Here is a 72,089-nt window from a genome sequence, read left to right on the forward strand (position 1 = left end):
ATTGAAATATTTAAGGTTATGTACAGTCGGGACAGTCCAATATGCATATGGATCAGTGCACTTTTGTGAGGACTACCGCCTCACTAAAAGGATGCTCGGTGAAGAAAAATGTACCTCTCATCTTCCAGCAGGAATGTGCATCTTTAATAGAAGACAGACCTCTGTAGCCTCAGGCCTTACAGGGAATTAGAGTGCTTTCTTATGGCTAAGTTGACACTTGGGATCAGTCAGGAAAGATAGATAGATAATACTTTATTAATCCCGTAGGGAAATTGATGTGTTACAGCAGTCCAGCCCAAGACGAGCAAAACAGACATCAGAATAGTTATAAAACAAAAGACAACAAAATAAATACATAGGTGTGTGCAAAATGTGCTGATCATAGTCACTGTAGCAACAATAAAATATGTGCAAAATGTGCATAGGTATAGATAGATTGAGTGTCAATGGAAAGTACAATGGAGCAACATGCTGTCCATAGACGAGCATATGAAGGGCTAACAGTCCTAGCCTAGGGCAGCGTTATACACCCTGACAGCCGCCGGGAGGAAAGACCTGCGGAAACGTTCCCTTGAACACCGTAGCTGGAGCAGTCTGTTGCTAAATGTGCTCCGCCGCCCAGTAACAGTAACAGCGGATGAGAGGTGTTGTTCATGATGGCTGTGAGCTTGGTCAGCATTCTCCTCAGCAAGTTTATTGAGCCTATTTGCATCTTTTGTCATGATGCTGCTGCCCCAGCACACAACAGCGTAGAAGATGGCCGCCGCCACCACTGATTCATAAAAAAAGGGTGTCAACCACAGAAAATTTCTGACATGATTCCCTTTACAGCTATTGCATGAATTCTCTCTCTCTCTCCGCAGTTGTAAGGACTTTTTTCTTTCCTTCAACTGATGGGGAAAAAAAACCCTTGTGGAGTTTGAAATAAAGTGTTCTAAGAAGGAACACACAGGTAGAGCCAGGGAAGTAAATAATGCCAAATCTCTTTTTGGCTCCTCAGTTCAAGGCCCTCCAAAGAGAACAGACTGAGCCCTATAGTCCAGAGACCAATACCTTCAATCTGCACATTCCTCAGCCATCTGGGCCCGGAATTCTCCCAGCATGGCCGGACGAGCAGCCAAGCTTTGATCATTTTGAAGTTAGCCAGGGAATCCTTAACTTGTTAAGCAACACCGATCTCCATGATTTACTTTGTGTCTGTGCGTTTGAGTGTTATCTGTAAGGGGGGGGACAGATTCCATATGTATTGTTAATAATATACTGTAGCACTTTGATATTCCTTAACTTTGAATTAAGGATCTGTCCACAAGTTCACTTCAATAAAGACGTCTCGGACAGGACGCCAGTCCATCTCAGGACACATTCACACTAGGACCAACTTTCACAGAAGATAATTAACAGGCCAGTATTTTTTTGGACTGTGGGAGGAAGCCCACGTGGATTCAGGGAGAACATACAATCTCCACAGAGACAGCACTCCAGGTCAGGAACTGAACCATACTGTACCTTCACATTTAAAAGTTCTTGAAAAGAGTGTATGGCCCAATAATACTGACTTTTACTTACAGCATATCTTGCTTTTGCTTTTTCCAAAAAAACTCCACCACAGATTGATAAAATGCCAGCGTATGTCACAAGGAGAGAAAGCATTTCAATTACCACACAGTGAATTCATGCAGTATTGGGCAAGCTTATATTTTTAAACTTAAGACAAAATCCTGTCCTATATAAAACTATTTCATTGTGAGCAAAGTGAATAAATAACAAAACCACTTCATAATGATTCGGAATGACAGCAGTCATATCCCATCAACATGGACTCAAATGAGCTCATCACTGCTCTCAAAACAGTTCATGTACAATTCATACCATGTGCGATTGACAGCTCTTGTAGCACTTATAATCCTCAGTATGGTCTATCCAAGTTCCACACACATTTCTCACTGCTAGTCAACGAGACAAAACATTAAACTACACAGAACTGACTGCAGTTCACAAAATGACAGATGCATCTGTTTTTTTAGAGGCTGATTCACAGCAAATAAAACAGCTTTAGGGTTTAATTGGAAAATCAATCATTGCTAAATCTGCATATAAAACAATGGGTGTCAAATTCACCTTTCCTTATGCATTTCCTTTAAGAATTGGCAGTGAAACTACAACAATTCCTGATATATTTTTTAAAGACTGCAACAATTCGTTTTAATTATAAACATAATTTAATCTACCCCTCAATGACAAATTCCAAGCCTAAGATTCAATGGCAGCTTGGCACTGACAGATGCAAGTAAGCCCCTGTCAAACAAAGTTAACAACAAGTGGAATGTGAAATTGCGTTGATTAAATACAGACCATGTGGGTGTTAAGCGTCATTTATGGACATTAAATCAAAACTTCCAGAAAACATCTGAGGGTCTGAAAACAATAGAAATGCACACAGCAACTTCTGGTTTAAGTAGGCCAGAGGAAAATAAGGCTATTGAGAATTCAACAGAAAAAGTCTTCAGTACAAACTGAAAAATTCAGAATTGCACATTGGCTTATGCTAAAGGTTTCAGGCCAAACTGTCAGAGATAGGTATTGGGAAGCAGACTAAGAATGGATTCTCCTACATCTGAGAGCAAGATGAGCACAAAAAGACAAAAACCTTTGCATATTTCATCATTCTATCACCCAGCAGAATTACAAGCATTCATGCACACTCTTACAAGCCATTTGCCCAGTCCTGGTTACGTTCATAGTCTTGCTCAGTTGTATGCTACTGGTCCCTTAAGGACTAGGAACTATTAGCCTGTTTACTAAGCAAGTAAAATTGAGATTGCAAGGAAGAGCCAGGTGCAAGTGTGACTCCAACTGCCCTTTTGCAGTATTTGATCATTTTAGTTCACACAAAAGGCAGGCCCTTGTACAGCTCAAAACAATAAATTACAAGCAAAATTGTCATTGTAGATTTAAAAATAAATAAAACTGATTATTTTCCTATGAATATGTTCTCAATTTGAAGTAAAAATGGAAACACTAGTTACTCAAACGGGGCCGTACATAAGACATTGTATCTCCTAAAAGTCAACACAGGTCAGGTGCTATGCAGAGAGATTCTTATTTTCAAAACTGGAATGGAACTACCACCTCGCACACTTTGGAGACAGAGGGAACTGTGGAACTCAAAATGTTGCCGATATAACACCCAGGCAATTTCCAGTCCCCATCATGTGATGCAGTCAGTGCGAAAAGGTGATGCATCAGTATAATCTGAACCTGGCAACAAGCTATTCAGGCAAATGGACAGGAAGGACAAAGTGCCCTACTGTATATCAGTTGGATGATGAAATAGACTAAAAACACTGCAGTGAGAGCTGACAAGCTGGCTGATGTTGTGGCATGGAAACCATTAGCAGCTTTTATCCCTCTATGACAGGGACATATGAAAGTGTCTTTAACTGACACTTTGAATCCGCCCTAAGGATTCAAACACACCAAAGATGGGAAATTAAAGCCCTTATTTATAGGTCTATTGAAGGCAGTTACAGTGCGTCTGCATGATGTGTCCGATTGTCTGTTCTGTACTATAATTCTAAAGCCTGAATTCGCTGTATTAGCCGTCGGTGTTTTTTCAGCCCATAAGAAAATCGGGAAGGCTACAGCTTGGAGCTGGAAAATCAGCCTATCCAACCAGTTCGGTTGCTATTACCTTAACGGATCCACAGATCTCATCCTGCCAAAGCTTCAACACCTTTGGTACAACTTTGTACCACACTGCCACTAACTTATAATTGAAAAGGTGCCACCTGTTCTCATTTCCCTGTCGTTCAGACTTGTGTTGTCTGGTAGGTGTTTCACTAAGAAATCAGCGGGTTTGGTTGACATTGTCAGTGCCTTTGAGGATTTTGAATCATGTCCTGCTGTAGATTTGTCTCTTGAAGACAACAGAGATTCACTTCTTCGAGTCTGTGAAAGCAGGACATTCTTTTAAACCCGGAGTGACTTATTGTTTTTCTCTAGCCTGATCACAGAGCAACAATATCTTTTTTAGAACATGGTGACCAAAACCTCTCACGATAGTCTAAAATCTTACAAGTACAGTACATTGCACCATTTGGAAAAAGCCTCCTTTTAGTTAAATCCTACGTTTTCAACTATACTGTATATCCCACATTTCATTTCCTCCTTACAATGTCTGAAAGGTGAAATTCTTTCAAAATACATAGCTTTTACAAGATTAAAATGTTTTTTTTTTTTGGATTATATTTCATTTATATAATTTGATATATGTGTTTCTGTTACCCGACTTTCCCACACTACACATCCAAGTAATCATGGAAATCGAATAAGAGACAGGATCAAAAATCAGGCATGCTCGACTGTGCAAATCGTTTTAGTCGTAATGGTTAGAATGTTATTGCTTGGCAGTCTTTTTCTCTGATGACCTCTTGTGGTAGCAGCTGAAATTGCATCTATGCTACGAGCAGCAAAAATACCGATTTTCGATTGCTTTTGATTTTTTTTTTACAGTGGTTTGGATCAGGAAAGTGTTTGATATTGCGAATTAACATTGCAATTATATAACAAATTCTAATGTATTTGCACATCACATCTAATGTTTTTGCACATATTTGATTGTTTTTACAGTGACTTTTGCACATTTTATTGTTTTAATTGTTTTTACAGTGACTATGATCATCATATTTTGCACACACCTATGTATTTATTGTTATTTATTTTGTAAAAATTTTCGTCTGTTCTGATGTCTGTTTTTGCTTGTCTTGGGCTGGACTGCTGTAACACATGAATTTCCCTTCGGGATCAATAAAGTTATCTATCACCACCTTAAAAAGAGGTTGCTCACTTAGCTGTACAGTACCTACACAAAAATGGACTATTTTAGCTTCTAATTTACACAGGTTTTTCGGGCTCAGGGGGAAAGGAGGAAGACTAACTTACAGTAGTTAAAAAGACTGATAGGGAACAGAACGCAGTTCATTTTGGAAGGTTGTGTTTGTCGTTTACCTGCAGCGCTAAATCTGCACTGATTGAAACCCAATACCGATCAAACTGTTAGGATTTTCGAAACGTGTTTCCCTGCAAATACCCATTTCAATAGCAAATGAAACCACCTATATTTCGTTGCGGTTCTCGGCGACGTGGATCAGCACACCACACTTCTACCTTGGAGCATTGCGGGATCCTGAGCAATGAAGCGCTGGTCGGCTTCTCCTTTCCTTGGCTCTGTGCTCTACTGCCCTCTGGTGGCGAGACTGCGCTCTTCCACTGTCCCTGCCTCCGGTCACAAAGCTGTGGAGAAAAGCGCAGGTTATCCTGAAAGTCGGCCTCAAACTGAAGTCCTGGTACGACAAGCGGCTTTTGTTTTTGGATTCAGTCGAAGGAGTGAAGTAAACAATTACTCTCACGGATACACGTATGTGAATGATTATTCATAAGGTATTTAACAGTTCATTACTCAAAACGTCATCAAAGATAGTCGCCTATAAAACACTTGGGTGCATGGTTAAAAGTGTCACTGTTATTTAAAAGCACTCTGTAAAAAAAACAGGTTGCACTACTAGGCGCTCTGGTGAATGAGTTGGAGACTTCTGCTGTGTACAGTGTCTTAATGGTCACAGGTTCCTTGCAGTAGTTTATCCTTATACTTACAGTTGTTATATACTGTAACTAGGACTGTAGTTATAGAAGTGTGTGCTTTCTGTTGGTTTTACAACTATTTTTTCTTAATGATTCAGAACCTCATTACCGCTGATGTAGCTGCAAAAATGAACGCTAAATACCCGATTGCTCGTCGTTATCTTCTAATAACTGCTCCATAGCTCGCTGGAAAAAAACCCAGAACATTCTGCTTGCTTTGCTATACAGTACAGGTGTGTGGTCAAAGGTTTGTCTCTCCACCCAGAGGACATAGTATTCTTTGCATTACCAACCGCTCGTGTAAAAAAAAAATACTTCTTTATTATTTTTCGAGCTACCGATGGAGGATTATGGCTCGGGTTGATCTCAACATGAAAAACATTGTGTGAAAATCAAATGTTGTTACTGGGAAATTCACAACTATTGACATGGCCTACCTAAAATCTCATAGGTAGCATTCAAAAACAACTCACCCGACCCTTTTTCATGTTAGACTAGAGAAAGAAATAAAAGAAATGCCAGAAACTTTGTATAGTAAACCTAAAGCCAAGTTCAAACTGTTTTGTGTGCAGAAAAATAACTTTACTGGAATGACAATCTAAGTCTTTTCCAGGCCTTTTCTCTCTACAGAAAGGTTTGCCCATTAACATTATCCGCACAAAAATGCATGCTAAAAATATCATCATAAAAAGGTTCCGACAGACAGTTTGAGTTTGAGACAGACAGGATACAGGATGTTTAAACCTAAACAGCACTCAGGTACAGTACCTGTGTCAGAGTCTAGCACAGGCTTAAAAACAACCTTTAGGCCTAAAGCCATATCACCACAGAAACCTTTGCTGTCAGTCTTGTAGCCACCTTTCCCAAGACCTTTTGCCAAATTTGCCCGTCTTGAATTTTCCAACTCTTGCTCCAACAACAAGAGAGAAAGCCAAACCCATCAAGGGTGCAGTGAAGATTGGCTTTATCTTTTGCCTCTCGGAATAAATCCAAAATGAAATAAACACCTTCAAACAGAACTATAGGAAACCTGGATTTCCCTCAGTTCTGCCCCAAAAATGCCATCCAACGCAAGATCATTCAACAAGCAGCTCAAATCTTTATTACTTTTGTAACTGCAGATGTATCACACTATTTTAAACTGTGGGGAACTTAAGACAAAGAGTGTAGAATCTCTATTTTGTCCTCTTGGATGAAACATTTGTGCTGGAAAACATCAGATGTATCCGACTGGTTAGTTTTAGGTCTGGAAGTGTTGGACTCCGAATAGCCATCCCAAGAGATAAAAAGTTGCTTTTCGCTATCAGATGGTAATGAAGCTAAAGGAAGTTTAACTCTCTAGAAACTGGAGTTTATGTCATTTCTTTATATCATGAAGAAGAATGTGCATTTGTATAGTCACAAAAGACATGATTACTCCTTTACAGCTGTTGATACATAGTATATGAACCAATGGATCCCGAACGTTTCAGGTCCATTGAGTGATAAGCATGTAACAGCTTTCGTAGGACAGCAGGATTAGACAATAATCCACAGATTGCTCTCAAATATCAAATCTCAACCCAGCTACCATGAATGGGAAAACAAGGCATTTCAATCACCATCTTTTATCACCCAGAAGACACTTAGCTATTGATGAGAAATACAGCACATGTAATTCTGGGGCTATGCTCCTCAGTATGAGTAAATCTGTTATTAATCTGCCTTTAAAAGGTTATAGTCTGATTTCACTCAGATGTTTTCTGAAACGAGCCTTAAGTTTCCAAACATTGAGTTTTTGTTTCTTTTCAAAATGCTTTAAATAGTACAGAAATAGTATTCAGAGGCTATGAAAATGAGAAATCATCTCACTCCATTTTAACTAAGTGGTACTCAAAATCTCTGGCTCAACAGAAGACAAAAAAAAATCAGCCCATGTAGATACACCGCTAGCTTTTCAATACCGTTAAATGTAAAGGTAACTTCAGATAAAGGTGGCATCGTAGCCACAGGCCGACAACCAGAACTAATTAAAAAGCAGCTAAACGGGTGTTCTCCTTTGCTTCTCTGCTACAAGAGTCCAGAATACTGTCTAGACACAAACGAAAACAAAACATCAGCACTGCAAATACTGCACTGTCAAAGCTTTCTTTCCTCTGAATAAATGCCAGTACAGGAGAGGGCAAAGCAAGGATAAGAAGGGGTTAGAAGGTAAGACAGGGTAAAGAAAGCAGCATGTTTCTTCTTTAAACTACTTTCTCTTTATTTTAATTTTTTAAATGATCCTGAACCTCTTTGGTCCCAGGTCTCTTTATTTCTTTCTATTGTCTAGCATTTGGAATTGACCTGGATTTCCACGTAAACCTGAGCTACAGTATTTACAATTACAGCTATTTCAGTTCAATTCATTCACGTACATACCATACCTTACTCATTCATACTGTAGTTAAGTATAGTAAACATAGCTCATATAAAGAGGTCAACAGTATATTTCCTTATAAGAAACGGGCATCATACCTCACTGACGATTCATAAGGAACGAAAAAGGATTTTCCTACATCTAAACAGCAAAAATATGGGAATGTGTTCAAACTAGGTGTAATACAATTGGTTCTACCCGATACTCCATCTGCAGGATGGCTAACCTATTATTGTGCAGAATGAAATAGGATGGTTACGATTTGCCACTCAAACCTCAAAGGCAACGAGAGAAAAAAAACAATAACATCCGTCACCTACTGCCTAAGGAGGGGAGCAGACTTGAATCCAACACACTGTACACAGCGAACCTCCTTCCAATGTAACCAGCAACAATATCAGTTATTTTGTCAACAAAAAGAAGAGAAAGGGAACAAAGACGACTACAATGTTGCAGAGTTCAATGTAAATTATAAGTAACAATTTGGATGGAGACTCCACGCCCGGAGGAATTATTTGGAGTAACAGACAATAAACCATAGCAAAATATCCCGTCGGAACTTCTGAAGATAGATAAGCATTAAAAATAAAACTTTATCTGAAGCGAAGTAATTTCCTTAAAGACACAGTCTGGCAAAAATAAAAACAATTAGACCGTATTTCTGTTACAACTAAAAGACTTGTAGAACACGCGTACTCTATAGCATGATATAACAGCAGTCACTGACCTCGTATTCCTAAACATTACACCAATATTCCTAAAAAGATATGTCTCTACTTCAGTGTTGAATATACTGTACAATACAAATCCTGTTACACTTGAACGCTCTCAAACTAAAAACTGTACCTTGTACGTGCTTCCTCGGAAGCCATCGGTTTCTCTCCTGTGTCCACTTCTCCCACAAAAAAAGAAGGAGCAATTAGATACAGAGTGGTCTTTCCTCTTTCTTTCTCGTCTTCCTCGGCAAATTTTAAATTCAAAAAAGCCGCTCGGAGAAAAAAAAATGCACAATTTAGAAAGGCCTTCTTGCCGAGGTGGGGGCAGTGCTACTGAGCTAACCCGCAATTAGTTTGAACAACCCGACGGTTAACCAATCCGGGACCTTGTTAAAAAGCAAACACTTCGAAGGGAGACGCTGTCAAGAAAGGCTACTTTGTCAAATATTTTATATTTAAACCAACCAGCCTTACTGAATTAATGTTCACCAAAGACCGTTGGGTCTGGGTGAAACGTTGCTTCCTTTAGAGGAAAAATATTCTGGTGAAGAAAACAAGAATTCCAACACAGCTGCACCTGGTGCAGTGGGGCTGTCGAAGAAAAAAACGTTTTATCTTCTTAAGTGAACTACAGTAACTAGTCGTGGAAAGGCAGAATTATCTTTATTCATATACAGTACCAATATTATTTGTTTTGACTTTTGCCAAATTTTAGGTACACGGTTAGGATTACGCTGAATTATGTCATCTTTACGAATGTAAAATATTTTGTTCCACGTTTATCCGCACGGCAACATTTTTTTTGTGTGTGTCTTTCTTTTAGGCTGTGACCCGTGATTTTCGGTTTTACTCCAGAATTTATAAGGAAAGCAAAATTACATGAAGTTCCCTCTCTTTCCATGTACAAATGTGTGTACTTCGAATAACGGGTTCTCATTATCTTGCAATAAAGACTTTGGGTTTCGCTTTTTCTCACGACCAGATATGTCAATAGCGAACTGAGGACCCCAACTGCCTGTCTGTGCCTGAAGTAATGTTTGACGAGTAGCCAGCTGTTTTAAAACTTATCCAAACGGCAATATTGGGACTTTTCTGTTGACTGTCTCCTCTACATGGCTTGTTTATGGAAAATAAATGGCGCGTGATGTGAGGCTTCCTGTTTACAGACAAGGAGGAGGGAAACTGGACAGAAAGCCTGGATTTAAAATATTTTTTTCCCAAAAAAGGAATTTATTTGTCACTAAAGAAATGAAATTCTATGAACAGCCCAGGTCTTATGACATGGCGTAATGTTGGACAAGTTTTCAAAGTTTATTCTCCATGGCACAACTTGATCCATTTTTCATTCCACAAAAAATTCAGCTGAATTTCCAAAGTACAATATTTTTTTTAATACATGATTTCAGTTTTTCCATACTTGTGCCTTTTTTTTTGCCAGAATTTTACTTTAGAAACGGCAGAAGCAAACTTTGCCCTGGAGCAAAATGTTTTAAAAATCACATTGCGTGCACTATAGGATATCTGGGAATCTGTCATTTTAAAGAGTACATATATTCTTGGAGATAAATGATTTGCAAATTACAGAAATTGATGAAGAGTATTAAAAATAACGGGACCAGTCATTTGTTATCATTACTGGATAGACATTCGTGACTTACAGTACATATTCACTCAGAAAAAACGGTGCTTACACTGTATAACATATTCCAGTCCTTTATTATTATTTCTCTTTTTGAACAGTCCCAGTGGGAAAAACTCCACAAAAATGAATTAATTGGAGAAATGCCTTTAACACTTGAATATGACAGGAATGTTCTGCAAATATTTAATTTTAAAGCCTTTTCAGAATAACATCTTTTTCTTAGTTTTCCTTGGGTGTTCCCCTTTGTCATAGCAGGGGAGAAATTTCAGACTTGTATCACACTGATCTCTTTCCTTCGATCTGTTTTCTGTTACAATGGACTATGTGAAATGCATCAAATAGGAAACACAAGGGGTGAAACAACAGGGAATTTCAGATGATGTAGACGTTTTGTACAAGAACAGAAACATTTGGGTGGTACACCTTGCTGAGGCAGGACACTGCAGTGCCCAAGGTAAAAGCAAGACATTCTGGACTCATGACCATCACTTCCCCCTGACAGTTCAACCATTCAGTGAGGCTGGACATGGTCTGCTTCCAGCTTGTGAGAATGGTAGCAAATCTGACTGGGATGATAAAAACAGAGACCCAGCGGAGACACTTAACAACCACCAAGTCCTCTTGGGGCCCTTTGAAACCACTGACCTCAGTTCCAAACTTCTCTCGACTGCAGTTCAAACAGTAAAATGTAATTAACATCAATGTTTCAAACAGGGGTGTCGCAGTAGCGCAGTGGCCAGTATTGCTGCCTTGCAGGTGCTGGGTTCAGTTCTGTACCTGGGGTGCTGTCTGTGTGGAGTTTGTATGTTCTCCCACTGCTTGTGTAAGTTTCCTCCAGGTTCTCCGGTTTCCACAGTCCAAAGACATACTGGTCGGTTAATTGGCTTCTGGGAAAACTGTAGGTGCAAGTGTGTGTGTCTGTGTTTCTGCCCCCAGATGCACTGGTGTCCTGTTCAGTGTGTATCCTACCTCTAGCCCTTTGCTTGCCCTGCAGTTCCCATAAACACCCACTAGAAGATGTAAAAGCGACTGATTCCACAGCTGAAAGGTACCGTATCACTGATTAAACTAATGCTGAGGCATGGGTGTCTCGACGTGACATCAAACCTGCTGCATTTTTGTACAGAGCAAAAGCCATGCACTTGTTCATGACTCCAACAGAGGCAAGCTACATATTAACTAAAATAATTGAGCTGCCAGAGGAAGAAGGGAGTTAACATTTAAATGTTAAATCCTAAAATAAAACATTAACTAGAATTGTACTGTTTGAAAGGAAAGTCCCATCCAAAGCTTTGTTTTATAGTTTTCACAAGCAACACCCAGGAAGAAATGCATTGAAGTACGTACATTTTTGAAGCCCAGAATGTCCGTGAATATAATATTATTCATAAATCAGATATTTAAGTGCAGAGATTTCAAATAGGGGCATCGCAGCAGCAGGGTGGTTAACAATCCTGTACCTGGGGTGTTTTCTCTGTGGAGTTTCCCTGGTTTTCCCTTGTTCTGCCTTTGTTTGTGTGGATTTCCTCCAGTTTCCTTCCACAGTCCAATGACTTTCTGGTAGGTTAACTGGCTTCTGGGAAAAAAACATACCCCAAATAGTCACCATGTTCGGGGCGACAGTGGAGTCCGTAGTTTAAAAAAGGAGGGAGAAAGATCTGAAACGATGATGATGACTGTCGAGCACCGTTGAGGCCGAGTGGCTGTTGAAAGGAGTTAGCAGTGAACAGGAAGGACAGGCACTTCAATCAATCAAAATGTATTGGTCAAATGCACAACAATGCAGCGTGCAGCAGTAATTGCTGGCAATGAAATGGCTGTGTCTAAACTTGCCTCTGTAGCTACAAGACGCATCCGTCACCTCTGGCCATAGAACAAATAGAATCTATTCAGCTCTGCAGGAAACAGAAAATGTACAGAATGCTGTGTCCAGGGTCAAACCTTACTTCAGAAAACATTTATTCCTAAATTGATACTAAAGAGAAGATCTACCCTAAACTGTATGTACCCTGTACATAGAAATATATTGTTACAGAACTGCAATAAAGTTCAATAACCACTGTAGTACTTAGTGCTGTACAAGAGTTTACAAAGTGCAAGATAAAATCGGAATGAAAAACAATACAAGAAATGCAAAGCATAAAACATCTAGATGCACAAAGCAAAATCTCAATAGAGAGTAGTGTAATAGTGGGGTTTCACCAGGCAGGGGGGTGATTTTTACAGTAACTAATACAGGAAATCAGCAGAATGTGCAGATTATAGTTCTGAAAACTACTGTTGAAAATGCTTCCTTAAAATGACTGGGCAAAAAAGTTCTGCCAATTTGCCAATACTGCTGTTTTCCCTGATTCGTTTCTTTACACATCAATGTCCTCACATTGAGCAACAGCAATATGCTTTGCCACACACTCAGTTGCATTCCAGTAGAAATCCTCCCCCCCGGCAACAGGAAAGCAACATAATTTAATAGAGGAGTTCTTACGTTGCGATTACTCTTTTCTATTTTGAGTTTCACAGCTGGGACCTAACCACTACAAAGTTTCCCCTGCTGCTCACAAAATCATTTGTTTGTTTAAGCCACACTCTTCAGTTTCTCTTTCAATGAGGAGAATACCACAAAGTAAAGCCTATCTCACTTTCAGGCAGCAAGGTAAGACCTGCACACCCCAAAGTTCTCACGAAACACGAAAATCCGATGGGTTTTGATAGAGGGAGGCTTCAATGGAGCGAATATCACCCACGCCCCCCTCACTTAGCTGTTGCTGTTAATTTCATTCTTGGGTGCCCTGATCCCTGAGGAGGATGTAGACGGACTGCTTCTCCCCTGCATAGGAGCTCTCTCATGAAACGTGCAGGACGAAGAAAGAGGTAGTCCTCCAGATGAAGCAAGAGAGGTCCATCGCGCCTTTGTTTCTCATCACAAACTCCCAGGAAAGGGCAAGAGCCAGGGGGGGCCTGTTTACATAAACACTGGACTCCTCAACCCATGAAGATCCATGGAAAACCTGGATCGTGGATTTAGACTTAATGGAATACAAAACCTTAAACCAATAATATACAGTAATATATTACTGTGGAATATTTTTTTGGATGGACATGGTGCCTTTGTAGGTTTTAATGTTTTAGAGTTTTTTTAGATTTCAAGTCTGTGATGTCTTGTGGTTGATGTAACAATATGCTGTAGGTTTGGGGCTTTTGTTTTCTTATAGAGAATGCAGAATAAATGCTGTATGCCTTATAATGCACATTGAAATGTCAAAATAAACCTAACCGGAGATACTAATTAGTTGTAGACTGTTTAATTCACACATGTAAAGAAACAGGTTTTATTCTGAAAGCCTGATCTCCACATCCCTGTCAATTGCACTAGTTAACACTATTAGATTTTTTCTATCATTCCTATTTCATCTCCCCATCCCATTCTCTCAAACAAGAGAAATCTAGAAACAAACTGGTAACAACACTATTCTTGTTTTTAACATGTATTATTTTTTTGCCTGTGGAAATGTTGATTTTATCATGTGCACCTATTTTGCAACGAGAGCCATAATTTAGTCAGCCTTTCGCTTTATTTGGCCTGCTTTTGTGGGAGAATTGTACTGATGACACAAAGCTAGAGAAACCAGAGGTGTCTCAACTTGATAAAACAATGGCAGTGTAAATTTAGCCTGCCAGAAAGAAAAGTGAAATTCAAGACACCAGAAAGTTTCAGTTTCACTGAAGGCCAGCCAAGTTACACCCCAAACAAAACTATTACATTGAGCAATTACTAATGACAACGTAATAGTCGTGCGTGACAGTTATAAGACAACCGTACAGTTTAAAGGTGTCTTCATTGGACTTTGCTTTCTCTGAAATAAGCAGAAGGATCTGACACCTGCTCCTGATTAAAACTTAAATGGTTGCAAAGCTGTCCCTGCATTCTATGACAGCTGCACTGCAAACTGGATTTAAGATATTTTTCTAGAACCTGTGGAGATTATTTTTAAAATCATGGATCTTCACAGAGCAGATGTCATTGTGGGGAGAGGGTATTTGTCGGAGGCAAATATTTGTCCTGTTGCATGGACATAGTATAATATAACTTAGGATCGAGGTAATTCATTTAATGCTTGTGACTGAGCCTAAACATGGACAACGTGACTCCAGAGATCTTTGCCTGAAAACTCATGATGACTTTAATTCAAGGGACAGACAGGAGGCTGTGCAGAGATTATGGAGGAATTATACATAAAATACTTTAAAGACAAGCCCCCTTTTCCTATGACTGCTATACTCTTCCCAGACTGCTTCCTAAAACCCACCATTTCTAATAACAATGAAGCCCCTTTATTCTCTAACTGCACTAATTAACCCCATGTGAGTATGCAGAGTGCATAGTGACCGACAAACGGCGGGCAGGTACACATAAGGCACTAAAATACAAAAGGGTCAGAGTGCCCTTAAGAGGAGGGACGAGGATCGTGACACAACATGAAGTAAATTTCTAAAACTGATACGTCTTAAAGGATAAAGAATGTAAAACATTTAGTGCCCTAGACAAGAAAATATTATTACAATATATAGATGATATATACTGTGAATTACTGGAAACAAAACACACTTTATCTGATAAAGATGAAAACATGGATAAAAATCAGAAAAGGCCTGTCCTATTTTAATTTACTGTCTAATATTTTTTCTCAAATTTAGCTTGGTGATTGGTTTTGCTCATTCCCAATTCTGAATACTGAGATAGTGAGTATGCAGCACCTTCTGTGTCGAACGCTACAATGATGTTTTTCTTTTTGGACTTCCCTGCGGGACCTCAGGACAGTTAGGGAGCAAGACCAATCTAGCACTGGCAAAAGTGGTGGGATCTTCATCAAGTGGGGAATGAAATAAATCACATCAGCTCCGTTATATTATTTCAGCTGATTTTCCAATATTGGTCGAACCAGTATGTTCTGCCTTTCTCAAGGGCTTGAGACACCGACTCCCAGGAAACAGGCATCGAACGGACGTGATGTAACTTTGAAACGCTTCTCTAAAGCGCTTTGAAGCAAAACAGTACAAAAGAGGATCCAAGCAGCAGTTCATACTGGAGATGGTGAAAGTTACGTAGTAGCTGACTTCAGTCCTGTGCAAGAGTTCACAATGTGCTGGGTAGAAAAGCTTGACCGTCACGCCTATTGTCCTGGCCACGTGCACCGGGACGTAGCAGCCGGTGAAGATGAGCAGGCAGACGGCGATCACTTGCACAGACTTGGCTTTCATCGCCCGGCTTTTGAGACTGCGGGCGTTCAGTCTGGAAATGTAGGTGCTCAGCCAGCTGTAGCACACCATGCACACGGTGAAGGGAATGACGAGACCCACGATGAGAACGACGACGTTGTAGGAGAAGTAGAGCACCGCCATACCCGACTGGTGAATGCTGAGGCACTTGGTGGAGTTGTGCACCTCCGAGGTCTCCAGGATGACGAAGAAGGGAAGCCCCTGGAGAAGGAGCACCACCCAGACCACCAGGCAGAGCTTCTTGACGAAGCTCTTGTCCGCACAGCGGGATTTGGATGCTCCCTGCACGACCGTCAGGTACCGGTGAATGCTGATGAGCGTCAGAAAGCAGATGCTCCCGTACATGTGAGCGCTCAGCAGACCGACTTTGAGCTGGCAGAGGAACTGTCCGTAGGGCCAGTGGTCCGTCAGCGAATAGAGGACGATGAAGGGAGCCACGGGTGTGATGAGCACGTCCGTTAGGGCCAAGTTGAACTGCAGCACCATGCTGGCGTTCCATTTCTTCACGTGGCACCCAAACACCCACAGACCCAGGCCGTTCAGGAAGAACCCACTGATATAGACTATGCCCAGAAGGCAGGGGAGGGCATTGTGGAGTCTATGGGGCTGGCACTGGGTACTGTTGGACAAGGCTGGGTCCATTGGAAAAATGACTTCAGTCTCCTCCTGAGATGGAATAAAAGAGAAATTAATGCAGGAATAAAAGAGAAACTTTTACAGTATTTATACTGTTGGGAAGGTGTTATCGAAGGTATGTGTAATAGTGTCATTTTTTTGTATGTGTACCATGTTTTGATATAAATGTTCCCATTCTCCTTAGGAACTCTTTGAGTTATCCATAGGTTGTTTTGATCAGGGATTACACAATATATTTCAGGCATGGCATGAAACAGACACGTCCACAGAGTCTGACACAGCTCTCACAGCCTGTTGGGGATCTTTTTTGCTTTACTTTCCCAACTCACAAGCACTCTTCTCCACGAGTGGTGCCACTACATGGCCCAGGGCAATAAGCAAGAGACACATATATGATAAATTCTCTGAGCCCTCGGTTTGCAGACTCTCAGGCTCAGAGCCTCCTACTCTTACACACCTCTGTTCTTTCACAACCTTCTGCGAGATCATCTTGCCTTTGAGCCCTTTGCTAGCGGATATCTGAGCTCAACGTATCTTACCTCTGGTTCTCTCTCTTATGCTAGTCCCTTGGCCGTTTCCTCACTCTAGCTTGGAGCTGCCTGCTCCCCAGTGCCGGACGCTGCAGTGTTTCACACTCAACGACGGCTATCGGTTCTCTCAAATTCCACCAGTCAGCCCTTGGACTTCCAGGCCTGCCTGCGGCCCCTGACATCTCCACTTGGGCAGGGTCTCCTCCTCACAGCCCTTGTGCCTCAATCTTACGCCCAGACTCATAACACTAACATTAATTACCTTATAACCTCATCCTTGCATCCAAGCCTGTGACTTGCAGTGGCTGGCACATCTGTCCCTTGTGCCCCATCCCCACTGTCATTACTCAATGCCCTTACTCACGACTCACCCTTTACTTACAGCTTCTGGTGCATCTCTCTCACCCAGACTTTGCTGTCTCACTAAGTTCACAGTTTCTGCTGGTGTACCCTTCCACTCCAAGCCACACATTCATAAAGCGAGGATCCCTCCACTGCGGCCCTGCTCCCCGAGGCCATTAGCCAGACAGAGCCTTTTCACTGATGCCCAGATCTTACTGTCTTCACACATATTCACATCGGTGGTGCCCTCACACTGTCGCCACTCCATGTCCACCGCCAGAGGTCATCAGCCAGATAAACCCAACTGATACCTAGTTCTGCCAGGTGAAGGGCTGCTCCACCACACCTACTCTCTGATAGACACAGTAACTCACGTTTAACTCAATAATATACACATAGTGGACTCGTGAACAGGCTGACCCTTTGAACTCAATAGATTGTTCTTAATTGTTGCTCTTAACAGGCCCCTTGCGGGGTTACCGACGGGAGTATTGGTTTGGGTTGCTTTGTTGCTGCTGGACCCAGATGATTTTGTATCATTGGTTAAAAAACATCTTTATCTTTAATTAAAGCCTTTCATGAAGATATCATTCCGTTTAAGATAAAAAATATGAGAATACGCACCAACATAGGAGTGTCAGAAAGCTTTTCTTAACAATGCATTTATTGCTTAAAATACTGGAAGCAGCTTTTTAAAACAAAATACTGTACAAAAAGAAGGGGAAGAAGAGGAATAAAAAAGAAGATGTGTGGCACTTCCTAAATCATGAAACCGACTTCAAAACCCACTTCTTTGTGTTGCATTTAAATGTTATAAGATGCTTAACTACAAGACAATTTAAGTTGTTTTTCTGTATGCCCTATATCTAACAAGATTCTCCTGAAATTTTCTTTTTGATGCTGTCTGTATAACTATTGTTGCCATATCGTTTCCACTTGACTTACACGTTTAGAATATTTAGAAAAAAGAACTACCCAATATACTGTCTGTCCATTACATAACTCAAATGAAAACACAATGAGATTAACGTTTGGCCGATTTTTGCTCTAACTAGTGAATAGCTTTAAGAAATTAAGAACACAGGAACAGAAACAAATGAGATGAGGTCCTTATATCCCATAAATATTTGTAAAATTCCAACCCTCCCATTGGTGGTATCAAGTGTGAGAGCCATTAATCTTTGGGAATAATCTATGAGATTTAATTGACATACTGTATGATTACTGTATCAGAACTGTGACCAACAGTTTTATTCTTACAAGATTTATATATCTATGCTGTCACAGCAATAACTGTTGTCTGTTGTCAGATGTCATCTCTGAAATAGTTTTTCAGAGGGTCCTTTGTCCTTTAGAGGATTTCTTACCTTCGCTTGGCTACTCGTCAGCTGCTTGGAGTTCAAATCCTGTGGCGTTTCTGACTTACTAATTTTCTTCAGTATAAAATGTAGAACAAGCATCCAGTCAGCTTGCGAGCAAACGTCCTCACTTTCCTCTGTCTCTCTGTTGAACTAACTTGGCCATACTGCCAGATTTTTCTGAAGCATCACTTCTTATATTCTTCCACACTGTACTAATACTGAAACCTGTTACTGCTTTCAATAGGGAAGTAGAAATGACATCTGTTTCAGGAACACGAATCCTACCAAGTGCCTCATTATGCATTACTGTAAAGTACAAAATATGTCATTAATGCTTCCTTTGAATTAGGTTCTATGTAGTCTAGTAGACGTTATGTGAGATGTCATATGTATTTCCCTATAGGATCCCCTTCCAAGTAATAAAACAAGCACATACATTTCAGTAACCCTAATGCTAAGCCTGATCACAAATCTACACATAAAACATACAGTAATGTGAACTTATTAAAGAATGCTTGTGCACCTAATGTTCTGAAGGTTGATAATAACATCTTATGTAGCCCCACAAGAAGGCTTAAGTTTGATTTATGTTAAAGAAAGTGTAATTCAAAGTGTAACACTGCTGTTTTTCAAAAGGCACTTAGAAATGTTTGAAAGGAAAGTACTTAATCTGGATCTTACACTTCCCAGAGAAAGATTCCCAGGATAATTACCTGCTGGAAGTTGCTATACATAAGGGCATTGATGCGCTTCTCCAAAGTCATTTATTTAAAATCGTAATCACTTGAGTCACTTCTGCTACTACTGAATGTTGGTGAAATCTTTATATTATCATACCTATTCTCTTTGTTACAAAACAATTTCAGAACTGGGATTCTCATCTTGGAATTGTTATCGGGAATAGTTCTATTGGGCTGAGTGATTTGCAATGTCGGCTAGGCAGTGATCGGTAAAGAGTATTTCTATAGAGGCAAAGAAGCAAGCCCTCTCACCTTTTGGGCGGGGAGGTGCTCCAGGGCCCCACCCTGCTGTGGGTGCTCTTCATGGGAGCCATTTTCTCCTGCAGCGGCCTGTTCTCTCTCTCCACGGCCGCCAACCTCTCCGGCTCCATCCTGGGTCAAGAGAGAGAGAGAGAGAGAGACAACAGTGTCAGCAAGCATGCGACCAATATCCTGCAATGCGTTGCTTGAATTCTGGATGCCCCTGTCAGGTCACTGACACCTAATATGGCCAAGCCTGCAATAACGCCATGATAACATGGCTGGGAGGACCAATTATAATAAAGCTCCCTGCAGTTTATATAGCGCCTTTCATTCCAGAGAGCTTTTTCAGTTAGGAGGGACCCCAGAACCTTTATGCACTAGTGGCCCCACTTCTAGTAGAGAAGACATAAAGAGCCCCACCGAATGACTGCAGAGGGAAATTTAGGCATTGCAGAATGCCCGGGGGGGAATTTAACCTGGACCCCAGGGTTAACTCCCATAAATTTAGGAAGAATGCCACAAGCTCAATGGCAAGGCGGTCGGGACGTTGGTTTTGCATGTCAGGGCGGACTTGTTTGCTGATAAAACTATGATGAGGGGGACAAACTGTGGCAGGGGGGACTCAATTTAACCCAATGCCATTCAATTACAATACCATGCCTGTTCTGTATGTATGGACTTACTCGGAAGACTACAAAGAGAAATAAACACGTTACTCAGCCAGTATGGCCTGCTCTATCCAGCCCTAAGGTTTTCAAGATCGGACCATTTTGTTAACGGAGACTGTTCAGATTTATTCACTTCTATTTTTATTGGCTGGAAATAATCTGGGATAGAAACCGCTTCTGACCCCTCTGGATTGAGCTGTCTTCATGATTGTGTTGCTGTTGATTTAAAGAAACACACAGAGCTTAGTAACACAAGTGGGATTCCTACGGGAAACTCACCTGTAATCTAAGGATGTGCATCATGTTTGTAGAGATTGGGATGGACTTGTAGATTTGTAGATATGGATCTGGATATTCATCTAAAATCGTCTAAATTAATCTAAAGAGCATCATATTTCAAGCAAAATTGAAGATCAAGAGGGGAGATTTCTCTGCTTATCAGGTAAATGGAACAAAGCAATCTCTGTTAATCTATGTGGTCCTAATTCGGATGACCCAACATTCTTTACAAAGTCATTTTAAAAAGGTTAGCAAATGTGCACATTATTCTTGAAGGGGATTTTAATGTAGTAATGAATCCTAGTATCGATCAAACCTGAAAATGATTGACTTAGTGCTCTAAGGAGGCAGTAGCACTCCACAAACTGACAACTATACCTAATTTATCAGACACATGGAGAATCCCCCCACCCAGCAGAACAAGATTATACCTCCTTTTCTGACAGACATAAGTCATTTTTTCAAGAATAGATCACCGCTTACTAGAGAGGTTTATTCAAAGTTTTGGGGAAATTAACTTAAATTCTGTTTATGACTCTAAATTCATCTGGGGATCACTTAAGTACTGCTTAAGGAGTTAACTCAACAGAATAGCTACATTTCACACAAGGCAAAGGAAGCAAGAAGAAGCCTCCTTGCTCTCCAAAATTAGTTAAAAATCGTAAAAGTTAAAATGATTAGAAAAATGGAATTTTCCCAGCTATGATACAATGAGCTATCAAGGGTAAAAACAGAATTTTCATTAAACAGAACTTCTGCCAAGAGGAGCAAAAAGAAAAATGTAAGCAGCCAGATTAAAAAAACAACCTTCACACATTATTATGAGCAGCATCAAGAAAACAGATGGATCTGTTACCTATCAGAGAGCAATAAATTCAGTCTTGTGAGTTTTTATAAAAAGATTATATTAACCAGAAGTCTCTTGCAAATTGAATAATATTCAGAGCTTTCTAGCTAGATCCAGTCCTCCCCAAACACTCTACAGAAGATAGGAACAGTCTGAAGAGAGCTCTCATCTTCTCAGAGATTAAAGAGGCTATAGCCTCTTTCTCTCATAATAAATCACCCAGACCTGATGGGTACACAGCAGAGTTCTTTCAGACTTTTCAGCCTATACTTAGCCCAATTTTACTTCAAACATTTGATAATATGTGTTCAACTATTTTGATATAATTTAGGGAGTCTATAATTATACTTACATTACAGACAAAAAGGGTGATCCATTTGAATGTGGCAGCTACTGCCCTATAAGTATAATGAATTTGGATGACAAGATTTTAGCGAAGATACTCGCTAACCAGTGAGATAAGTTGCTAACAAGAATCATACGTCATACAAGATTAAACAGGGTTGATGAAAAATTCTAACGATAAAACAAGAGAGCTGTTTAATTTGATGCATCATGCCAAACATAATATAATAACATCAGATATATAAACTGGATGCTGAGAAGGCCTTTTTCTCAGGATTGAATGGAACGTTTGATATGCTGAGTTAAAACTGTTTTGTTATGTCCCTAATTTAATTAAATGGGTTGAAATCTTATATTGTCAGCCACAAGCATCTATATTGAGTAATAGCTGTACTTCCAGACCTTTTAACCTGTACATAGACAGAAAGCAAGGGTGTTCCCCTCTCACCCCTACTGCAAAACAAGGGCGTCAGCACAGATAAAAGGTATAGGTGTTCCTAAAAATGTTAACTAATTTTATTGTACGATGATGGTGTTATACTGTTCTTGAAAGATGTACTTAGATCATTTTCTGCTGTAGTAGACAGTTTTGAAAGTTTTAGTAAGCTTAAGGCTTACAAGGTTAACTGAGGCAACTCTGAACTTTTATTTCTTCATCTGCCACTGTTGAACTAATACAAGTTATCACAGAGATAAGTTATCTGAGGTTGCAAATAAAATCTGGTTTAAAAGCTACTGGAGATGCAAATTTAAGAGATTTCTTCAACCAAATTAATAGAGATACTTAGATTGGGACTTGCCTATCTATGTGTGAGGCAGAATTTATATACAGTAGTTATGATGATGATTCTTCCCAAAATAAACTATGTATCGAGAATGCTGCCTATGAAGATCAATAAGAAATGGTTTAAGGACATGCATAAAATAATTCAATATTTTAAAGGGTAAAAACAGGCTGGTTATGGAAATCAAAGTCTTCTTTCTAAGCTGTAAAATGAACTGCATGCTGTTGTAACATTGTCAAAAGTTTAAGATGTTTAGGGCACATTGAAGAGCTTGATACTGTTTGCCTTCAGTTAGCAGACAAAAAAAAATATTTTGCTTGTTTCTTCTACTAGAGGGTTATATTTTTACATTTGTCTGAGACATTATGGGTTTGTCTGCATTCACATACTTGTAAGCACAAAAAACACGTTAGCTTGTAGGAAGTGTTGAGCTTGTAATTGGAGATAACAATCATGGAAATTCGAAATACATTGCATAGATAAAGCTCCTTCTAAGAACGACAAGTGTCTTTTTTATCTTTCTTTCTAGCACCTTGGTTTCAGCGATAACAGATCTAGTTTGTTTTCAGAAATTCACAGGCTATTTATATCTTATCTGTGTCATCTGACAATTGCTACAGTTGCATGAGAGCTTTGTTACATTTAAAAAGCTCAAAATGGAGACAAAAAGCTTGATATTAATCTCTACTGTATTTAATCTTGTTGCACATCTGTCTTAAAACCACTTGGTTATTTCTGTCAAGGGTCTGGTTGGAAATATTCTACTGTTTGATGCCCTTGACAGAACAGCTTATATTTCTTTTATTTCTGAGGACCACAGTAGTGTGTGGTTTATTTATCTGAACTGAGATTCTTTAGAATAATGTTTTGGCCACAATAATACATTCTTGCTTCACATCTGTTGTCATCAGTTGCTCCTAGGGTTAAAGGGAGTTGTTTGGTTGGTTTGTAAGTTAAAAAAGCTACTGATTTAGTTTTGGCTCCACAGCAGAGGTAGCACTGATGTGATGATCCCTACTCTCTCCCCATGGCTCAGCAAAGCAAATTGTGTTCCAGCCATGCCCTCAGATACACAGTTGAACCCTTGATAGATGTTATAATAGAATTAATTTGAACTGTTTGGATGGTCTCACGTAAAATTAGAAATGTTTTGAGTTAAAAAAAAGCCATTTTTCCAAACAAGCAACTTTTAAGTAGTTCAGGTAGTTCAGCTGCGTCAGCATGCGTAGGCTGCAAATGAACAAGTGATAGGTTTATTCCATGCTGAAAAAAAGAAGAAAGAAAACACAATGTTTCGGCCGTGGAGGAGGTGTGAGGATTTTGATTTTGGCTGATTCAGGCTGATTCCCGAATTTGGCTTTATGGTGCCCTGCAGAAGTATTCACACCTTACAAACATCTTCCTCACACTACTGTAGGAGAAGGCTCCACGGCCAAAACCTTGTGTTTTCTTTCTTCTTTTTTTCAGCATGGAATAAACCTATTACTTGTTCCTAAGCAACTTTTAAGTTCAGTTTAAGGCTTCAATTAGGTAATTAAGCTCAGCTGGAATGAAAACCAGACCAAAGATTGGGGATCCCCAGATCACATCACATCAAAGTGAATGTGTCTATATCACGCATGGTTATCTTGGGAGGAGACACACAGAAACATTAGTTTTGGCTCCACAGCTAGAAAGGCTAGCTGTGGTGACTAACTGCTGATTTTGTGGACGTTATGCCACGTGGTTGAGTTTAGTTTCTAAATAACCACAAAGAATCCTGCAGGGAAAACTGTGAAGAAGGCCAGAATTGCAGAGACTCTAAATTGTTTCGAACCAAACATTACCAAGGAAGTGAACAAACAAGTAATTGTGAATTTGGCTTTATGGTGCCCTGCAGAAGTATTCACCCCTTACAAACATATTCCATGTTGGTTAATAATTACACATGAGGGCTCCACATTTTTAAAGGGAATGTTTTTTTTTTTTATCAAACTTTAAATGCCCTGTATTTATGAAGACTTTTGCAAAGCACTATAAATAATGCTTGGGGTACTGTGGTTTAAAGAGATTAAAGTGAGGCACTAAAACTGAGGCAGCCACAATATCGCCATGTTAAAGTTTAGTTACGCAGTTTCAAATAAGAGAGATTTGTTTATGCTTGTTTAGGGTAACCCTGAAGCTTAAACCAGTATTAGCATTTTCCCACAAAATGAGCCAGTAAACCACAACCTACAGTATGAATGGAGGATGGTAAAATGTAATATAGTATGAAAATATTTGTCACAAAAATCAAGATTTCCAGTCGAGTGAGACACGTTGAGAAGTAATCATTTTACCAATAAGCGATCACCAAGCCAAAGGAAAATGTGATTTCTGGTGGTCATACAGTACTTTACCCGAGTTTAGCAAAGGAATCGAGGGGAACCATCACTCTGGCAAAATAAAGAGACATTTATCTAAAAACCAAGTGGAGGATAAAAATGACTTTCCTGTTTTATTTCTCACGAAGGAAAAAAAAACTCAGAAAATGTCCTTCCATACTGCAGTACAGCCTAAGCAGCAGGTCAGCTATTCTAATTTTTCCAACTATTAACCTGCTAAAAATGCAGAACAACTCTGAAATGTTCTAGTATCAGTTCTAGTGCACTCGCTGCTATATCACATTCCAGCCATCAATTTTCTAACCACTTCTTCCAGTTGCCTTATGTTATTAGAATTTGTCATCGTACAATGACAGACTTTGATTGGGAACACTAAAGTGTTTTTGATCCAAGTGGTTTTATCATCTATGAGATCTGATGTTTTTTTATCCTGCCGTGATGTCCTGAGGCCCCAAATTAAATAATACAATTTCAACCCAACTATCGCAAATTCCAAAGTCTTTAACTAATGATGGCAGACACAGGAAAACGCTGGCAAACAAAATGTTGCCACCATCTGACACAACCAGATTTTGATATTGCTAGTTGGGTTGGAGTTTAGATGTTTGGGGAGACTGTGGCCCAGACTATGTCTATGGTCAGTGAACTGTGCTAGTTATTTACTGTTCCTTCTCATGTGCAATGCATGCAGGATCATTAAATTGATTCCTTCCCCTCACCTTAAACATGATGATGAGAAACATTTAGACCTTTCTCAGTCTTTGTCGTGGTTTTCCTTCCAACTGTGCCCTTAACTATGAATGCGAATTGATGCATGTAATTAATTTGTTTCACGGCTTTAAAGATTCTGCATTTAGTCCTTGCTTTACAAAAAAAAAAGTACATTTTTTAGGACCCTAGAACACAGTTGTCACTCTCTATTTCTGTCTAAAAGGGCTCTTAATACATGATGAAAAGACACTGGCAGAAAAGTATTGCACTCCTACTCCTATAGTGAGCATCCTCCATCATGACCTTGTCAACTGCTATTGGAGGGGTAGTCCCATATCTCACACTTGACACGAGGTAGTGAAATCAATTCTGCCATCAGCCAGGTGTTACAGCATTGGTATTCTCTATTTTTTGGTAGGTTTTGTTTATCTCCAGTTTCAGGAAATACATTAACCAACCTACTCACCAGGAAATCGAATAGGGTGTGAAAAAACATGCTATGCTGTATTCATTACTGACTAGATGAACTTTTGTTGTTGTGACTTCTTAGAACATTGGTGGTTTTTCCTCCTGAAACGATACAAAATATGGCCCACACTAGCATAAAGAGACACCATTTTAAGTGAATTGTCATTGTACATATTTAAGTTTCTACATTGAAACTTTCTAGCAAATCCTGTCCAGCAGTGGAGCCTTTTTTTAGTAGACAAAGAAGCTTAATTCTCTTTAATATTTGTCAGAAAAAGGAATTGTTCCAGTATGTCCTGAACCGTTTTGTTTGGGTTTAACGCCAGTACTCATAATTGTCCATCTTTCAAATTGCATTTTCAATAAACATTTTACATGAAGGATTTTAAAATATATGAGCATATTGTGCTATAACAAAGAAATCATTGCAAGACATTTATTCAATACAATCTACAGGCTGTAATATTATACCCTTCAGTAGAGGAGATTTAATATACAAGGTTTAAGAATTAACTTAATAGACAGATTAACTTGTGTCTTGTGCCAAATGAATGTTTTAATGCCTTCATTTTCATTATTATTTATTCATCAATGTCTTGTGTGAAGTAGAATACTGTTTGATCAACTCGTTTTTTGATTATATTAGAAAGGGATTTATTAATAAAATAGTGTGAGAATGCACATTTATAGTCTATATTCCTATAGCAAACTGAACAGTAACTGTAGGTCTCAATCTTATATTTGTATCAAGCACCCACTGCGCCTGTGAAACAACACCTACATCGTCAGATGTGGTTCGCTTCCATTTGCCCCAAAAGAAGTTTCTTATCAATGTGGAATCTGTTCAAAATGAAATCTCCAATCAGAACTGCATCTCAGCTCAAAGAGGAGAGGAAGAGAAAGCCTCCAATTCAGCACCAATTTAAGCTTTTAAAGTCCCACTTTCTCTTTGACTGTTTATTAAAACTCAGTAACGGAATACATTCATCGCTGGTCTTGCAAAATTTGACAAATTCCAAATTAATTCAAGCACTTTGTGGAATCACATGGGCGTGTGTTCGGGAGAATTGTGGCTTAAACCAGCCCTTCCTGCTCACTAGTTACTGTAATGACTAGTGAATTAGTACAGGTCATGCCGCAGACATTTCACCGGAGAAATGTTCCAATGTAAACTGCAAGCAAAGCTCACACATAAGTAGTATTTGTCGGCAAAACCATCTCAAAGCGCAATATTTCCATTGGCCTAAAGGAGTATTTAAAAGTTTACAATGTACAGTAATAGGGCCAGTTCACATCTCCGGATGTGCTGTTGCCTCATTCTGAATCGCAGATAATGACTGCAATATGGCACTGTGCATACCCAGAAATTTCTATTTAAATGGAAAGCCCTACATATTATTGTGAACATTTTAATTTTATTGTGGTTGTGGTTGAAATGCCCCCATCATTGCTGATTCCTTCTAACCCTGAAATAAAAAAAAAATAGCATTGCAGGGCCCCTTTAAGATGGGAACAGGTTGGGAACATTTTTAAAAAAACAATCACGTCAGAAATGTGTTTGGCCTTATCGGTCACACAGCATGTAAACAAGCAGAATTTATTTAATCCGAAACGGAAAATACAATCTTATTCAAACACTTTAAAATACAATCTACAGCGTGATACTGATCAGACTGAACAACAAAAAAAAGGCTTGTGAAAAATTGTAACAAAGGAGGTCACTTTGTGTCACTGCACTTCTTTTTTGTCCATGTCACTAGTCTTTGAATTAGTCTTCATTTCAATTTCCAAAAATAGGTTGTTGATCGCTTTAAACTTAACCAGTGCGTTTGCATGAAAAATACAATATGACGATAAATGCCTAGATGACAAATCTCTTTCCTTTTTTAAATCCAAACGTGCACATCAAGATTGTACAAATGTATATTTACAACACCCAAAACCTATTCTTTAAAACCCATAAATATGCAGAATATTTCAGACCTTTAAGAAAATGGAATATTTTACAAAATACTACAGTAACCTTTGCTTATTTACAAATTTGCATGAAAATAATGAATGGTATTAAACTGTAGAGGCCAATACGCCATTTTTGTTTAGCTAATATTAAGGGAATTGTTTTTTTTAATAATTTTCACCAGTAATACAATCTGCACCATTTATTTTTAAATAGAATTATAATGTATTTCCCGCCATATTATTTAAAACGTATTTTTCAAAACGAGACCTTCTATTTAGTTTTGTCTTTCCCTATTTGCCATTAATATTTTCATAAACATGCACTGTCCGTGCGTTTGTATTCATGGTAATTACACGCAATTTTCATGCTAGATGGCACTGGGAGTTGTTCATGAATGTCTGACTACAGTTGTAGAAGTTAGAAGTTAAAGCCATTAGAGCCATTTTACAATGTTAATTCAGATAAAACTCAAGTTACTTTGTGGTTTCTTAGCACCCAGAGATCTGACACTGTGATGCCTTTTGCATTATGCAGTATGTAGATGCACTCCAATTCAAATTATACTAATCTTCTTGAGCTAAAATTTACTTATGTGAGTTGGCTTCAACAATCAATAAATTGTAAAACGGATGTTACAAAACATCCCTTCTCTGCTTTCCAAGTGAACATTTTCAGGTATCTGCTACTAGGGAACTTATGTGGACTGCTTTTCTCTCTCTCCTTAAAATGGTGCACATTGCATTTTGGTTCAAACGTCCAAGCCCTCTAACTTCTTTTGATAATATCAGCCATGCTTTAACGCAGGGTAAGTTGTATGTTTCATTTTTTTAACCGTATGCAACATCATTAATGACAGGTTCATAGATTGTTAATAGGCACTTATTCAAGAGACCATAACACAAAATATAAATATGTACAACAAAACAAAATCCGTGATAATATTCTTTATGTAAAAACTGAACCAGGAATGTAAATACAATCACTGGCAGGGCCATTCTCTAGGGGGGCTCACCCTGTTTGGCCAGCAGAGCTGATTGTAGTGCCTGAGGCGTGAATCACTGTCATAGCACTTAACTGACCCTACACTGTTCCAAGATAGTAAAACAACTGTAGATTGACCCCACCGCTGTGCAAGGTACCCAGAAAGTCTTGTTACCGCTGAGGGCTTGATTTATGAAGGACTGTATTCTACGTTAGCAGACGACAGGTAACAAATGCAGGGGTAGCAAGCACTTGGTAGGCCTTGACAAATGGACCTCAAGCCTACTGTTGTCGTTTCAACCACAGCAGACCCCCTGTGTCACATTCACCTGTGCGAAAACAAACCCAGCTCGCTTGACCACAAACAAAAGAAAATCGGTTATAAGCTGGTTAGCGAGCTGAATCTTACCTGAAGAAACCACAGACTGTCTGAAAGCAACTAAAGCACAATTAAATCACTGAAACTTCACTGAACAGGATGTGAATTATTTCTACGACACATATGTCACTGTGTGCTGTTCTGATCATTATCAGTGCTTGTCTGTTCTGATCATTATCTGCATTTGCTTCAGCATTTTGCTCTTCCCTTCTGAGAACACCGGGTCTGTACACTGCATATACAGTATTAAAGCAATAGCTCAGTATTTTTAACTTAATGGTGTATTTCGACTTAACACACTATTGAAACTTGTCAGGACACCTGAGGGGGTGGAGCAGAACAGATGCACTATGGGCTGCCTCTTACGCCAAGTGGAGGCATTCCTCATTGGACGTTTGTGATGCCATTTACAGCGTCTCTTACGTTCACAGCACATTTCTTGAAACGCAGAAAATACTTCGAGATGGGATGCACAAAATCTACAGCATTGGGCAACTACAAACAATCCCCCCTTTCACATTTCTCTTCCTTCAGGCAGCTGAAACCATTTCCCCCCTTCTGGTCTCACCTCCTTGCCTACAATGCACAGAAATTCAATCCATTACTGTTCGTGATTTGTGAATAGGGGGCATCGATAATTAGGATTCTGTTCTTTCCAGAAATACATGACCAGTGTAGTATATTCTAAAGAGCTGCGATACATTTTGACATGACTGCTTTAATTCTGGACAGATACTATCAGAACAGCATGAGTTTTTGGTTCAAAGATGAGATATTTCAGGCACTGTCAGAATGAAAAACAACAGGCATTATAATCTACAGTATGTCCAGCACATATTGCAGTCACTTGTTTGGTTCAACGCGTTATTGTACAGTACGGGAACTGCACAGGCCAGCTACAGTAGGTGTAGTGGCTCTTGGATTCTGCTGTTCTTCATTTACAAACTGCACTGAGAAAGCAGTTCCTATTTCTTGGAAACAAGGTTTTTCAAAGGGAAGAGGAAATGAAGCTTTAATGTCTTTACACTGGTTTCTTCAGATAAATAATTGACATACAATAAAATCTAAAACAAAAACAACACAAAAAACAAACGGCAAATAAAAATACACCCAGTACATTTACATTCAGAAATACTGGAACAATAGTAACAGATTTAATCTCCTGCGACAGAGGTAACAGCTTCATTTGATTGGAACTGCAGTGTAAGAGAGTTAAAATACTGCCAGGAAACAGCTTCTTTCCATGTTTCTGTTCAGTGCAGACAATCAGAGTAGCTTTAACATTCTTAGGTCACAAACAGATACTTCACTATAAATACAATATTATAACTGGATGAACAAGAAATATATTAAACATACAAAAGGAGTTGAGCAATTTTGAAAAGGTAGATTTTGTTTGTTCAGAAGCTGTCTCTCTACAGGCAGCATTTTCCAAAACAGATAAAGCAAACCTATTAATTACATATATTAAACCTATCACTCTGCAAGGGTGTTAAGGTGCCATCTTGGGCTTCATTCTCAGAAAGTTGTACAAAACCCTTCAATACACATTTTAAAACAAACAAATGCAACAGTAAATGATACATACAGTGTAACATAAGATTTGCTTTCATTTTCAATACATACACATAAATATTCTACCAAAGGTTTATAAAAATACACAAATCACAAAGTTGTGTGGAAAAAGTCTTTTCAGTTATAAGTGCCAAATCAAACATTCTACTATGGATGGAAAATAGTTCAACATTCCAGACAATGCTTACTTTTAAAAATAAAAAGTTTAAGGATTTCTAGGAGATGATAATTTAGTGATACAAGCAAAAGCTTTTCAGTCAGGAGGACAAATAACAGGGCGATCAAGATGCTGTTTGTCAAATGAAATATAGATGCCCAAGCTTTAGACAAATCATCACACTTTAGTTGGTGAACTAAACACTGTGGTAACTAATGAGTTCACTGTTCATGAAAATTTGGTAGAGCACCTTAAGGTATTGTACTCTTATTTATTTCCATAAGCCTCAAACCCGTCTACAGTTGAGACTAGGACAATACATTACTATACGTTGAACAGGTTCAGAGCAGGTGAGACCAAACCAGACATTGTTAACGAGAATCTGGTGAATGAAAAGTGCTATTTATTCTACAGGCCATTTGTTTTAACCCAATTATGGGACATTTGATAAAGGTTTAAAGCAGCAGGAAACTGAATAGTCTTTGGATGAGGAGGCATTATTTACTCCACCTTGTCTGCAATTAGAATTGAAGCATCAGAGGATCCTCCTCTCGATCACAATGAGAATCTCGCATTCCAATACCTTAAAAACAGGTGCAATTGTGAATGTCAAGGCCTGCTCTAGAGATATTCCCAAGGGATTTCTCTATTCCTTTTTCTCTATGTTATTATTTCAACATACTGTACCATGACAACTCGCTTTTCCACAGCAGTTCATGAAAGCTTATAAAACACAGCACGTGTTGCACAAACAGTATTTTGCCAAATCCGTGGCCATGACTATGAAAATCAACAAAAACAAAGGGATATGTTCACAAAGAGTTTGCCACAAATTTGCTATTACCCAGTTGAAGGAATGAAACAGAAATATAAGTTAAAATAAAATAATAAATTGCACATATGGTTTATTTTAGCTTTCTATGAGTACGCTTTTCTTTTTTACAGCTTATGTGGATGTTTCCTCTCTTCTGAAAAATAATGCTGACGCTAAATTTGTGGAAAAAACTTTGTGAATACAAGCAAAGATGTGTTAACTTTACATTATTTTATCATTAGTACTATGGTCAAAAAATAAGTTATTGTAGTTTGTGTTAGCTGCCTTCACAACAAAATGAATTACCCAGGTGTTAACCACATGAATAAATGCCCCCTGTCTGTAGTACAATAACAAATGAGCTGTTTTATACCAACAGATCTCAGGGAAAATTTGCCTGTGACAATTATATCTCTACACTCAACATTTCCTTAAAAAAGCTGAAAGAGTGACAAGAGGTTTCTAGATAATCTTAGAAGCAAATGACACAGATGTCACCATACTGAAACAGAATTTCAAACCACATCTAGACAAATGTCTCAACATTGCAGTGCTGTACGCAGACATGACCGTCTATAGCAGGCAGTGGAGAAATACCAAATTGTCCCAGTTAAAACTTAATTGGATCAATCAATGAACCTTTCTGGAAAGCTTCTGGACTCCAGACCTGGAGTAATAGAACTGGAATAAACTAGTTTACAGCGTTCAGTAGACATGACTCAAATAACAAAAATCTGACATTTCTGAGACTGAAACTTAAATACCTTGAGTACATAAATCACTACAAAGCTAAACAGAACAATAAAATAAACCTGAAGCGAACCAGCACTTCTAATAGTGTCAGTCTATACCCTAGAATGTCTTTAAATTTTAGCACCCTACCTACCAACATTCATTCCATTTCTACTCTGTGTGCACTAATACAACAAGGGATATATCTGAAAGTCATGAACAAACAGAATAAATTAAGGATCTAAAAAAAGGCAAATGATTTCTGCTAAAGTCGAGGATTCATTTCCGCTAAACTCTTCCATTTATTACTAGAGAGGGCTAAAGATGGCAGTTAGCTCTTAAAATAAAAGCCGGACCCCTTGAGGTTCAAGATACACAATTAAAATAAAAACAAAGAAGAAATGACTTGTTTAATAAGGCCAGCTTAAAGGGATAGTCTGTTTTTTGTGGATGTATTTAAAATATGTTTGCGTTTAGATCAGAAAACAATGAATTCAAATAATACCTAAACAAGCTGATTTATGGTGGAGATAAAAAGGCATTCTGCCTTGTTATGAAATATTTACTTGCGAACAGACAATCACTAGGTGGCAGCATGTCTGACATTTTTGGAGGGTATTCATTATTTTAACAATCTTTTACCAGGCACTCCAAAACTCCAGATTTCAAAACCAATTCCAACAAGGGTACTTGTTAAATCAGAACAGTGATCAGGGAAATAAGTATAAATTTGATCAAAATCTGAAAAAATATATTTTTGAACACAGTAGCCCTTTAACACTGAAGCTAAGTGGAAAGCCCTTTCCTAGAATAAATGAGAAAAAAAAACATGGCCAGGTTTTGCAAAGCAACTATATATTTTTATATATGCATTTCTCTTTTTCCTTGTTTTGTAAAATTTTACTTTGCTATTTCTATACAATGTATAGCTTTGCTACACAATGTATCTTAAAGCAGAAAAATAATTATGAATCATCCACAACTCAGCACCAGAATGTGTAAACACACATAATTCTCAAGGATTCTGACAAAAATACTGAGATAAAAAAATCAAACCAAGATACAGATACTGCAAAAAGCATTTCCGTTTTTTTCCATTTATGTATCTTTGTGACCTCTAAATGTTCCAGTTTAAATTTTTTTCAAAAAGGACAGAAACACTGAAAAAAAACATGCATTAATTTCCACTCAGCAGAAACTTAGACAAAATCAAAAAAGTCTCCACTTTTTCAATCCAGAAATGTGCTCTGCCCTTCAGAATTAACACTACGTGGGTTTTAAAACCAATTAATGAGTAATATCCCTTCATTCTAGCAGTGCTGTAACTTTGGAAGACAAGCAGATTTTACTGGAATCAAATTAGAAACTGTTATAATTCCCCTTCTTGATGTTCATAAAGTCTCAGTCAGCCAATGAACCTTGACTTCCAGAATTCTGTCCTAATATCTGATGCAGAGTTGCTGAGGCTCTGTTCTTGTTAGCTTGGATGCCACTGATCGCTATGAAGCCATCAAGTGGCTGAAAACAAAAAAGAAAACTATAGCTCTACATGGTAAGAAAAAGCAAATGGTCTAGCAGAGATCATAGATTAGCTGCACAATAGGAAAGTGTTACAAACACAGCAAAGACTGGATTTCCAAATCTGTAGTATCATGGATCAGCATACTTAAACACTGTCATGAACGTAGTAACTGGACTACGCTGGTGATCCACTAAGTTCATGGGTTTGGCCCGAACTCTGATTGTATTATTTTGTTCCATCCACATAAGAACAGGGTGACTTATGACGGCGTCCAGCCTCTCTGTGCTATTAGCTGGAAAGCAGAAGGTTTTGTAAGTGGAGGAATATTGCTCGACCCTCTCATCATATTGTACGTCCAAAAACACATTCAGTTCTCTACACTCGTTCTTTGAGATGTTAAAGGTGACCTGGACAAATACAAAATAGTAACCATTCTCTTCCGTCTTCAGTGTGGTGCTGTTATCAAGTTTCACATTCTGTGAAATTCTTTCCTTCACTTTCCACTCCATGTACTCCCCTGAGGGCTGGGTGTCTGTGGAGGGACAAGAAAGAAAATGATTAGCTTTGCGGAAAAGGCAGAGAATGACAGGTTCACACTGGCAGCAATTAAAAACATCGCGAGGCCAACTGCTGAGGCTGACTGTCATTAGGCCTGCAGATGACTGCAAACTACATCATACAGAAGTCACAAATACCATTTCCTGATTCTCTGTGAATCCTGCGTTGGTTTCAACAAGTACGCAGCTTGCTGATGTAGAAGACAAAATGATTTGAGCCTCAAGGAAAGAAAGACGAAAATAAAACGACGCCAAAATTCATCAACAGGGGAAATGTAGTGGTGTGGTGCATAGTACTGTTACCTCACAGATCTTAGGTGTGAGCTTTAGGTTACTTACCAGGAGTGAGAAGCTTTCTGATAACAGGATAAAACTGATACGTCAAATCTTTTTTTTTTTACCAGTACATATTCAAACTGTCAGGTGCAACAAAATTTGAAAACAAGAAATGACTTTAGGTCGATTCTGTTTTAATGCAGCCTTTGCTCAATTTGACACTTCATTAGTTTGCAATATTGAACCAAAGCTCTCTGATGCTTTTTTTGGGTCAATGTTAGGCTTCTGAATCGCCAAAGGGCTGCTCTATAATGGAATGTGGGGACGCTACCCCACTACACAAATTATCCATGCCGATGTATCAGGTCTTCATATTGTAGGTCAGCGTTAAAACATTTCATCTTACTTCTGTTTCAGTCTTTGTGCTGTTAACAATATGGAGTTAAAAACAGAAAATCTGTAGGAGGTCAAACCCTGTTTTCACACACAACCCTATTTTCACACACTTCCTCTTACCTATGTATAAATATGGCCTCTCTGGTTTACTTGTGTGTTTCGCGTTTGCCTTTGGCGTTTGCTCTCGCCATCAGACCATGTGACTCTCTCCATGTCTCCTCTTTCTTTCTTCTGCCCACACGAAGAAAACCAAACCCTCCCACTGACTTAACAAGCCACAGACACGTCAGCTGATTTGTGAGTGAAATGAAACCGAAAGTGTTAAAAACCCTCACGCAATGCTGGTTTCCTCTCACCAGATGCAGACGCTACTTCCCACGGCTTGCTCTATTCCATCTCCCAGCTGGAATCTGAACTCCAGCGCTTTCCGAGTCCAGTTGATCTGAAAGCCAAACCGCTGCTGTCTCTCAAATCCCCCCCACTGGCCAGACTCAACACAATAACCTCACTCTATACCTATTCATCCACTGCTGTCCACTCACAGCTTTTCCCTGCAGCTCAATCTATCACCAGTCCTGCTTGCCTTCTCTAGTTGCATCTTCTTCTGAGCAAGCCTCTCCAATTCATCTTTCTCACATTCCCACACTGCCTTCCCTTCTTCCTCGGCTGTCCTGTTGACACCACTCCTCCATGGAGCCCCATCACCAACCCTCTTTCTCTGCCCATCCTTTCTTTGTCTTGGCCATCGCTCTGCTCTGCAGGAGCAGGAAGGAAGAGAAGAGATGAATGGAAACAAAGGCGTTGGGCTTCCCATAACACTATCCGGCGTTTGCTCTCGCCAGATAAGAGAATTTGCAGCGCGACAGTTTGTGTCTGCTTCTTCTGTGAAACAGGGGAAGAAGAGAAGAGAGAAGAGGCTTGTATATCGGGGGCCCGGGACGGTGGCTTGTCTGCAAAGGGCTGTGAAGGAGTCTGGAGTCACCTTTTCTGGTGCCAACACAAAGACCTCTTCAGTCTCGACCTCTCCACGCTTTATGAGGACACAACCAGCTCACGTCCTCTGGCTGTTTCCTGTCCCCTCCTCTCGTACTCTCTCTCCGTTCTCTCCCTTCTGCTGTACTGTCTTCTCTTTCTGTCCCTGTGTCACTGGCAGGCGCCCCACCCCCTCCCCACCACTGGCCTCAGTAGTATCTTCGGTGTTTTGGCCTGTTTTCCTTTCCACTGGTCCCATGGGAGCTCTCCTGTCCACGGGCCTGAGCCTTGGGTCTGGGCTTCTCCTTCTTCTTAGCCTTCACTTCCGTTAGTGCCTGGACTTCGGCTGAGGCTCACGTTCCACCCCCCCCCCCCCCCCCCGACCTCTTTGGGGGTTCCAACAGGAGGCGAAACATGTCCACTGACTTGTATTTCCATGGCCCAAATTACAAATAAAAGCGCTTCTCACAACATGAAGCTTCCTGGGCGTTTCACCCACGAAAACCTGTATCCGCACGGCTTACATTCCCTGCTACTCAAACCCGTTTGTGCCCCCCCCTCCCCCTTCAGAAATTCAGCCACCCCCAAGGTCGGTTCAACACCTTCTTAGCAGCCACATCCCAGTATTTCTTCCTCTGCGTCCCCTTCTCAGATCCCTCTTCCCTCTGACCTCAAACGTTCCACTCGTTCATTTCTGTCAAACCTTCCTGTTTCTACTATTGATTACGCTAATCTTGGACAGCCATTCTCCCTGACTCACCCCTCTTCAACGAGTCCACAGGGAGAGACTGGCCGCTGGTATCTACCACTCTTCCTCAAAGTGCTGACTAAGCTGTGGCTTCAATAATAATAATTATTCCTTATACTTATATAGCGCTTTTCTGGACACTCCACTCAAAGTGCTCTAGAGGTCATGGGGATCCCCTCCACCACCACCAGTGTGCAGCCCCACCTGGATGATCCAACCACAGCCGTAGTCCGCCATGAACACTCACCACACACCACCTCTCCCCACACACCAGAGCAGAGTGATGAAGCCAGTCCAGAGATGGGGATTATTAGGAGGCCATGATTCGTTAGGGCCAATGGGAGATTTGGCCAGGACCCGGGGTTATACCCCTACTCTTATTGAAAACAGCTCTGGGATTTTGGATGACCACAGAGAGTCAGGAGCTTTCCGGCCACTCCCTCAACCGATACAGCGTCCTCATCGAGGAATCTTAATCCCCTTGAGCACGGCTCGCCGGAAGCTGAGGAATCTCTATCAGACCCCAAGCCAGTCCCCCATCAGGACGCCCACTATGTTTCGCTGCCGATTCTCTTCCGGCATTCTCATTCGCTCTCCTCCTTCGCTCGCACTCAAACCCTGTCCTGTGCAGAAGCAGGAACCACGCCTTCTCTGTCTCTGTGTGATTTGGAACTGCTACTAAACCTTCCTTTTCCTCGCATGCATTCAATCCGATTACCTTCACATCTCTGAACACCAGAAATTCGACTCTGCACCTTAGTATAAATATATCAAGGTTAAGAGTTATAGTTCTGCCCTATGCGATATCACTCATATAGTTTGAACGGTTTTGTATTTCTGAAAGTAGAGCATTGCCATATATCTCACAGGACCAGCCCAGAACAAAGCTGAACTTCAGCCAGCAGCCATATCACCCTGCAACTCACAACTGGCAGCCCCACTGAAGCTCAGCAGGTGTGAGCCTGGTCAATACCTGGATGAGAGACCTCCTGGGGAAAAACTAAGGTTGCTGCTGGAAGAGATGTTAGTGGGGCCAGCAGGGGGGTGCTCACCCCATGGCTCATGTGGGTCCTAATTACCCAGTGTTGTGATGGGGACACTATACTGTAAACAGGCGCTGTCCTTCGGATGAGATGTAAAACTGAGGTCCTGACTCTCTGTGGTCATTAAAAATCCCAGGGTGTTTCTCGAAAAGAAATTTGGCATCCTGGCCAAATTTCCCATTGGCCTTTATCAATCATGGCCTCCTAATAATCCCCCTCTATAAATTGGCTTCGTTACTCTGCTCTCCTCCCCACTGATAGCTGATGTGTGGTGAGCGTTCTGGCGCACTATGGCTGCCGTCGCATCACCCAGGTGGATGCTGCACATTGGTGGTGGTGGAGGGGAGTCCCCATTACCTGTAAAGCGCTTTGAGTGGAGTGTCCAGAAAAGTGCTATATAAGTGTAAGCAATTATTATTATTATTATTACATCCCAAGTTCATCCTGAACTATATTCAATACAGAAACTAAAGTAGCAAAATTGATAATGAATCTACTACATTAATACCTTAAAGCACAAAGGTTTTATACTAACCTTGGACTTCGAGTAGCATGAATGACTTGGACATGTTTTTGAAAAATTCACTCATAAGAGAACCTGCAAAAGTAAAGGGGAGAGTGAGTGAGAAAATGGAAAAAAAAGAAAAAGGATGAAAACATTGGTTACATAAAAATAAATAAAAGACCCCACATATCTGAGAAATTTTAAAACAATACCGAGTTCCTATACATGACATTTATTATAATTGCAGGCAGGACTGTGGTGTAGTGGTCAGCACTGCTGCCTTGCAGTGTGGAGACCCTGGGTTCAATTCCTGATGCTGTCTGTGTGGAGTCTGTATGTTCTCCCCATATTTCCATGGATTTCCTAATGGTTAATTGGCTTTTGGGAAACTTGGCCCCAGTGTGACTATGTCTGCATGTTTGTCTGTGTATGTTCCCTCAATTCCTCAAGTTCCCTTCGGGATCAATAAAGTCTTATCTATCTATTCTGTATTACATCTGTTGCGTATCATGATAGACTCCAGCTCCCCAGCGACCCTGTATTGGATAAAGAGGTTTAGAAGATGGATGGATGATTATTTTCTCTTCATGGAACTAAAATAGAACGAGTACTTGGAGCCAGACTTACAGTATAGAGGTTCATACTGAATTCTTAAAGATCAATCAAGGACATTTAGTTATAACTTTAAATACTGAACAACGTCTTGTTGATATGAGAATATACTAGTCTAGATTACAATGCGTCAGTGATGTCACTATCAGTTGAGGAGTTAGTTCAGTGTGTGCTGTCTTTTTTTATTATACGCAAGCACCAAAGCATAATAAAGCATAAAAATAGCACAGGATATTGGAGCGATCTATATTTTTATCAATATTTTGAACAAGTGATCAATATTAATATGCGTAGAATACAGAATTTCTATGATATAGTGCTCAGTAGCCCTGAGACAAACTGCTAAAAGACATTTATATCATACACAACTGTCACAACAAAACACAAAAAAGCTCAACACTTTTTCAACGTATTGGGCTACACACCTAATTGTGCTTCTAATTTCTAAGTGACATACTGTAAGAATACAAAGCCTCACTTTAGAATAAGATAATGTAGGTATGAAAAAGAATTACATTCACATAACCCCGTGAGAGTCAGCCATTTGCCTTGTTAGCAAAGAAGATTTCACGCTTTAAATGTCCTCATATTGTTATAACATTTTGAAAATCTTAAATACTGTATGTTATTGTATTTTTACCCGGAGACTAAAAAAGTACACATATATTGAACACTGCAGATAAAACAATTAAAGCTATACAGCATATATGTTAGTCCCCTACTGTGCTGTATGTGCTGGGGATATTAAAATGTGCTGGGGATATTTTTCTTGGCTTACTATGCTCACTTTTTCAGACGCAATGATATTCATTACAACTCAAACTATGATTTTATTGTACGGCACATTACATCTGTTATCAAAAGAAGGGAAAAAGAAAATAAAATTAAGTCTTCTGCATAAGACTCTCACTATTGAATTCAACAAGTCAGCATGATAATAATCTCTGCCCTTCACTTTGAGGACAATATTGAAGTGTGAGTCACTCCTTTTCCACTCTTAACTGAATAAAACTGATGCAGCTTTACAGCTCTACAGTAGATTCACAAAGCAACTGTCTTTCTTTTATCCTTCTGATTATAGCCCAGGTGATAAGACTGCATTCAACTCTATAAAATGCTGACAGAATAAGAGGATGGTTTTCTAGATGTGTTGCTCCTTTTTATCCCATTACTTAGTATTCCAATCATTATACTTATTTTTTTGCTGGCTGATCAAGCTAGGGCTTCTTAACAGGCAGTGGAAATCTCCCCTCAGAAAGACTGTGGGATCTACGGGTTTTTCCATGTCTTTAACATGTCCGACGACAGACTTATCAGACATCGATGACCCGAACTGTTGACTTACTCTTGGAAAAGCCCCTGCCTTTTCCTTGCTCTACTGAGGTCACACGTTCTCTCTTTGTAGTCTTCCTGCTGCCACATGAGATCTTTACTTTCTACACTGTGAAGCCCTAGTTAGCAATACTTCTCGTCTTGCGAGCAATGCAAGCACTTGGAAGTTTAAAATACATTGAACTGATTCCTTTATATACAGTATGCCTTGCTAGTTTTAATAAACATTTGGAAACTACTTGTTCTTCTCTACTCTCACTCTTTTTTAGAACTGTGTGTTAACTTGAGAAAATACAGGAAATAGTTGCTTGAATAGCATAATCAGCTCATACTGTGGGTGCTTGGGAGAAATTGTGCTTTATGGAACTCAACTGTGAATCAATCAAGGGAGAGCTACTGCCAAAAATGTTGAAGGCTCCCCATCCGTCAGGTGCTGTATATGGATAGTGCCAGTCATTTAACCTGCTGGGTGGAGAAAACACTCTTCAGCTGTCCCAGCCTCAAACCAATTCCAGTCTCCCAGTCCTCTCCAGATTGCTACACTAGCAAAGGGGCAGTGTGGTGGCTCTGTGCTTAAGGATCTGCACCTGTGGCTGGAAGATTGCTGGTTTGTATCCCGCAGCCAGCAGAGGAATCCTACTCTGCTGAGCCCCTGAGTCAGGCCCTTAACCCCAACTGCTCTAGGGGTGCCGTATGAATGGCTGTTGCTGAGCTCTGACACCAAGCTTCTCTCCCTGTATGTATGTCTCATGGAGAGCACTTGGGGTATGTGAAAAGAAACATTCCTAACACAAGAAAATTGTAGATGGCCAATAAAGTGATCTTATTTTATAATCAGTCCCTGGTTTTCACCCTGGGAACCTCAGATTGCTGATCTCTTGTGCTCAGGCCAGTGGCTTTTGTTCCAGAAGAAATTCTCAAACAATGAAGCCTCAAACATGAGCAGAGTTTCCTCTCGAAGGGTACTGCTTTCTGCTGTTAGCCAGCACGTGTGGGAGAGCAATGAATTGCTCAATTTTTAATTCAATACAAACTGTTTCTGAATAACTGAAAGTACTGTGCTTGCACTTCCTGTCCAATGAGTATCCTGTATGCTCCTTTAAGGAAACCAGGGAGCGACCTTTATTAAGTGGTTCACAAGGGTTGCTTCCAGGAAGGAGAGAGAGAAAAAGCCACAAAGACACACCGATCTTCAAACCTGAATGTTTTTACTGCCATCAATATGAGCCATTTCAAACATTTCCAGCGAAACGTTTTTTTGGCCTCCCAAACAGGAATAACTGCCAGCAACACAGGGGGAAAAATGGAAACGTTCCAGTTGTCACTCTACAAGTCATTCGACGTGGGTGTTAAATCCTATCCGGGATGTCGTAACCACCTCCAGACAGAAACGCTACAGCCTCAGCCAGGAAGCCACACACAGGAGCCTTCAGATGTTCGGATTCAGCCCACTTGATCCCCGCCCGAGTCATATAACACAGGGGTCACGGAACGAGAGCTCCGCGATTAAGCCTTCGGGTTAAAAAAATAAGCCAGACTGCGTCAGTGCTGGCCTCTTCTCTTTGAACCCCGCAAAAGGAAATGCAGAGGCCACTTGTGAGCGCAGGTGGTGACGTTGTAGCCAGTCTTACGGGAAAAGGTATGAATGCTGGTGCTGCGCCAGTAACCTCATACCTTAACCGCTGTGTTGATGTTGATGTTTGAAGGCTTCAGTTGTGTTTTAAACGAAAGCACATGGTTACAACAACACCCAACGGCGCTCTTTAGCCCAAAGACAGCAATGGGCCCGCAGCAGGCACTGAACAGAACGGGCTTTTCTCTGACCGGAGTAGCCTCCCATTCAGAAGTCGCGGTGTCACAGTCGCTCTTGCGGCCGTCCGGGAAAACATGAGTTGCTCCAGGCCGGGCGGCTAATGTGAATCAATCCGCTTTGTTTTCATCTCGGCGAGGCCGCGTAGCAGAAGCACCAGACTTCATTCGGGGTTTTGGCCCAGATCTTCCGCGAAAACTCGCAGCGTTGCCAGGGCGGCTTCTACGCATCGCATGGCATGCGCTTCTGTAGTGGTTTCAGATCTGCCATGGACTGGAGGAGATGCCTACAGACGGCACTGAGGGGGAATATTACTGAAGCTTCAGAAATTTGGAGAACTAAGATGTGCATTTCTGACCCATGTAAACTCTAATACACGTAACAGGATTATTACCTCCCTCTCATTTTTAATCGGCAGGCCGCATTCCTCATCTCAGCCTGACTCTGGCTACGGCAAGCGGAGGCAGATGTTTGCCCAGGCCCACAACAAGACCCTGTTGTGACAGTGTCTGTGCGGTGTGACAGATCAGTGTGGTTAAAGTTATGCCCTTTAAAGTTCACAGGTACAGATTTGCCATAAGAAAAGTCTTGCACACAGTCTATGAATTCTTGAATAAGCATTGATACAAGTCCAGTGAGCTAATTATCCCAACATACTGTCAACGTTACTAATGTGACCTGAGAACTTCCTGATCCAAGCTAGAAAAAAGTACTTCCTGTGCCATTATGAAACACATCTAGAATACCCCTGGTTTTTCACTGAAGTCGACTTTTACAGTTGTTTCTGACTGACCTGTTGAAATGGGTTACATTTCAGAACAGGAGCTAAGAAAAGGGCGTTCCATCACGATAGCCTTATCATTATTAAAACGGACAGTTCGCCTCATTTCACGTTCTAGACTTTTTTACCCTAACAGTCTGTTGCATGGAATTTGGTTTGGTGTGCTCATACAAATAAGACATACAATACAACAATAATAAACAGCCTCAAACCCAACAAATCTACACAACCTACCCTAACACACACCAGTAATTAGATAAACAACAGTGAGACCAGACAAAATAAAAATGAGTTGTGCGAACATTTCAGCTTGTGTGGCGCACCAGAATAATTGTGGACCTGTTCAGATGGCATTACATAAACGTTTTATCAAGAAAAGGTGTTAAAGGGCAAATTAAATGAAGGACGTGTTGCTTGTTACTGTCACTATGGAAACTCTGTGATGCATATTTGAGTCATAAACTATTTCTCAGATGGGGCAGAAAAGCTTATGACTTTTCAATTAGGAACTATTCAAACCTCAGCAGGGTATTCGAGCTACAGTAATTATTTTTCCCATCTGGATTGGGGTATTTATTTTTGTTGAAATACAGCAGACTTTTGTGGAGGAGATGAAAAAGGGGTTCTGGGTTGAACTCATGCTGAGTTGCTGAAACACTCATTCAATTGCTCAACATCTTACTTGATCGTGAAACTGTGAGTGTTTGTTCCAGTGTTAACCACAAAGTTGCTCTAAATAGCTTCAGTAACATATTTGAATGATTTGTGTGGGGCAAATTCAAATGCAACAACATTTATAGGAACAACATCCTGTGCTGGAACTTTGATGTTAACCTCAGAAAAAGTTTTAAGAGGACAAAACCAATGCATAAAATTTCTTAAATTCATATATGAATATTACAAGATGTTGAGGGGATGACTAAGTTTTTAGATTTAAATGCACTACAACCTGAGTGTAATGAGTTCGTCTGGTGATACAATTGCACAATATACATTATAGTGTAGTACTTAAAGTATGCTCCAGGAAAATAATTATTTTACCCTAAATACAAACCTGTCTCGTCTACCAGTTACATACATTACATTTTATTTTATGTATTCACATACTAAACTAAATAAAACTAAACTTCTAAACATCATATCTAGCAATTAAGGAATCTATCAATTTATGGATATAACCTTAGCTAGATGCATACCTCCTGTTTTTTTGTGTTCCCTGGAAAAATACTTGAAACAGTTAAGTCTTTTTTTAATATATACAGACAAGCAGTATAGTATTTCTGATGCAAAAACAGTCAAACCGTAAGACAGTTTGTTTTAATGGGACATTTGCAATTATGTATACTTGAAAGAGAATCAAAAGAAACTTGTCACTTGAAACCGCAAGAAACAAATAGTAATTGTGAGGGAAATTATATTTTTGTAGTGGGTGCACTCAAAATGTATTGAACAGTTAAGACACAGGTACAGTAGGTTTGTTATGCTGATTAGTGGGGCTGAGGGCGGAGCGGTGGCTCTGTGGTTAAGGATCTGTGCCTGTGGCTGGAAGGTTGCCGGTTTAGATCCTGCGGCCGGCAGAGGAATCCTCCTTTGTTGGGCCCCCGAGCAAGGCCCTTAACCCCAGCTGCTCCAGGGGTGCTGTATCAATGGCTGACCCTGCACTCTGGCTCCAAGCTTCTCTCCCTGTCTGTGTGCCTGTGTCTCGTGCAAGAGAGCAAGCTGAGCAATTTTTGGGGGCGTGCAAAAAATTCCTAATGCAAGAAATTGTAAACGGCTAATAAAGTGATCTTATCTTATCTTAACATTTGTCATCAAATGGGCTGATGAAAAGGAGGTCTACTGTGAAAGTCTAAGGGTAACCACTGGAAGTCACACACGCCTGCACCAAACTCACTAACAGTGATTTATGGCAAAACCTTCATTCATCCCTACAAACGACTCCACTGCTAGTAGATCCACCTGAGTTAACTTAGTTCACAGTCCAATATACTGTATCACTGGCAAAAAGACATTGTTCTCTCGAGAAGTGTGGCTTACTTTCTGTGTTTCTCTTTCCTGGCGTTTTTTCTATTTTTATTGTTAACAGCTTGACAATCAACGGGTTAAATCGCCTCATCAACTAATGAGGTGGGTTAGCATTTCTGCCACTGTGACAGCCGATCATGGCTCTCAGCCTAAAACAATGGTAAGAACCTTCTGATGCTCAGCATATACTGTCAAGCCCAAGACACACTGTAGAGACACACTACAGGTGGGAGCATAGAGAAGCACCGTCCCATCCTGCTCCTGGATGTGTCTGGTGTGTCTGCAGGCTTTCTGGATCTTGCTTGTTCACTGTTCCAGTTAAGCCAATAAAAAGCTGTTAGCTTATTTAGTGCGAAAATAAAAACCTGACCAGCATACTGACCCTGTAGAGCCAGGACTGGACTGCTCTGGTATTTCATCTTTGTGCTTTGTCAGACATCTGTAATTTTTACTGCTTTGCTGTTCCCCACCCACACTTTTGTAGATGCTGCCAGACAGATACAGTAACTTCCTTGGCTGGCATTTAGCATTTGTTAGCTGTCACCCAGGTGGTGTTTTACTCATTCATGGCTGTGCTTGAACCTTTTGAAACAATAAGGTCAATGCAGTTGTTTTTTCATACGATCAGTTCATAATTACCCTCAAGAAACACACCCGACTCACACTCAACAAATTATTTCGACTGAGACTTTTAACTGTCTCTTGAGAACTAGTGAACAGCTGCATTTGTCTCTACGATGGTCTCAAGAGTGAATGAGTTGTGTATTATTTCTTTAAAAAAAAACAATGTTGGAATAAAAACAAAACAGATAAGATTGAAATAGAAAGCACTTTTTTTACTGTCTGGGGGGAAAAAAAAGCAAAGCACTATCTTGTTATAACCACAAATGTCGTTAGTAAGAAATGGCCTGAAGAAAAAAAAACACTTTTGAGTTTTAAAGAGACATAAACCCAACATCTGACTGGCCTGCTATACTTTTACATCTCTGCAACTCTTCATGAGTAAAACTTACAGAGTCTTCCTACTATACAATAGGCCCTGCTCAGTACTGTAGTCTATGGGAAATACTCTCTTTTCACTTTTCATGCCTACATAAATACAAAATAAGCTACAGAATGTGATTACTTTAATTTTCTAAAGGCATACAATAAGAAATTACTGTGCTTTTTACCTTTTTGTCTGTGTAATAGGTCAATGCTTTGGAGGATTCAGGGGACTGGGACTATATATACACTATAAGAACCCTTCAGGTTTTAGCAAAAAGAGAAATTAACCAACAGCAGTGGATGTGGGACCTCATGCAGATGTACTGCCTGCAAACCAAAATCAAGCCATAGCTCCCAGATGCCTTCCATGAGCAGAGTTCTCACGTGCACAAACCACAGAGACTGGAAGCATGTGAACCAAACTAAATCTAATATCCTCTAATAATAATAATAATAATAATAATAATAATAATAATAATAATAATAATAATAATAATAATTGCTTACACTTATATAGCGCTTTTCTGGACACTCCACTCAAAGCGCTTTACAGGTAATGGGGACTCCCCTCCACCACCACCAATGTGCAGCATCCACCTGGATGATGCGACGGCAGCCATAGTGCGCCAGAACGCTCACCACACATCAGCTATCAGTGGGGAGGAGAGCAGAGAGTAATGAAGCCAATTCATAGATGGGGATTATTAGGAGGCCATGATTGGTTAGGGCCAATGGGAAATTTGGCCAGGACGCCGGGGTTACAACCCAACTCTTTTCGAGAAACGCCCTGGGATTGCCCTCTAAGGCACTGACCTGTTTACAGTACATGATTATGTATGGGAAGATGTTTGTTATTTAATATTTTATGTTCATATCCATTTGTACTGTTGGTATAGTTTTGCAGCTGTGTATAATCCAAAGCTGCATTGGTTCAAAAAACCCATTTATGAGAATTAGACAACAGGGCATTACTGCAGATTACGATATGTTTACCCTATGGATTTCTTCAAAATCAACAGTGAGAGACATACAGTACTAGAGGATACAAATGTGAAAGGGTATTTAAAATTTGAAAACAGGACGCATGTTGCCAAAGAAGTTATCATCACTTCTTGCGAGAAACAGCCAATCAATTAACTAACAACTGAATGAGATAAATGGGTTGAATGAGTGAAATCAGAGTTACAGGTAGTTTAAACCATTCATGTGCTTCTACACCAAGTAAAGAGATGAAATACAGAGTGCTAGCAAATCACAGACTTGCACACTTCTTTAATAACGAGAATTAAAAAAGAATTAAACACGTTTCAGATATTTATTCCTGCTCGATATAACAGTGATTGAAACTTCTGATATGGAGCAGGTAATAAACTCGTAGCGTCTTTAAGATTTATAGTAAATGTTAAGATTAATAATAATTTCTTACACTTATATAGCACTCAAAGTACTTTACAGGTAATGGAGACTCCACAACCAATGTGCAGCCCCACCTGGATGATGCATCAGCAGCCAGAGTGCACTAGTACACTCCCCACACACCAGTTCTCAGTGGGGAGGAGAACAGAGTGATGAAGCCAGTTCAGAGATGGGGATTTTTGGGAGGCCATGATTGGTAAAGGCCAATGGGAAATTTGACACCAGGGTTACACCCCTACTCTATTGAAAACAGCTTGGGGATTTTTAATGACCACAGAGAATCATGACCTCGTTTTTACAGTATAGTGTCCCCATCACAGACCACAGGGTGAGCACCCCCTACTGGTGCCTCTAACAATACTTACAGCAGCAACCGTAGTTTTTCCCAGGAGGTCTCCCATCCAGGTACTGACCAGGCTCACACCTGCTGAGCTTCAGTGGGCTGCCAGTTGTGAGCTGCAGGGTGACTTGGCTGCTGGCATGTCATAGTATATTTTGGTTCTGGTATATTTTAGTAAATCTTTAAGTGTATCTTTGTAAGACAAGGTCCAAATGGTCTAAATCTCAGAATTCATCAGTGTACATCAGTGAGTCGCCAGGAAGGATTGAACAATTGCCTATGATTGGCATTTTAATCAGTATTTGTGATCTGTTCAGTTTGTTGTGATTGGCTCCACAAGATTTCTGGGACTGGATAAAGACAACAAACATCATTCATTACAAAAGAGGATGGAAATCTCCAGTTATCACTGCCAAAACCATCTCTTTCCTGAGCCCATTATTATTTCTGGTTTTTTTTTTGCTTTCCTGATTTTATTTTAAGTTCCAAATCCTTAAATACACAGAAATCTAGATATGCTAGTAAGTGCAGGGAAGATAAATACTCTCCAGAGATAAATTGTTCCTACCTACCATTTATTTGCACGATCCTTCTCTGACAGGGGGGGTCAAGTGGTTTAGTTCCTCCCTGATGAAACAAAGGGGAAAAAAGTGAGTACAAGATCTGAAAATCATGAATTAACGTGCACCTAAAGCCTTTCCAAAGATGCTAAGTGTTTTAAAACAGGCCGATGAGCCAGTTAATTCCTCTCAACCTGATTTTTAATGGAATCTTTTATATACAGTATGGCAGATTATCTTATGCCTTTTTATCTTCAAAAACCCTGTTTACCTTAGGTGAGCTGTCTCAAAGGCTCATGCTTGAAGAACAAATCCTCTACTTGTTAAAGAATAGTTTTCTGATTTGTGTCTACCTGCCGCACTAAATATATACTGTACTGTATATATGTCTAAATATAGGACTTATAAATCACCCAAGAAGACTAGTTTAATTTGAACAAATTAAACACATATTACAAATCACAGCCCAGACTGAGCAGTCCCGCACACTTGGTTATTAACTCAACTATCCCGAATCTCTCAAGACCTCTTTATAAAGATCCTAAGGAATCATTTTCAAAGGTATGACTGGGCATTGTGTTCCAGACACAAGAGTAGTTGTGGACAACTTTTAGTCCTACATTCATGGACTTTTTCTAGGATGAATACTCTTTTTTAGTTTGGAACCATTCATGATAAAACATGAACAGAGTCAGTCCTAATGGACATTTGCCTGTCCATGATGATTTCTGAATATGAGTCAGGCCATCAAAAGGTTAAAATGCAGCATCACAATAGATCTGGTGCCCAGATCACAGTCTTCTGGCATCACAAAGGTAGAAACCTTCTGTACTGTATACACATATCTGACATAACCTGTTTAATGTCCACTGATCTGTGAGGATTTTCTACATCAATCCCTGCAAAGGTCTTGTGCAAAATCCGCTGTTTGGGACTACAGAAGCACAGTAATCTGCCACAGGTGAACTGTAATCTGAACTCATTCATAAATTCAGGCCTCAAAATACAGGCCAAAACCCTGGACTTGACCAGATCAGACCACAGGAAGAAGTCTCTTTATTTTGCAGAGCAGTACTTGACATGCATCTTGATAATATATGACTGTACCAAGGGGTGTACTGTCTCTCTTGATAAATTGCTAGTGTTCTAACAATTTTACTGTATTGGGCACCAGCAGATGGCTTGCTTATACCCTTGTCATCTCACCTGTAATGCCAACACCTGTGTTTTAACAGAGTTTGAACAGTGTTTCACATTTCCATCTAAAAAAAAATCGAAATTACTTCTTTTCTTCAAGGTCTTACAAACACTTTATTTTTTTACTTTTGGGCAAAAAAAGATCCAATTCTTTTGCATCTTCAAATCATACACTGTATACACCCTTACACTGTAAAACTCACACAAGGAAGGTATTTATAGTATGTGTCACGTTTCTGCAACACTTCCACAGACTGCTGTATCGATACATGTTTTCACTTTGCAGGGTTATCAACACTTCCACTGCTTGCTGGTTTCTTATAAGATGTACTTGGGGTAAATTGTTACTAAATCAAGTCTGAGAGCCACAGGATTGGAAGCTGTAAGCAAACCATGCCTTGCTGCAGGAAAATTGAATGTGCCCACAATAACTGTATACCCATCTAATGAGAATCATTTGGGACCACTCAATTTCACTGGAATGGAGACACAGCTCATTTTTTCCAATGCTGTGTCCAGCGTGAACATCTGTTCATTATTTTTCATTTTGTTTGGATTCGTCATATGCAGTATACAGTAGCAAGAAGTCTGTGAACCTCTTTACAGGTAATGGGGACTGCCCTCCACCACCAGTGTGCGACGGCAGTCATAGTGCGCCAGCACACTCCCCACACACCAGCTCTCAGTGGGGAGGAGAACAGAGTGATGAAGCCAGTTCATAGATGGGGATTTATAGGAGGCCATGATTGGTAAAGGCCAATGGAAAATTTGGCCAGGACACCGGAGTTACACCCCTACTCTTTTCAAGAAAGGCCCCTGGTCATTTTTTATGACCACAGAGAGTTAGAACCTCATTTTTACATCTCATCTGAAGGACGGCGCCCCTTTACAGTATAGCGTCCTCATTGCTATACTGGGGCATCAGGACCCATACAGACAGGAGAGTGAGCGCCCCCTACTGGCTCCACTAACACCTCTTCCAGCTGCAACCTTAGCTTTCCCAGGAGCTTCAGGGAGGTGTCAGTTGTGAGTTGCAGGGTGATATGGCCGCTGGCAACATGATAGCTTACTAAATCTTGTTGTATTTTTCATTGCGCCAGCATAATCGGAAGAAAAAGCACAATCACATTACTGCACGTACAGTACTTTAACTGTGACCTTATAGATTCAACACTGCTTTGCTCATTCCGATTTACGGTGGTGCAGTGCTCTATGTGGGAGCAAGAAAAAATAACTCACGGTGTGAACAACGGAACACCACAGACTGTGAGGGTGAGAAACTACTGCCAGGTGTCTGTGCATTTCATTGTCACTCTGGACAGAGTAAAGGATTCCTGATAACGTGCATCACACTGTAGCCACCCCCTGTCCTGTTTCCACTGCTTTGAATAAGGAATAATTGTGTGGTATCAGAAAACGAAAAAGGTAAGTTTAAAGATGATGCACGTGTAATATAGGAAAAGAATCATCACATTCAATAAAACGTACTACCACAGCACATATGCTAACAATACAGGACCTTGAAGAAGTCACCATATTGTGAACTCACAAGGAATGTCACTGGAAACAAGACTGCAAGTTCCTACCGATAGGTTCGCTGACACTACTCCGGTTAAAGAAATGTGAATAGCAAGAATTTTAATATGTGTAGTACTGTAGTACAACACTACACTAGAATTTTCTCAGCTTTGTCTGCCTCTGAATGATGTAAATGAAAGACTGGTAATAATCCAACTAGTAGTGAAGTCAGAATAGATGATACATACATCTTAAACAACCAACTAAGACATCGGAAGGCAACACAAAGCAAGAAAACAACATCCACATTAAAGAAGAGTGTGAAGTTTCACACAGAAGAGCAGACAACTTTTATGTTCCATTTCTGAAATGCAATGTACTGAACATATGTAAATATACTTAGATAATATGTGTTACTGGTGATTTTATAAATGTTATTATTTCTAAATTAGTAGTCTGAAATGATTCCGAACAAAGTGATGTTTGTGCAGCAAATTAGTGGGCATAGATTTCAATCTTTAGTGAGCTATAACATCTGCAGACAAACCAAGATCCCACAGAACGGGTAGTCTCACTGAGAACACTGCCACCCAGTGGAAGATGATTACAATTGTTCAGCTCCTTTACTCCGTGCCTGGAGATGGACAGCACTCATACCAACAACAAAACAAGAGAAAGAACAGGACGTTTCAGTTCTGCATTCCCTTCTTTGAGAAATAAAATGACTGTTACCGCGGTATGATCTCCAAGACTCTGCATTTTCTTCTGCTTAGGCTACTTATCATTCCAGTGACTATGAACTGTACTGACAAATAAAGCTTCTCAAAGCTTGTTCTCAGATGGAAGTGTATCTACTTACCTTAACTTTGTTCAGGAAACATGGTGCAACTCTGACATTCTTACTGACAGTGCTATCAGAACAGCTCCAAACAAAAGGAGACCATTTATTATCTTAACACATTTGATAGTAGCTACTTCATCTGAGGAGCACTTTCCAATGTTTCTTCAAGATAACCAGTGCAATGGCTTCATGCCTGAGTAGCTTGTGTCTTTCTCCCATTAGTGTAAAGAATTGTTCTTAGTTTTAAATGCAATGGCACACACTGTTGACTAGTATTTTCTGGTTCAGTTTTCACTGTTGAGTGCAGTGGGTTGACTTTGACTATGTCTCTGAGGACTTTGAACTCAGGGCTTCTTGTAGTCCTCTTCAGTCAAAACTGAAAAGGTTCAGCACATTAAGTCTATCATACCATGTTGTTAAAGCTCATACCCTGGATTCTTTAAAGAAACAGTGGGATGAGATTCTGGGATCAATTAATGACTAACTACCAAGGGAAAGAATGACCTTCTCTCATCTGTAACCTTTCTTATGATCATATGTCTGTGTAGGACATATTGTTGATCAAAACATGGATGTTCAAAGTAAACATTTCATTATAGGGTATGCTAAATATCAGCAAAATCTGCAAAGTAAAACAAGAAGAAGTTAATTGCATAAGTTCACAACCCCTCTGTTGTGGTATACCTAAATTAGTTCAAGCTCCACATTAATTATTTGTTGGAAAGCCTCCGTTTGCAATAATACAGGTTCACACGGTATCAGACTACACTCCTATGTTCCCTCAGCCAGGCAGTGAATTTCAGGCACAGATTTTGCAACAAAGAATTTACATGACACTGCAAAGATTTGGAAAAAGGCTATTTGGTCAGACCAGACATCGTTACATCTGGCACAAACCCAGCACCATAACCTACTGTCGAGCTCGGTGGTGGCAGCATTATGCTCTAGGGCTGCTTCACTTCAGCAGGGATTGGGAAATGTGTCAAGATTGAGGGTAAAATGGATGGAGAAAAGTCCAGGAAAAACCTCAGAGAAAAACTTGCAGCCGACACAAAACTAAGTCAGAAGGACACCGTTCAACAGGGCAATCACAGGTCCAAAGCTGCAATGAAGTGACTTAACAAGATGAAAGAGAATGTTTTTGAGTGGTCCAGTCAAAGTCCTGCAAGACGTCTGTCTCTTCTAGGCCAGTATATGTAAAACAGAATTTGGTTCCTCCACTACATGAGGATTGTTATTGCCTTGTTCGTGAGTGAACACCTGGGTGAAATACTCATTTAGAACATCAGCCATTTGTCTTCCATTGCGTAGGAGTATCCCATCATTAAAATGGATCCTTTGCTGTCCTTTTCCTGTTGAACAGCACTATTTTGCTGTCGTCAAAGAACCTTTTTTATTAAAACCCTTATTAAATGGTAATATTTAATCTTTTGGTAATATTTCTACTATTTTTACTTGTGCTTTCAATTCATTATATTCCACTTAATCTGGATCCTGTTTTTTTCTAACGATTGTATAAAGTGCTTTCTTTCTTCTTATATCTTTCCAATATGTCAGTTATACCATTTTGTATAACTAGTAAAGAGATTTGTACCTTTTGACTCCCTCATTCTTGGGATAATTGTACTCAAGTGAACTTTCCCTTTCACTAACCGTGATTGGCTATCAAAATAAATTACAATTTCATCAGAAAACAAAACATAACAAAACTCAATCCCACCCCATTGTAACAGGATAAGAGTATTCTATTAAGAGACCTTTCACTCTCGAAAATCAGATTAAAAAATGTTCCTGTTATTCCTGTGCCCTAGGAAATGTACGAAGCATAAATGAAATTTATACCAAGCATAAATGAAACTTGATTGAACTATGCTGGAAGATACATGTACTGTATACATTTCAGGTTTCAGTGGTACTATTACTGAACTGCGCTGTTATTGAACAGTGAGTGTGTGTAGTCACACGGCATTCAGAATTCAGTCAGCACCTTTACAGAGCAGTCTTTGTGACGATGACAGTTTGTCTAATCACTACACTGGCCTGTCTACGGGGTGACAGGTCATTTCAATCCAAAAAGCTTCGGTGCAAGGCCACTATGGTATTCTAGGAGACCAGATCGTCTGGAAGAGTTCATGTTACATTTCTTGGCTAAGGACCGACCAGGAAAATAAATCTGTCAAGTGTTCTTACGATACATAGTTGAGACTAGTCTCCAAAGCTCCGTAGCTCCTAAATTGTCTATGTTTTCAGAAAGACACTCTAGCTTAGGTTATAAGAAGGAGGGGAACATTTGCTTGCCAGCTTGTTTTTCTTCTGCTAGGTGCAAGAAAAACAGATTCTTCACTGCCAAAATACACTTTACACATACTTAAGATAACAGAATAATATTTGTGTTTTAATATGCCCCTTTGAACTTTCGAAGTCCCACCAGCACAATTCTGATTCTCAACCGCAGAGTCCTTTGGAATAACATTAGACTGCAGAACCATTTCTAAAAACCTAGATCTGAATGATGTGCCACTAAAAAAAAATGTACATTCAAGGCTAACAATGTTTTACTGTGAATAAATAAAAACAATAATAATTGTTATTTCACCTTACATACAGTGCCTTCCAAATGTATTCAAACCCTTGAATAATATTCACATTTTGTTGGTTTAAAGCAGGCAGATATGAAACTTTGAAGTAGCAGTGAATATTTGCTATAGACTTGTGCCACATCTCTAAACTACAAACGAAAAGACAGAAGTAAATAGATGATTATTTCTAATTGAAAACTTGATTGATTGATTATTGATTGCATTCAAACCCTTTTCTATTTTGTGGCTATGCCAAACCTAAATGCATTTAAATACACTTGCCACACAATTATTTGAGAGGCCTCTATGTGTGACACTAGTGGTTCAGATGCTACCAGAACAAAAACTCCCATCTCGGTGTCTCTCCTTGGTCAGGTGGGAATTTAAGCAAATGGTTCGACCATGGAGGAGCAGTTTGCAGTTCCTGAATCTCTCTTTGAGCGTAGTGAGGTCCATCACTGAGCAGGGGAAGAGCATCAGATACTGCCTCGATTAGGCTGTGCCTCTGAACCAAGAGAAAACTGGTTATGGACAGCACCAGGAGGCCAACAGCGAATCTGAGTTAGAGAGTCCTGTGGCTAAGAAAGGACAACATGTCCATGAGCTGACAATATCCCTGCTACTACACAAAAGGGGCTACTCTATGCCTGAAAAAGCCCACTCCAAATCCTAAAAGGGGTTGGCAACAAAGCACCTAAATGATACTGCCCACAAGTGGCTAAACCTATCAGGGACTAAATTGACTAAATTGATACCTCCTGGTCTATCAATGAAAATCGATAATACCTCACACAAACCCAGCATAGTGCTTCAATCGATGCAAACCACTTCTTTCCAGCATGATGTTACAGTTCTGCTCCTCATCAGCAGGGCCTGGAAAGACTGTCGACACTGATGGGAACACAGAGGCAGCAAAGTACTGGCAAAGCCTAGAGGAAACCTAGCTTCAAACTGGGACACAAATTCACTTTCAGACGGACACTAATCCAAAAGATCACAGCTCCACTGAAGTGGCTCAAGGATACGAAAGTGAATGGTCTTGAGTGTCCCAGACGAAGTCCTATGTGGAATCTGCTGGCTTGCAAACTTCTGTTCAAAATGGAGCCCCAAGCAAGTTGAGAGAGCTGCAGCAAATCTGCCCAGATGAATGGGCAAAAATTGCACCAAACTGGTGCACAAAAAGCTTACCCCCAAAAGACCTGTGGCTGTATTTGCTGCCAACTTCCACCAGATATCAAGCTCATGGGTCTTCATACTTATACAATCAACATATTTCTTTTTTTTCCCCTCTTTTGTTTTCACCGTTATTAATTGTAGCTTATCTTACCTTTAGAGGTCTTTGGTTTAGGCATTCTGGTTTTAAGTAAAATATTCAGTGCAACAGAATTTAGCATTTTGTCATTTCACAAAATGAGACACCATGGGAAGCCTCTGAATACCATGACCTTTGCAAATAAGATGTTCTAATTTCACCAAACTCTTGAGTCAGTGTTTGCAGTTTACTTATTGTTTTATGAATGTATTTCATGCATTAACCTTGCAAAATGTACACAACTAGAACTTCTTAAATCTTAAAATGGTACAGGCATAGCTTGTATAAAATAATTAACAACCTTACAACAACAGAATACACATAGGTGCAGAGAGACTACTGTATACTGTATCAGATATCAACTTTTTTTTACACGCAGACATGAATTACAGCCATAAGGAGTTAAAGCACACAAGCAACATCAAAATACAAAGCATTTTGATAGTTAGAAATCACAAAGAGTACACAAAGGAGACATACATATCCTGACGTCGATAAATTAATTCAGATGAGGGGGGAAATAGGTTCGCATACTTTCCTGTGCAAATTTGGCATTGCTGCAAAAAGTACACACCGAGAGAACAATGAAAATGAGACAATGCACTTAGACTCACAAAATGAACATGAGTAATACTGCCCAATCCAAACAACGCTACTTTTTATGTAAGGTCAAAAGTTTTTCCCCCCACTAGGTGGCGCTGTTTGCTCTATAGCGGAGGGACGCGCGTTGCACCCTGTGGTCTCTCAGGGTTACGTGCACCTGAAGAAGACAAAAACATCCCACTTGACGGTGTGATCCTATATCCTGTACACTAAAACCCCAAACTATTTCAGAAACTGCAAAAACTGGCCTTGTGTTTCTCACATGGTTTTACAGCCCGCTTTCTGAGTAAACCTGAGGGGGTGGCGACAGATTTATGAATAGCGACAAACACCCCCCTCCCCAGCTAAATTAGTAGTTTCAGAGGATGTGTCACGAGTTTCAAAATTATTCGAATCATTGGTAAAATTACTATAGCGTGCAGTGCCTTCGTTATCTCGATAACCCTTCACCCACTGGACGCGGACAAACCGTGAATTAAGCCAACAGGTATCACAAAAGCCAGTTAACCCACTTAGACGTATTTCGTAATTTACTGCTTGTGCAAATGCATACCGACACAAAAAGCTGGTAATAGCGGTTAATATCGTTTTCCGGACAAATGGAGCAGTTTCGTAGCTCCAGTCTACAACGAGCAACGATTTACAGTACGAAAAGCATCTACGGTAGTTTCCTAGTTAAAATATTAAACTTCCTTCTGTAACATTGCAGTTAATTTGCCTACCTTAACGGGGGGTTAGATCATGATCAAAATTAATAACTGTGTACAGTTCTGTGTCCTCTTCTCTGTTCAGCAACTCTCACGCAAATGCTGTTCGGATCACGCAGGACGTTCCCGATATGACAAAATGAGGAGCTGACAGTATCTCGACCTCACACACACACACGCGTGTAGCCGGACAGATCCACACTTGGCGGTGAAGATTACACGGTGCCATTAATTAAACTCCCCCTCAGAATTTTTTTTTTTTAATGGTTACACATCATCTTCAATAAACCCACCTCAGATAATAGAATACTGGGAGATTTTCTTTCCAGAATTGTATTCCCTGCATATAATGCGCCATGTGTTGTCTCTGTTTTACAGTACGTGAGCTTCGAATTGCAAGCACTAAAGCAAAACATTTTCCGCTAAAAAAGGAACAAATCTTCAGCTTCCTGGGCACGTACTACATTTTGTGAGTCTTCGTAAATCGCTTTTGTGGCATTTTGCTGTCTTGGAAATGCGCCTTCGATTTGGAGCTACAGCGTAGGGTATAGCGTTCAGGAAGAAACAGCACTTTTTTTTGGGATGCAGCTACTTTTAGGGCTGTAAGAGCAGACCCCAAATGATTCATGCCATTAAAAGCCTTAAAGCAAACACAGTATGTAAAAAAACAGAACATACATGAAATACAGGAGATGCATCGAAACGCGTTATCAAGTAGGTGAAAGAAAAGTAGCATCACAGACGAAAACGTGTCACTAAGCAAGTTCACAATGGTAATCATGACAGTTTGCTTTGCTAATACACGGCACATGTACGGTAGAAAATTGTGACGGGTAGCCTGCACCGATTAGCTTCACTTAATTACATATACTGTGCCATGGTGACCTTTCCTGTATTCACGACATAGCCTATTATAGCACGAACAGAAGCTAAAAATGAATGCATGAATTCATTTAATGGTGCATTACATTTCCATCAGCGCACAGCTAAGTGCAAACTTGTCTGAGCATGTTTCTACTTTCCTGTCGGAGATGAGGCAACCGCTCATCTGACAATGCAATTCCTGGCGGCTCACACCAAAGCTTACGCGGGCTTAAGCAAAGCTTAATTAAACTGGTGTGTGCAACTGTAATAAAAGATATCGGCCGCGTGTTAAAACGCTATGACATTGGGCACCTCCAAAAAAAAAACCCAGCGCCCAAAAGCGACAACAAATACAATCACCTTGACGTTGTAACTAAAATAAAAATCGTTTGGCCAGCACGTTGCAAGGAGTTAATGCTGTCTACAGTTACCATTAAAAAAAAAAAACACAAGCAGAATAACGGGATCGCTTACCTTTGGTACGTAGAGTCCAACCAGGCAAGTGGCAATCGCCAGAGACGCAAACAGAGCCATCCCAGCAATGCACAACCGGGTACGCTTAATGGACGTATTGTACACCATCCCCAATTCCAAAGCCAAGTTTCTCGAGTTCGATCAGTCTCGGCAGGTCGGCAATTTAAGCAACATTTGTATCCACGCGTTTGCTAATATAAAGCTTCTCCCACACACCATCTTATCTCGCAATCTTCAACAAAACATTTTTACTTTTTTTTTTCTGGCCCGCGAGTATGTCAGTCCCAGCAGGATTTTCCCTCCTCCTATTGGCTCACGTCGTCTTGGAAATAAACTTCATCTGCAAGTTTTCTGACTTGATGTGGGGGTGTAAAGGAGAGAGACGAAACTGGCTCAGTCTGTGATGCAGGGATTTCTCCATAGTGATGTTACCTAAAGCCCTCAGGCAGTGATGTCATAGCGCAGTCAGACTCGAAGTCGCTGCGGTTTTCTGCGCTTCTCAAATGCAAAGCGAGTGGCTGCTTAATCGATTTACAGTTACTGTAGTTCATTTCGCTGTTACGTACTGTAAACAGGAGGAAGTCTGTCATGTTAGCGGCCTTCCCTGTGCTTGCGTCCCAGTTATGAAGCAAAACTCAATTTGCAAGCGTCCGTGTTACTTGCAAAGCGCAGTCAATGACGTGAGAACCCTAACAAAGTGTTGCCTGTTTAACTCGCTGTTTTACGCTGGAAGACCAGTATCAAGAATTTCGGTAATAAACACCCGCTGAGCCGCAAAGGAAGATTAGAAGCAACGCTTTCGGAGTAGACGGCTCTTGAATGATCTCTCTCTTGGCGTTGCTGTGGCGATACCACGTAACGCACACTAAAAGAAAAAGGCTCCAAATGCAAAATGATTTACAGTGAAACCAGTTTACGTGCATTGCTTTGTTGTCATTTTCTATCACGAGTGTTCGCATGAATTTTGGTATTATTTACTAGCTGACTTAAGGAAGAGCACAAAACACTTTTTAAAAGAGTGCAGGTCTGATGCCATGCTGTTTGGTGGCACAGCGGTGTCACAGCGGTGTCACAATGTGCATTGCTCAACAATTTCCCGGACTGTCTACTTTTTAGGAAAATGTAGAGTTCTGTTTTTACTTTTTGCTAACATTAACCCATGCGCCACAGGGCGTGTTTCTGAAACATCCTTAATCGTAATCTTAAAAAAATATCTGCTCTCAAAGGAATGTTGATTGTAGTTTCAAGTCGTCTTTATTGGAAACAAAGAAGGATACAAAAGCTTATGATATCACATTAAAGTTTCTTTTGAGCGGCTGTGAGCAACGTGTTGTACAATGAATGTGTAACGATTGATAATCCAGAGAATTGTGGAGAATGCTTCCAAAAACTGGATACTAATTTACAGAAAAATGCGACTTGTATACCAACTGCAGAACAGAAACAAAATGAATACCTAATGCCGATAATCACAAAATTAAAAACCAAGGCATCACGTTTGCAATAAGAGCACACGTGCAATTGAATTTAAGCTGAAAGTGTTGCTCAGTATTGACAATGATCTGAAACCAGAACGTGATACCCCAAGACACGTCAGGAATATAATTTCAATTCCAAGATGTCAATTGAGATGACAGTGTTTCACTGTAGGTTGTAGCTGTGACATCACTTTGTCTTTCCCAGGCAGATGTCTTACAAGAAAGTTTGAAAGCAACGTGTGGTTTAAGTCACATGATATAATTCAGGTATATACTCTAACCCTATGTAAGTGGTGCATAGCTGGTGTGTCCTATCTACTTGGTGTGACATTCACAGGCACAATTCTTTGACATGGGCCACTGCAATGTACTGTACTTCCTTTCAATCTGTAAAGCACCAGGCAGATGTGCAAGTATAACCAATTTTGACCTGTAAGTCTCCTGTATCCATCAAACTATTTCCTGAATTCTGCACTTTTAATTATATCTTAACATTCTGTTCTTCTGCTATACTGCTTCCTCACTTGGTCTAATTGAGGAATTTGATCTATCAACATAAACACCCAAGTCTTTTTCATGAGTTGCTTCTTCAAACTCTGCTGAGTGTTCGGTCTTCAGCCTGACCTTGCAAAGGGATTGAATGTAATAGCATTTGCTGTAAGCACAACTACAGTGTACATTTACTTGGCTTGGAATGTAAGTGCCTATTTTACAACACATATTCACATCTATATACTGTAATAAATGACAACCACAATGTTAGGATAGGATATATACCAAGTATTAATTAGATCATGTAAATGGGTAAGTATCCCTTAAAATTCACCTCTGTGAACTTAATCAGTCTTTATTTTCTAGTAAAAGTTAGACTAAATAATCTGTGTTTTAGAAAACAAGTTTAACTGATTAAACATTGCTCTTATAATGCATTAAAAGTTGAAAAGAGTCAAATATCTAGTTATAGAATTCTATAATACCACGGCAGACATCATTCAGCAATATTCAATGTTAATTACCTTCTTAATAGTGGTTTTAAAAAGCAAAGAAACCTGCATGATTCTTGCTACATTTTTGGATTGGCCTGTGTGGTTTATGCCATTACTGAGAAAGCTTTGCATGCATTTTACTCTCTCTCTGTTACTGGGAAACACTGAGAAGAGAGTGTGCCAAGCTGAATTTCATAAAGAACTCCTAGAGGTCTCTTTCAAATAACATATTGTATCTCCCTGACTTCAGCCAGCACATGAAATTTCAATGGTATCATTAAAACCTCTTGTTTTTGGCTCAATGGAGAAGGAATAATAAAAAAAAAACTGAGCAGAAAATCCAACAGCATCATTCAGTTATCACTGACGTAGCTTCACATCATTATCTGATGCATTCTGGGCATATTACACTCGACCTCACTCTGTTCAAACTTGCCTGATTCAAGGTACTGTATTAGAACTGCTTGCATGAATAACGCATGCCCTGTAGTTATGTGAAGGTAACTTTGGCAGAAAAAGTAGTCTACTACAAAGGTGTGTGACCAGAAAATGAAAATAGTTTTGAGAAACAGCAAATCAGGAAAAAAATCATCAAAAAAGATGCTAGTGTGTCACTGACCTACTATAACAGATATGCTATATGCTACAGGTTTGGATTGACTACACCTTACCAAACTTAAATGATCAAATCACAAAGTTTAATATGATGCGGCAAATATTTAAAAAAATAAGTTAAATATTTTAAGTGTACAAAACAGCAAAAATACCACTGAAGTGAAGTATACTGTATAAGTTATCAAAGATTACGCTATGTTGCCCAATAACTCCAAAGTTCTATAGGCTATATTGTTGGATACTGTAGTATAAAGTAGTACAAGGTTATAGTGAATAGGCTTAACATTCAATTACGACGGAGAGTGGGGTTACCTTTTAGTAGTGAAATATGAGAAAGCACAGCATTTTACATATGGTCACGAATCGCACTCTGTCTCACAAGCACCATCGCATTCCCACGCGCAGAAAGCACTCACGCCCTAATGAAACGCCCCTCCTCACGTCTTCCCCTCGCTCGCTATTGAGAACTTCTCGAGAAGAGCTTACCCTACGTACCATTGCCGTGCTATTTTCTTCGATTTTAACGTTTGCTTACGAACCCCGGTGTCACGATCCTCCTCCCTCCTCTTAAGGGCGCTCCGACCCTTTCGTATTTAAGTTCATTACCTGCACCTGTCCCCTGTTTGTCCCTCTTTATTTAAGCCGGGTGCTCCCGCTATGCCTGGCTCAGCATTGGAAGATGGACGCCCGGAAGCCTGCCTACCAGCGAGTCCAGGAGAGACCCGACAGCACAGGCTTCGCCACGGCGTCCTGACCCTCTGAGACCAGGGCTCAGAGCGCCTGGCCTCGTTATCTCGGTTTTAATCCCTGTCCCTGTTCCGGATCCCGTTCCGGATTTTAACTGTGTTTGTTTCATCTTGGATGGATCCCCGGATTTTTGATTTTGGACTGTGCCCCGGATTCCCCCTTTTGTACTGTCTGGACCTGTTTGGCCTTGCCACGCCCACCGAGCAGCAGATCACCATCGTCACGCCCCCTGTCTGTCTACCTGTCCTGATCCTGCTGTACCTTCCCTGGATGTCCTTCTCCACTTACTCCTGGATTATACCGTCTGCATAGGGTCCTGAACTATGCTTCGCGGGAGCCGGTCACACCCGGACTACTCCTTGCCTAGCGATTTGGCTACCTTTTCTAGATAAGTAAGATTCATCTGATCTCTTCGGCTTCTGCTTTGTTACCAACAGACAACTCCCTGACACATATAATGATAAACATAACCGAAGAGTTAAATAGGAGAATGTTGTAACGGATTCGGGTTCTCGGGCTTGTGCCCTCGCCGCTCCCTTCCTAGTTCGTCCCTCGCATGGGTGCGAACCTGGGTCTCCGGCGTCGCTTATCACGGGTCTTGCCAGCCGAGCTAAAAAAGACCTTCCTCAGCCCCGATGGCTAACGCCCCTGTTTTTTGCAGCGGTGTATCCATTACAATATAAACAGTCTAGACCAATTAAGATGGTATTTCAAAGTAATGCCTGGTCTTAGTTTTGAATGATAATTAAAAAGCATAGGAGCCTCAAGGCTACAGATGAATGCTGGGAAGGATGACTCCTGCTTTTGTGAAGCCCTGTTGTGGGGAGTCCGTTGTACGCTAGATTCCATATTTCTTGACAGGAAGAAACCTTGATCCAAGGACATAGACACAGAGATGACTGGAGCCTTCCTCTATGAGAGCAGCCTCATCCTTCCAGGATCTTCATTCTCAGCCCAAAGTCCCACTCATCTGTGCCCTGTAACAAGGGGCACATCTTTAAGTTTTTATTTCTCAAATACACTAAGTTAATTGCTGAAAGTGTTCCAGGGTTGGAGGTGTATTGTGGCTAATTTTATTTTTGGACTCTGTCAAAATAAAGGGGTGGTTTCACAGTTGTGCAGTGAGGTTTCCCAGAGATTTCAAGGTTATGCATGTTCTCTGTAGATGTGAACCTGTAATACGGACACGAGTGAACCATGAAAAAGTAGGAAAAATAACATTTACTGCCTTTATCTTAAGTAACTCATTAAATCATGCAACTTCTGAGTGCACGGGCGGATAACCAACTGGATAATAATTATCGAACCAAGATTTTCTTAAATGATATATTGAAGTTTAATCCCAGGTAGAGGAAATGAACACCATTTGGAATTCAGCCAGCACAAGCACGTGTGCACTCTCCATGTAGGTTCAGACTTGATCTAAGCCCTGTGATGACTGACTGAAATATCAAATGTCAAGACACCTCCACACTCTTAACTCGAGCACGATTTTTCAAAAGCGGAGTTCGTCCTCACACTTTCATTCATCTCAACTCTTGAGTCAGTGCATGCAGAGTTAAAAGGAGAGCCACTGTATGAAAAATGACCATCTCCCCAGTAAGGCAAAACCCTCAAAAACCTGAATCACGTTGCGCTTGTTTCTGAAGTAAGGTCGTTTTTTAGTCAACAGCTTTTTCTCGCACCCAGTGTTGTGCTTATCTCTCGGCTAGGGTACTCAGACATCACCGCGAGTTCGCTGAATATGAATCACACTTGATTTCATTCAAGTGTCAAATTCTGTCTTGGTTCAAATCTAGTCTACAGGAGTTTAAGTTGATACTTGTTATGGTTTCTGTCCTAGCCAAGGGCAGTGGAAATGGAACATGTACCCTTACAGAGCTATAACATAGTACATGGGAGGTAATGGGAAAGAGTACCCACTTTCCAGTTAATATGTAAGCACAAACTCATACACCTGAAAGTCATAGTAAAGTTTGCGATAACATTTCATATACAGTAGCCTCTGGTACTCCTTACAATCTGAGCTTTACAACCAACTGTGGTCTTGTCAGCAATATAATACACTAAGGCACCAATCAACGCTCTTAGGGACAATATATTATTAGATCAGATAAAACAAGTACGAAAGATTCCCTATATTCCAAATGTTATCATGCTGTTGCTTTCATTGCAAAAAAAAAAGCCTTTTTGCCCGCGGAACTCTCAATCCGCAATAAAATTATTGAGGATTTCCTTTAACAAAGGGCAAAGTGACAATCAAAACCAAAAGAATGTTGAAAAAGAAAATGCAGGTGGTTAGCTATGAGTTTCACAGCTTAAGAGAACACTGAATATCATCCATCTGGACCCACAAATTGATATTAACCAAGACCTCCTCTCTGCCACATGGGTAAAAGCATGAGGTTGGCAATCAAGCACACATTTATATCATTGTTCTCCCACAGCTATATGCAATTTTTCACATAGTGAATCACACAGTACAGTATACACGAATTGGCTCCTTTTGCACCAGTAACAGAAATTCAAAGGCATGCAACAACTCCACAGATTCTGGGCCTGGCAAGGCAATGACACACGGCACTGTCTTTACTATAGAGGTCAGCCTGCACTCTGAACTCTGTACTCTCATAACATTCTATTCCAAGCTGAAGCACGGAACATGCACAGCAGGGAAGGAAACATAATTATCGAATGAATTCTCTCGGCGCACACCACCGTTTCAAAACATTTCAGTTAAAACTTCCCCTGTTCTAAGATCTCAGTCCTGTTTCTCTGAATAACAATTGGTGTCTCTTAAGTCTGTGGTTTATGATTTACAGGGGGATTTTTAAAACTCTGTGCTCCATTGCAGAATTTGCTGTGCACGGAAAGATCCAATCGTAGCAAAAGACAAGGAAAACATATACAGTAGATGAAGACCGGGAAGGAAAAGTCACTTTTCCCACTTGCAGATTAAACTGGATAATCAGGTGGAAATTATTTGTAGTTCAATCAGATACGGAAATTCTGCATCATTTTGAAAATATTTGTTCTTATAGCTTATTATGCCAGTTTAAAAGTAATGTCACAGGCAGAGAGGAAAGCAATAAGCTCTCTATAGAATTGAGTGATGAAGTTATTCTCAGATCTGATTTGGACTGCCTTTAGAACAGACTCTTGTGATTGGGCAAGATACTCAAAATGCATGCTGTGTCCTTTAATTTGTTTCATTTTCGTTTAAAATGTGAGAGCCAAACAACAGGCTTGATTTTGGCAAGGAAGGTAGTACAAAAGTCTTGAATCCAGATGAAAAAGACAGTAAATATACAATAATAATCAACTGACCCTTAAACATAAATGAAAAACATGTCATTATATTCTACAAAAAGCGAATGGGGATTCACAATACTTTGCTGTACTGCCTTGCATCATCATTGCTGTTGACCACTAACAATCAGCTGAGTTCTAATAGTGCAGCAGTTTAAAGCTTTCCATAAGCCAAAAACGTATTTGTCTCCAATTTCTTTTTATTTCTCACAGGAATCAAACCCCAGCAATACCAGAACTTGCCAGAAGCTGCTGTGTGGAAGGAATAAATCTACTTTGTGTTGCCACTTTCTAGTTTCATAAAGCTTCAGAATTTCAGGTCAACGTGTAGAATTTCCGTTCAGGGAAGTTTCAGACTGTGCAGCCTGTTTGTTTTTGTTGGAAAGTACAAAGCTGGGTGAAATTCAACTAACTAGCACTCTATATTCTGGGAAAGAAGAGAAAAAGGCTCCATGAAATAAAGCAAAATCAACAAGCAGAAAAGGCCAGTAACCTTGTAACATACTTTTAATTAGATTTATTTTATAAATAGCTTGGCATCATTGACCAGTGAACTGTCCTTTACCAGCATCACGTGGAATTCATTTAGTTTTGACACTTTCACCATACATTCAGTAGGTGTACAGAGCAACTTGTATGTTATGAATGCATTTGCTATTTTAGAGATACTACTTTCAAGGTCTGCAACTGAAATGTCATCATTTTGCAGAGAGCTGGTACAGGCCACAGACTTCTCTTTCCTGTATCTTTTTGCCAATAATGTGACTCACAGCTCTCCGCAGCAAGCAACTGTTCTGTTCACTTTCCAGTAATCGCACCATTTCCAAGCAACTGAAAAAAAAATGTTACATTTGCAACAATTTGCACTACTTCCGGAGTTCCGGATTTCTGAGGTCGGGCAGTGTGAGTCTACTCTTCTTTTCGGCGACGTTCATTACGCCAATAACGTCAGACGATAAATAATTTTCCTATTCAAATACTCACTGTCACATTCGCAGCTTTTAGTCCCCTCACAAACCAATTAAATGCAACAGATTTGACTGATGCTAAAAGCTCGAGATGGAACCTTCAATTATGGGTGTTGTTTCTAACCTTTTTTCTTTTTTAAACTTCCTTCTCAGTAACCAAAGCCCTAACCCACTGGATAATTGAATGACTGGGCACTCTATGAAGTCAATAGCACTTCGGATACAAAAGTGCTGGATTGGTTTTCATTTTTTTCAAGTAGAGATATTGATTGATTTACAAGATGACTAAAGCTTGGAGACACCTGTGACAGGACCCGACCTCATTTAGGTGGCTTAAATTTAAAAAAGAAAACCACTTGGAAGCCCTTTCTGTTCCAAACATAACTAATTTGACACATGTCAAAATCACCAACAGCATCTCAATCGTGAAAGGATTGGGAGCCCAGACTGACTTCTCCCATCCTACCCTGAGCAGCTGTGCACTGGATACTTTTGCAGTTCCAGTCACAGTTGGCTAGTGACATGGCCAATAGTCATCAGGCTCAACTGGTAGTAAGAAAAGTGAGAAGAATTAGGAAAGTGCCAGTGCACAGCTGCTCAGGGTAGGATGGGAGAAGTCATCCAGGGCCACTCAGAAGGCCTTAAGATTAAGAGACAATACTTTTTACAGCAGCCTCACGATCTTTTAACACAGAATCTTTCACCTGAGCGTTTTTATACCCTTTGTGACTCTTAAAGTCCACACGGGGTGATTTAGTAACACAACAATTAAAATTAAACCATGTCCTTGAATTTATTTTTTAGTTGGGTGAAATGCTTTCCCTTTGAAAGTAGGTACTGATCTGTGACAGAATAAGTTACTGCAGTGCTAAATATGTGTGCAGTGAAAATGCGACTTAAGGCATGCACCTCTGCAATCAATGAGCAGACATTGTCCTCGTTTGACCATGATGGTCAGGAGGGTGGTGGTTTCCAGAAACTGGATGTTATCATGAGTTGTTTTTTTTTCTCACAGGAATTGTAAATTCGACAATTGAAGACATGAAAAACACACACTGGGTGATACAAATCAGGAGGGTGTATCTGAAAAATAATTGGTGACTCAAACTTTTTTAAAAAGCACAGTGCATTCAGCAGTGAATCGACAGAGAGGAATGTGCTGTTAGCAGCAGTGAATGAATTAAAAGAGGAAAGTTAAATTAACAAGGTCTGAACTGCCATTGGAAAACACGGCAAATTGATTGCATTGGGCTTCTGCCTAGTGTGAGGGGAGTACTGATACTGGTTAGTGTTAACAGACACATTTTAAAAAATGGACTGTGATCATTCCTAGATGGAATACACAGGTATTCACAGGTGGATAGATTTTGATCCAGACTTTTGTATGGCTGCCAGGCCTAGGAACCCAAATGTAAGGACTAAATGTGTTGTCTGGATGGCTCTATAATATACATTTTGTAAGCCCATGAATGTCATTTTCAGATTAAACTAGAATGACAGAGTTATATTGTACACATAATGAAAGGATGGATTTTAATAAGAAGTGTTTTCAATATTATGGTTTAGATATGATTATTGTAGGGACAAAATCAACATGAACATCTTGTAGCCATCACCTCTACTCACGTTAAATTGAATGTGACAATTGAAGATCAACTACACATGCCTAAATCTAAACTATTCATGTGGACAAAAGTGAAAGAGCAAAAAATATTTGCCATGTCAATGTCAACAGAATTAGACTAACTGGAAAGGAACTGGAAATTGTTCCTCATGCGCTAGAAAAGGAAGCTAATTTAGGCTGGGGTTCATTCTTAAAACGCTCACTTTAATTTCTTTACACTGGTAAATTTATGAAAGAGAAAGCTCAACTCGAACAATGCTCAGCAAACTATGGATTTTAAAAGATGCAGGACACAGACTTGGAGAGGAAAGGTCTTATTTATGTAATGTACTAGAAGCCTTTGAACAAACAACAAAGACAATTCAGTACACAAACCATGGCATGTTAAGATTTCCAGAAAGCTTGTAAAGAGGTCTCTCATAAAATACTAATTCTCAATTTAAAAGCCACAAGTTAACATAGAAATATTGTGATAATAAAGTATGTGCATTTGCAAGGACACAATATGACGGTCAATTCGGAATTTCTTCCTAAACAATGCTCTTCTTTGTTTGAACATACCAAAATATATACAGTATGTAAATTAATTTACACTTGGTTACAGTTTCAGAAACCATTGCTAAACAACATTGGACACGTATGAGCAGGTTGAACAAAAGATAGATACTTTATTGAGCCCGTGAGGGAAACTGCAGAAGATAACTTGTGTTCCACAAGATTCTGAACTATTTCAGAATCCTTCATGTTGATCCCTGTTGATCCTTATAAATGTTAATATCACAATTCTATCTGATTCTCATTTCACCGCCATTCATTAACCCCATCATCTCCCTTGGGGCAGATCCCTGGTGCATCGTTCATATGGGGGTGTGGAGGGAGGGGTTTCTTCCTTGTGGTCAGGTTGTTATTGTCTCAGCCAGTTGGGTTAAGCCAATAAGTCAACAAGTTAACTGACATCTCTCTTTTGTCTTAAACAGAGTTTGGCCAAACTACTGAATTTTCAATGAGATGCACATCTGGGACCTTCCCTGTTCAGAACAGGGAAGTTAAATGGAAATCTTCCTCATTCTGCAGCAAGTAATTCAATGCCTGTCACACGAACTGCACAGAGAAAGTACTGTATTTATCTTGACTAGGGGCTTCCAATTTCACCTCTCATTCAACTGGCAATTGAACCGAGACTGGTGAATTAATCAACTAGCAATTTCACCCACATTTCAAGACACTTTCATGTTGCACAATATCGCAGTGCTTGATTTGACTTTTCTGAAATTGAAAGACAATCTTTAAGATTTTGTTGGGTGGAGTTTTTGATGGCAGGGCTACGAGTTCGAGATTCGAAACCCTTCAAGGGCTGGCATCTCTTTAACTGCTTTTGCATCTCTCCAGAAAGTGAAACTCCAACCTATCACACTGTGCCAAAATAGAGACTGGAGTGAAACAAGAGGTACGTAAGATGTCAGTGGAAGAAAGTGGCCTTCAGTGCATGCATCTTATCACTGCCATTTCCCCCAAAATAAATGGAAAAATAATTATACACGTTAAATAATAATTTGCCAGTAGAATTTATTTTCGTTCTGAAGCCTTCTGAATTCTTCTGTCATGTAATTACCCACAGAATAGCAGTTACAAAGATAAGATATATTGCATTGAAAAAATAAAAAATAAATTACCTGAACTTCCAAAATATAATATTTCCATTATGCGTATTAAAAACATTCTTCTGATTAACTGAAAGAGTCTTCATCTTTGCTCTTTACTTCTTCTCCTTCGCTGGAACCAGCTACACTTAATCCATCAGGATTTCATCATCTCTGGTTATGCTGTCTTCAGGCACCACCTCAGAACTGGCCTAATTGGATTTCGCCTATTCTGAGATCACTCTCTCTGCTGTACAAACACAACTTCTTATCACTAGTGCAGCATTATTTGACACCTCCCACTCTAAAAAGTCAAATCATAAGCACTTTTTATGTTCTGCTGTCTGCTGACTACAGAAATGTAATTCTATTGTAATCCTACGACTTGTTTATTGGCCTTGACTGGACTGTATTGTGCACTATATTTTGCTTCACTGTGTAATTTATGTGTTCAAGCCTGATGTTTGCTGGGCCACATTCCTCAGCAGCGCGCATTATCCTGAACATAAATGTTTACAACCCCAAAACAGCAAAGGAACAAACACTAGTAATAACACAGACAATTTTTTTTAGAAACTGATGATCCATTTTCTAAAATGCAATAATGAGTCACACTGAAAACCGAGATATTTAAACATTCCATACAAAATCAAATGTTAAAATTACAAATAATTAAACTGATTTACCCTGAGATCACCCAAAGGCTTCTGCAGTCAAAAGAAGCTTATTGGCCTTAAGAAAGTTCCAAGCATCATTTAAATTTTATCATACAAGTTCACAGACAAGATTACATTTATAAAGAAAGATAATTAACTCGGTCCGTGAATGATTCAAAGATGGAATCACCCTCTGACTGTAATATAGTACTAAGGTTGCTTTCCCATGCAGTATGCTTATATTTTTTGCACAATAAAGTTTGATGTTATTCTATTCTAGTTTTTGCAATTAAAAAAAAACAGGTTTTCGGCAGAGTACCGAGATTATTTTAAGAGTCTCTTTTCTCTTAAAATTTCAGTTTGCGAATTATAAACATTAGTTATATTATCCTTTAAATGATAACCTTAGGTTAAAGACTGTTGAACTTTGTGCATTTCTGAGTTAAAAGGCACAGCAATTGGGGAAAGAACCTTCCTAATTTATATTCAGCTAAAATAAAATACCCTGCAGTTTTCTGGAAGACGATAGCTGACTTGCTGTTTTATAATTTAAAAAGTTGGTTTAATGCACAAGGTTTATTTTTAGTTAATATTCACATCACATTTGTGCTTTTGCTACATACATTCGTGTTTACTGTAAGTGTTCTGATATTTACATTATATTTCCTTTTTTGTAAGGTATTGTTTTTAAGGAGCACATTTTGCTTTGTTTTACAGGGTGAGGTATTTCCTTCCTGATCTAAAATGACAAATTAAGAAATTGTAAAATAAATTAAAAAGCATAAGTATGCGCACATGACCGTTCTCTCACTGCAGCTAGCTTCTGAAATGCACAACTGCCTAAGCTCTGCTTCCTGTTGTTTACTAAAAGCACAGGTACAAACAAACTTTTCTTTCTAAATTAATTTATCACCTCTCTTACATGTAACTTTTTCCATTGAATGGATTAGTCACATCTAAATGTGAAGCCACATCCAGGAACTGCTCCTGCAAGGTAATTGTTAATTTTTTTTGTTTGTTGCTGCTTGATGACAAACATGATTATTTAGAATTCTAGCACGTTGTTTTAAATCACACTACTGTCGAAAAGGAAAAAGGTGGTATTTTCAGATATGATTAGGAGCTGATTTCCAGAACTGACCGGAATTTAATAGTGGGAACTGACATAACGAAATTATTAGTAAATTCAGAATTTCAGTGCAGCTGTTACAACGATATCAACCTTTAGAAACCCCTTGAGAGAGAGATTGTGTTGGCACTTGCCTTTTTGTACGCAAATCAGCGCAACTATGCATTAGCTTATTCTGATTATACCTCTCTTTGGATTTGTTTGTTGGTCTCCAAAACACTGTATGAAGTACTGATGACACTCACAATGTGAAATGAGAGATTAGTAGCAAATTACGTATGATATAAAGAAGATGTTTCTGTTTGTAATACATCAATAATCCTACCAAGCAGTCTGCACATTGACAGTCATATGCCATAAAGAGACATATT

At 39.8% G+C, this 72,089-nt stretch overlaps 2 protein-coding genes across 3 annotated transcripts; both read right to left on the reverse strand.

Annotated features, from left to right (window-relative positions):
• Positions 1-10,451: 10,451 nt before the first annotated feature.
• Positions 10,452-34,642, reverse strand: LOC148644059 (P2Y purinoceptor 3-like). 2 transcript variants are annotated; one of them, XM_088614603.1, is made up of 3 exons: positions 34,542-34,642; positions 19,535-19,654; positions 10,452-16,339 (listed from the first exon to the last, which is right to left on the reverse strand). In XM_088614603.1, the coding sequence occupies exons 1-3, from the start codon at positions 34,542-34,544 to the stop codon at positions 15,299-15,301; spliced, it is 1,164 nt and encodes a 387-aa protein (XP_088470729.1). In that variant the 5' UTR covers positions 34,545-34,642; the 3' UTR covers positions 10,452-15,298. The 2 variants fall into 2 exon arrangements, with proteins under 2 accessions (XP_088470729.1, XP_088470730.1); XM_088614604.1 differs by lacking the exons at positions 19,535-19,654; positions 34,542-34,642 and adding an exon at positions 18,549-19,526.
• On the reverse strand, positions 27,575-57,879 carry LOC148644060 (uncharacterized). The gene is made up of 4 exons (XM_088614606.1): positions 57,522-57,879; positions 48,484-48,538; positions 38,639-38,701; positions 27,575-34,643 (listed from the first exon to the last, which is right to left on the reverse strand). Exons 1-4 carry the CDS (start codon positions 57,642-57,644, stop codon positions 34,240-34,242), a joined length of 645 nt encoding a protein of 214 aa, XP_088470732.1. The 5' UTR covers positions 57,645-57,879; the 3' UTR covers positions 27,575-34,239.
• Between the last annotated feature and the right edge of the window lie 14,210 nt (positions 57,880-72,089).

The sequence above is a fragment of the Lepisosteus platostomus genome, chromosome 21 (assembly GCF_059453375.1).
Source record: "Lepisosteus platostomus isolate fLepPlt1 chromosome 21, fLepPlt1.hap1, whole genome shotgun sequence".
NCBI classification, from domain to species: domain Eukaryota; kingdom Metazoa; phylum Chordata; class Actinopteri; order Semionotiformes; family Lepisosteidae; genus Lepisosteus; species Lepisosteus platostomus.

Coding starts and splice junctions, on each gene's coding strand:
- LOC148644060 (XM_088614606.1), bottom strand. CDS start 57,644: ATGTTTTGCTTTAGTGCTTGCAATTCGAAGCTCACGTACTGTAAAACA. Junction 38,702..48,483: donor AAGGATCGTGCAAATAAATG/GTAGGTAGGAAC, acceptor TTACTTTTGCAG/GTTCTCTTATGAGTGAATTT. Junction 34,644..38,638: donor CATGCTACTCGAAGTCCAAG/GTTAGTATAAAA, acceptor GTCCCTCCACAG/ACACCCAGCCCTCAGGGGAG.
- LOC148644059 (XM_088614603.1), bottom strand. Junction 16,340..19,534: donor AGCACCTCCCCGCCCAAAAG/GTGAGAGGGCTT, acceptor ATTCCATCTCAG/GAGGAGACTGAAGTCATTTT.